The sequence below is a fragment of the Procambarus clarkii genome, chromosome 36 (assembly GCF_040958095.1).
Source record: "Procambarus clarkii isolate CNS0578487 chromosome 36, FALCON_Pclarkii_2.0, whole genome shotgun sequence".
NCBI classification, from domain to species: Eukaryota; Metazoa; Arthropoda; class Malacostraca; order Decapoda; family Cambaridae; genus Procambarus; species Procambarus clarkii.
The window spans coordinates 18,880,635-18,948,228 of NC_091185.1; the positions used below are offsets into that span (position 1 = coordinate 18,880,635).

At 41.5% G+C, this 67,594-nt stretch overlaps 2 protein-coding genes across 2 annotated transcripts; one reads left to right on the forward strand and one right to left on the reverse strand.

Annotated features, from left to right (window-relative positions):
- The first annotated feature begins 54,861 nt into the window (after nt 1-54,861).
- LOC138371663 (troponin T, cardiac muscle-like) lies at nt 54,862-55,242 on the forward strand. Its single transcript, XM_069336664.1, has one exon. It carries the CDS (start codon nt 54,862-54,864, stop codon nt 55,240-55,242), a length of 381 nt encoding a protein of 126 aa, XP_069192765.1.
- Nucleotides 55,243-66,856: 11,614 nt separating this feature from the next.
- LOC138371664 (axoneme-associated protein mst101(3)-like) lies at nt 66,857-67,237 on the reverse strand. Its single transcript, XM_069336665.1, has one exon. It carries the CDS (start codon nt 67,235-67,237, stop codon nt 66,857-66,859), a length of 381 nt encoding a protein of 126 aa, XP_069192766.1.
- Between the last annotated feature and the right edge of the window lie 357 nt (nt 67,238-67,594).

Sequence of the window (67,594 nt, forward strand, 5' to 3'; positions counted from 1 at the left end):
GCCTGACAGCAGATACAAACAGGGCAGAGTGGGTCTTGAAAATAATTGTCCAGGAGAAAATACCTAGGGACGTATTGAGACAAATGGGTGCTCATTACAATAAAGTATCTTATCCATGAATGAAATATCTGAAGGTTTACGGTCAGTAGTTCATCAATTACGAACACATGACAAATTAAAACCACCAAGTAAACCCTCAGAAACCAATAATAGTAAACCACAGAGTACCAAAGGTACTCCAAATCAATCTAGACAATATAATTCAACACCAAAGTGGAACAGTGGCAGTGTGGGCGTATATGCACTGGGACCCTCCAAGCCTATAGTTACTGTGTCACCCAAGAATGGGACACCAAAGGGTACTGGAAGCTCTGGAACATGTTTGTTCTGCAATGAGAAACATTCAATGTACCACTGCCCTAATTTTCCTGATAGTGACGCCCGTGTTGAGCGACTCAAAGACTTGCAACATTGCACGAGGTGCCTCAGGAAACATAACATCAACGACTGTGAGACCCAATTACAAACCTGTAATAGGTGTAATGAAGGTCAGCACCATGCAGCATTGTGCAGAGACACCAAAACAACGTCTCCAAACCCCAAGGTGGAAGATAGCATTCCCACCACAGTACAGTACTGCAAGGTGCAACAAACAAAGTGTCCAATCGGCAAAGTCTAAAGGTAATACAACTTTTCCTACTGCCTAATTACCATCCAGAATAAGAGGGCCAAGGGCCATACCCGTGGGTTGTTTGACCAAGGGTCCCAGAGAACATATGCCACTAAAAGGTTGGCAGATGAACTACAATTAAAGCCTGTAGCCCAGACGACAATGAACATTTCAGGGTTTCTAACAGATGCAGGACCTCAAGTCTACCAGGTGGTACAACCATCAGTACGTTTAGGCAGGTATGTCTGTCAAGTACAAGCCATTGTGGTGGACAAAATACCAGTAGACCTACATGTTCAAGGTCTGAGAGCAACAGCCAAATTCCTGAGAAATAGAGGAATAAAATTGGCAGATAATATTAAGTCTGATCACCTCACCGACTTCGGTATCCTTGTAGGTACAGACTACTACCATCGACTCATTGGTAGCCCTACTAAATATCAGGGCATAACCATGCTAAATTCTGCAGGAGGCAAATTACTTTCAGGCCCAGTATTAAGCCTGAAGAGACCTATAGCTGCAGATAAACCATACCAGTAGAAATCTAAATTTGTCAGCTGGTTATATTTCTCCAGTAGCATTATACTAAGGAGATTACAGCTGACTATAGCAGCAGAGGTTGATGTTAATATCATCATTTAAAGCTGAAGATGAGTTCATGAGGTCTCAGTGGCAAATCAGTGAACAATAGCCTAAACAGTTACAAGTCACTGCGACCAATGTCACTGAACCCACTAAAGTCTCAGTCAGAACCATACTTGACTTTAATGATGGGCTATTCAATCCTCTGAATCAATTAACTAAATTAAACCCCAATAAATCTGACGACTGATTGTGATACATTTATTATTTAATCAAGATGTATTCCATGGGCCTCAGTGTTTATATATCAGTGACCAGTTACCTGAACAAACTTCAAGTTATATCTAATGTCACTGATCTCACTGCAGTCCCTGAATCATACTTGACTGTAGTACTTGATCACATTCAGTCTTCTGGGTTAAATAATATGTATTTAGGCTATAATTTTTGGCTTTCAAGAGTTAACAGGGAAATGAAATCGCATTAGACTTCTAACCCCTGTAACTCTAGTACGGGACATCCGTCCTGTATGAACAGACGCACAAATGTGTGATTACTAACTACAAACATCACATTAATCTAATAATTCGAAGGAGGAGTATCAGTGTTCGTCTGTTCTAAATAGGACTTCGACCCGTGAGCAGCCCCCCGGGGAATTATGTCGGAAACCCCGACACCATTTAATAATATTACATGCAATATTCAGATAATGTTGCTGGTGTTGTATAAACAAGTTACCCATAGAAAATGTAGCTAGTAGTGGAATTTTCCGTCAATAGAGAACGGGATATCATTGCCACATACTATTATAAATTCACCAACTAATATGTTGGGAATTATTCTTAAATACATTAGTCTTTGGACTTTTTACCATCATAAAAACATCTCATTTGAATTAACTTAATTATCAGTATCAAAATAAAGTAAATGTGACCCTTCTATTACTTACTGACATCTAGACAATTAAGCCAGTAGAGTCGTGAGGAAGGAAAGGTCAGCCATTGTTGTTAGACCAGAGTCGTGGAGCAAATTCAGCTCCTATAAATTCTCTTGGACGAAGTGTTATGGAGACCAAAGTTCTGCCATCATCAACACGCTGTCAACAATCACAAGGGAAGTGTTTTTTCCGAAACCCGTTTATCTAATCATTTTTGGTCATTAATGTTAGGTAGATATTGGGCGAACAGGTGAGAACACAAATGATCAACTCAATAAAGGCAATTAAGCCTTGGTCCTTATTATCTATTATACAGTGTTTTCTCTGATATAGCTGTCATATATTAGGATTCTGGCTTTACAGCTAGTGCCCTTTGACAGGAACAAGAAGAGGAAGCAAGACTTGATACATCAGTTACTGGGTGATGGAAGCTAGCCTCAAACGAGGATAATTTGGTGTCTACATCCTAGTTATACCTGGTGGACTAAGCCTGCTGTACAATAAGATAAGGAACCTCCTCAATGTATACCAAAATATGTAATTAATACTGTAGTTTGATTGGCTGTATATATATAAATTTAATATACCCCCCTAATGTGTAAGGATCGATTTGTGAGATTATCACAGAAATACAGTCCACTTAACATTATACAAATTGCTATCGAAAAATATAAATTAACGTAAAAATAAATTCTATATAAATTCATATAAATTACATAAATATAAATCTCACAGGTCAGTTCCCACAGCATGATGTTTACCCCTTCTACATCTATTGCAGGTGTTCAGTGGGGTTTCACAGCTGGTAACATTATGTAATTTGAGACCCCTAGTACATTTGTGTAACTATTTAAGTCGACTGACTCGTGTGTCTCTATTAGGATAATTGGTACATTTGTGCAAAGAATGTTTTTGATTACAAATCAAATATAACCCCTATCCTACAGTTCGTTTAGGGGTCACCGGTTTAGGTAAAACTGCAACTACAGGTTGTGAAGGTTTTGGTGCTTGCATTTGCTTGTTAATTATTCTCTTGTGAGTATTTTTTTTTAATTTTTTTTACATGCAAGCATGCAAGTTAAATACAATAAATACAATAAAACAACATAGGAAACATAACAAAACAAAACAAAAAACCACCGGCCAGAAGGACCGACAGCACAGCACAACAATTAGCAAAACTGGAGAAACGCATGAAAACCACAGCATACATCAAGACAAGAACATAACACGAAATAGAAAACAGTATAAACAAGCAATCAATGCACGCAAATAAAGACAAGGAAACAAAACATAATAACATATGACACAAATCAAACAAAAGCTCCGGCCAGAAGGACCGACAAACAAGCACATCATGAAGTACAACATAAAATATAACACAAGAAAATCATAATATACAACAAGCCATAAATAAAAACAGAAGAAAAACTAAATAAAAATAAAAAACAATACAACATGTAAGGCATAAATATAACACACAGGGCAAAGTAACAACACAAAAACAAATACATGAATAAGAACACGCACACCAAACCACCGGCCTCGCCACAAACAAAGGGAGAGGCACGGGCACATAATCCAAACAAACAGCCAGAGGGACACGCACACAGCACTACATAAAGCAAATAAACAAGAAATCAGCGGAAATACTTGCCCTGGAACATGACCCATGGGAACCATACATTGAACGCCTCCCAGAGCAACCACCGCCATGCGTCTCATCCATCCACCAGGGACGCCAGAACATCCAGAACCTTGGCAACAAACACCCTCAACCAGGGGACCCAGATGGTAGTACTTATGAGGCGAGTAGTCGCCACTCGCCCCCACATGCAGGGAACCTGCCCACCATGAAAGTTCTCAGGCTCGTCAGACAGCATTAACTCGGCAATCGCTGTCCAGTAACTCGGCGGCCATCACAGACACAGGCAACACGTCCCCCAAGGCCCCAATGTGCATCCTCACACGAGTGAACCTGACAGAGGGCAGTTACGTACTCCTATAAGATACGTAAGAAAATAAATTAATATGTACATTTATAATTGTGTGTAAATTACAAGCATGTATATTGATATACTTATATGTTCTATGCAAACGTACATTCATGTTACAGTGTTGGCGTTAGGCCCAGCGTATCGTGGGAATGATTGTTTTATTTCTTTGTGTGCTCAGTTTTCCCACGGGAACTAATGATTTATATGTGATCATAAGTGGGTAACAGAGGTGAATAATAATTGAGTGAACTGTATCTGGCAATTTGTCGTGGGATCGTCCGTTGCTGGGTGTGCATGCCATTATTCCCTTCTGTATGCATATTTTAATTACTATGTAAAGAAATAAGTACCTTTATTTTTGTATATCAATATGTATTAATTATTCCTTAAGTTAGTTTAAGATTACTCTTGTCACAATGTATTGCTCCATTGTTGAGATAATAAATATTGTAACTTTGGCAAATTGTTCGCGGGGCAAGGCAATGTGTTTTGACTCCCGCGTTATTATATTCAGTAGCTGATCCGGAACCAGGGAGATAACATCTAGTGGAGTTAAGTTATACATTTTTGTTCTGTCATAGCCATACATATAATAATTTTAATTTAATGTCTGGAAGATACAGTGATATTTTTAATGTGATATATTGTGACCATATAATCATCTGTTTGCTATTGAGACTTATTTAATATATATATATATATATAAGATTGTTGTCTCTATTCTTCAGTCCTAAGGAAGATTTATTATTGTGCTCATTACTTATCAAGGGGTTATACTGGTGATTCGCTATTGAGAACAGCAGTTGTCTCGTATCCCTAGACGTAATTAAAGTTTGGCTGCTGTAGGGTCACGAGCCTTAACGTACGATAGGTAACAAAGAGTTATGGGGGCCTGTGCCGGGAAATATTGTTCCCACTTTAACTTAACTATGCTAATCTAACCTTGCCTTCCTAGGTACCAGTGTGTCAAGTGTCTGTTTTCTTAAGAACTATTCCATGTGCCAAGCAAGCCTTCCTGTGTGTCAAGTAACAACGTTTCACGATTTTGAGGTAAGTCATCCTATATATTTTGTTTGTGCAGTGAGGCCAAGCGAATTTTCAGTGTGGTGACAATTTTACAGTGAAGTGTAGTGCAGTGCCATTATTTTAATTATTGTTGTGAATCAAGTGCCAAGTGTTAGTAACGATGGAGGAGAAAGTTGCAGCGTTGGTGGCTCACCCAGACTTTGAAGGGATTCAGAACCTTAAAAAGACTGAGTTAATACAAATGGCAAATCAGTTGGATTTGACCGCCAACAATAGAATGGTTAAAGCCCAAATATTGAAAGTCATTGTGACGCATTTTGTTGAGAATGAGGAGTTAGATGAAGAAATTCTAGAAGAGTTAAGAGAGGAGTCGAGTGATCAGATGACGTTAAAGCGTCTTGAGTTAGAAGCGCAAATAGCCAATGCTAAGCTTGAAGCTCAAAAGGAACAGAAAATATTAGAGGCTGAAGCTCGTCAAAGAGAGATTGAAGCTCAACAGCAACAGCAAATATTAGAGGCTGAAGCTCGTCAAAGAGAGATTGAAGCTCAACAGCAACAGCAAATATTAGAGGCTGAAGCTCAGCAAAGGGAGCTTGAGACTAGGCGTTTAGAAATTGCGGTACAGTTGCAAATAGAAGCCACAAAGAAGCAACAATTAGAGATTCAACAACAAATGGCTGACACTAACTTCAAGCTTGAATCACAGCGTATGGCAGCTGGGCATGGAAATACTAGTAATGTTTCAATAAATAGTGATAATAATCCCATCAGGATGAATAAGTATATAGAGTTACCCAAGTTCAATGAGGAGGATCCTGAGGTTTTCTTTGCACATTTTTATAAAATTGCCATCAGTATGAACTGGCCAAGGGATCAGTGGGTAGCCATTATGCCGTCTCAATTTAAGGGGCGTAGTCAGGAGGTTTTCACAACCCTACCTGACGCTCATAGTTTTGATTATGAATTTGTAAAGAAAAGCATCCTAAATGCGTACCAGTTAAATCCAGAGGCACACAGGCAAAAGTTCAGAAACCTAAGGAGGATAAGGGATCAGACAATAGCAGATTTTACTCGTCAGAAGACGAATTTTTGCAACAGATGGTTAAAGTCACTTGCAGTCACTGATTTTGATGCTCTAAAGAATCTTCTTATAATGGAAGAAGTATTGTCATGTCTCCCAGACCAGTTGTCTACTTTTATGGCAGAACAAAAGAATGTAACAGATATTTATGAGCTGTCAAAGCTCGCGGATGAGCATGAGTTGTTGACTAAGGCCCCGTTTACGGCCACTTCACCTAAGTCTAGTCGTAGAGTAAATTTTAATGCTCACCGAACTCCTTATCAGTACAAGTCTCCTCCTGGTGCGACAGTTACTCCCGTGAACTCTTCTCTTACTAACCCTAAGATGGTTACTCCATTGCCAGGATCATCTAAGCCTAGTAATGCTAATTCTAAACCGGCAGTTGGTTCTACCAGTGTGTCCACTGTCAAGCATTGTACCCATTGTAAGAGAAGGGGGCATGTGATTTCTTCATGTTTTAGTTTGCATCCTGAACTACGACCAACTGGTCTTATTATGAGTAAAGGATTGCAACCTATTAATTCTTCATGTATTACAGTCAGTCCCAATTGGATGGCTGAATTCAAACCCTATATTTCCACAGGTACCTTATTATGTAATAATGGTAGACATAAGACTGTTCAATTACTCCGTGATACTGGAGCTTCACAGTCTCTTATTACCCAGAAGGTACTTGATGATGTTGACACCCGAGATCTGGGTGAAGTTGTGCTTCTCCAAGGTATTGCCGGTAGTGTGCAACCAGTGTCCTTATTGCAAGTTAACCTTGATTCTAACTATACTTCAGGATGGTGTAATGTTGGTGTAAGTAAACAACTGCCCATTCCTGGGGTAGACATTATTCTAGGTAATGATTTTGGCAACCAAATGGTTGTAGGGCCCAAGTGTCCCATCATGTTAACTAAACCCCATAATGTATTAGCTCAACCAGAAGCAGATGATGATATTATTTACCCTGCTTGTGTTGTAACTAGATCAATGGGACAAACAGGTGAGAGTAATCCTGTCTTCACTGAGGTTGCTGTTCCCAAGACCAGGACCCCTTCAGTAAAGAAGTGGGAGGTGGATCTTGAGGATTCCTTTATGACTCGACTGGATGATGAGAGTGAGGTCGTAGTAGAAGCCCCGCCGAACCTAAATCACAAGGAAAGTGAAGGTGAGGAGGCTGAACTATCTGTACCTTGCCCGCTTGTCTCCAGTGCGCCAGTTGTCGAGAGTGAGGCCGAAGTAGCTATGACTCCATTTTATTCTGATCAATCGGGAAAAGAGATCAAGCTACTAGGTTCTTGCCCGCTCGCTGCTGAGTCTGAGTCATTGCCCTTAAGTGTTGTACAGACTACTGATCCTAGTTTAAGTAAGTGTATTTCTGAGGCTCCTGATAATATTGATGCATTGGAGGAAGGGACGGGTTTCTTCTTCAAGGATCGACTTCTGATGAGAAGGTGGAGACCCAAGGGAACTCCCTCTTCAGATGATTGTGAGATTAGAACCCAACTCGTTGTCCCCAATGATTATCGTAGGCAGGTCCTGCAGGCTGCACATGATGATCCCATGGGAGGTCATCAAGGTATCACTAATATGTACCATAAGATAAGTAAATATTTTTTCTGGCCAAAGTTAAAGAAAGACGTGGTCAGATATTGTCATAACTGTATACCCTGTCAAATTGTTGGTAAACCAAATCAATCTGTACCTAGAGCACCATTGCAACCTATTGTAGTTCCTGATGAACCATTTACTCATGTTGTAATTGATTGTGTAGGTCCTTTACCTAAGACTAAGTCGGGTAACATGTTTTTGTTCACTCTCATGTGTATGACTACTAGATTTCCTGAAGCTTATGCTCTACGGAATACCAAGGCTCATAATCTCATCAAGTGTCTTGAAAGATTCTTTTCGTTGTTTGAAATGCCTAGAGTTATTCAGAGTGACAATGGGGGAAATTTTGTTTCTAAAGTTTTCAGAACTTTTTGCGAATCCCGAGGGATTCGGCACAAATTATCCAGTCCATATCATCCACAAAGCCAAGGTGGGCTTGAACGTTTCCACCAGACTTTAAAACAAATGCTGAAGACAACCGGAGAAACTCATCCACGTAATTGGGATGAGAATCTCCCCTTTGTGTTGTTTGCTGCTAGAGAAGGGCTACAAGAGTCATTGGGCTGTTCACCTTTTGAACTAGTGTTTGGTCACCAAGTAAGAGGTCCTCTTAAAATGCTACAAGAAAAGATGTTGGGAGATGTCTCTGTTCATCAGAGTGGATTGTACTTGAGTGAGGTCAAGGCTAAGTTGTGTCGGGCTCGTGAGTTGGCAAACGAACATCTGGGAAGGACTCAACAAGCCATGAAAGTAAGATATGACAAGAAGTTCAAAGCTAAGCTCAGGTCTTTTGCTGTCGGAGATTTGGTGTTGGTGTTGAAACCTCGTATGGGGACTTCCATGTCCCATAAGTTCGCCGGACCCTACCAAGTGGTAGACAAGGTGGGAGACCTAACCTATAAACTAATTAGCCCTAATCTTTCAGAACCCCAAATGACTGTACACATTAACAGATTAAAAGCTTATGTTGGACCTGGTGTAGTAGCTTGTTTTAGTCGGGAAGAGTTACCACCTGAGGATAATTGTAGTGAGAGACATGATGTTAATATCCAACTTCTCAGTTCCAGTTCCAATGGCAGGGAGATGCTATGTCATTTACAGGAGGAACAACGTGATGAGTTCCAGGTTCTGCTGGACAACCATACATCTCTGTTTGGGGAGGTTCCTACCCAGACCCACCTCATCACACACGACATTCAGCTCCTGGACAGCACCCCCATTCGACAACATCCGTACCGAGTGAATCCCGAAAAGAGGAAAATTATGCAAGCAGAAGTGGAATATCTGCTCCAGCATGATTTCATTCGGCCAAGTCAAAGTACTTGGAGCTCTCCGTGTTTGTTAGTGCCAAAACCAGATGGAACCTGGAGATTGTGCGTGGATTATAGGAAACTGAACAAGAACACTACAGTGGACGTTTTTCCTTTACCCTTGTTGGAGGAATGTATTGAGTCCATAGGACATGCCGAATATGTAAGTAAGCTTGATTTGTCAAAAGGGTACTACCAAATTCCATTAACAGAGTATGCTAGGGAGGTTACTGCTTTTGTTACACCTGATGGTGCGTATGAATTTAATGTCATGCAATTCGGTTTGAGAAATGCACCTGCTACTTTTCAAAGACTCATGAATTTCTTACTCAAGGATGTGCCAGATTGTAGGGCCTACCTTGATGACATTGTTTTGTACAGTAAGAATTGGGCAGATCATCTCTTAGGGCTTAAGAACTTGTTTACAGTGTTGAAAAACGCAAAGTTAACCATAAATATGAATAAGTGTAGTTGGGCAAAAGGTACGATAACTTATCTTGGACACGAGGTAGGACAAGGTAAGATTATCCCCTTACAAGATAAGATTCAAGCCATTGTGGACTACCCAGTGTTGACCAATAAGAAAGGAGTCCAACGGTTTATTGGTATGTGTGCATACTATAGGCGTTATTGTAGAAATTTTTCAACAGTAGCTGCTCCTTTGACAAACTTGTTACGCAAGCAAGTAAAGTTTCAGTGGACACAAGATTGTCAGGATGCTTTTCAGAACCTAAAGGGCATATTGTCCACCTCACCTATTCTTGCTAGTCCCCAATTTGATAAACCATTTATATTACACATTGATGCGTCAGATGTTGGAATAGGTGCTGTGCTTATTCAAGTTGGTTTAGACAAGATTGAGCATCCTGTGTATTATTAATCTAGAAAATTTAATGCAGCTCAGAGAAATTATTCCGTGGTAGAAAAGGAGGCGTTGGGTCTTATATTGTCAATTAAGAAGTTTGAGATTTACTTATCAGGAAATAAAGTGTTAGTATTTACAGACCACAACCCCCTTATCTTTATAAATATGATGAAAGTCAAGAACCAACGAATTCTGCGCTGGTCATTGTTTTTGCAGGAATTTAATGTAGAAATCAAACATATTCCAGGCAGACAAAATGTTATTGCTGATGCTTTGTCAAGAAGTTTTGATGTACCATAAATGAAATGTTTCTTTTCACTTAACATTTTTACTTCGGAAAAAATGCCATTGATCTTCAATCCATTGCATTTTTTTTCTTGGAGGTGGAAGTGTTACGTACTCCTATAAGATACGTAAGAAAATAAATTAATATGTACATTTATAATTGTGTGTAAATTACAAGCATGTATATTGATATACTTATATGTTCTATGCAAACGTACATTCATGTTACAGTGTTGGCGTTAGGCCCAACGTATCGTGGGAATGATTGTTTTATTTCTTTGTGTGCTCAGTTTTCCCACGGGAACTAATGATTTATATGTGATCATAAGTGGGTAACAGAGGTGAATAATAATTGAGTGAACTGTATCTGGCAATTTGTCGTGGGATCGTCCGTTGCTGGGTGTGCATGCCATTATTCCCTTCTGTATGCATATTTTAATTACTATGTAAAGAAATAAGTACCTTTATTTTTGTATATCAATATGTATTAATTATTCCTTAAGTTAGTTTAAGATTACTCTTGTCACAATGTATTGCTCCATTGTTGAGATAATAAATATTGTAACTTTGGCAAATTGTTCGCGGGGCAAGGCAATGTGTTTTGACTCCCGCGTTATTATATTCAGTAGCTGATCCGGAACCAGGGAGATAACATCTAGTGGAGTTAAGTTATACATTTTTGTTCTGTCATAGCCATACATATAATAATTTTAATTTAATGTCTGGAAGATACAGTGATATTTTTAATGTGATATATTGTGACCATATAATCATCTGTTTGCTATTGAGACTTATTTAATATATATATATATATATATAAGATTGTTGTCTCTATTCTTCAGTCCTAAGGAAGATTTATTATTGTGCTCATTACTTATCAAGGGGTTATACTGGTGATTCGCTATTGAGAACAGCAGTTGTCTCGTATCCCTAGACGTAATTAAAGTTTGGCTGCTGTAGGGTCACGAGCCTTAACGTACGATAGGTAACAAGCACCACCACCTGCCACCACGGGCACACCACCAGACAACTGCAGGGAACCTGGACGGCGCACATCCTTCCGTAATGTCACTACCAGGCCACACCCAGCACCAGTTTCCACACAATCCCTGACAGCGGAAGCAACCACCGCCTACTGTGGAGAGTCCCCTGGCAGAGAAGGAACAGAAGGCACGTCCGAGACACGGGCACCAGCACCAGCAGGCACATGGACCTCCGCCACCACTGACTGCGGAAACATCGACGTATCCGGATCCACACCGTCAACACCCGAAGACCCACATTCACTGAATTCACCAACATCAACCCATGCAGAAAACGAACGCCGGGAATGTTTGGGTTCCGGCCGGATATTGTCAGAGCCGGAAGCGGACCCAGAAACATGGGTACCACTAGTCAGACGAACCCACGCCCAACGCAGAATGGCAGTAGCCTCTACCACAGGGGGAACCGGGCCACACACAACAGGAGGCTCCGCAGCCACCCCAGCACCCTGCACAGCTGGGACCCGAGGAGAGGACACAGGGCCAGGCGCAGCAGCCGAAGACGAGGGAGAAGACGGTGCCGCCTCACAGTGAGCACCAGGAAGGCCCATGGGAGCAGCGGGGACATTGACAGGAGCAGGCAGACCGTCCGACGGCACTGCAATACCCTGAGGAGGGGTCAGCAACAACCAGAGAAATGTCGTGCAATGTAGGGGGAGCCGCATCAGCTAACGGGACGCGCACGTCTTGATCCCCGGAATCTGCCGTCAGAGGCAGCGGTGGGAAATCCTCTTTGGAGCAACCGGAGCCAAAGTGCACCCGGCAGCCTGATGCAACAACATGCCACATCGAAAACAAGTACGGGGTTGCCAGGCATAATACACTTGCACGTAGTACCCTAAAAGACGGACGGAGGATGGAATGTCCGACCTCAGGCGCATCCAGAGGGTCCGAATGTTGGTCTTCACACCCATATACTTTCCAGAAGACAGCGTGTGCATCCGCACACTTACGACGGTGCCAAATCTCTGGAAGAAACGCCGGAGGAGGGTCTCAGGAAACTCCATGGAGGCCCCATGGACACTCACATACTTCATGGTACCGCTTCGATCCGAAATGGCCACAGATCCGGTGCCATCCTGCAGCTGCAAGGTACGTCCCTCGTAGTGTCGGAGAAAGTCACGGTACGCTGCTTCTCCCACAAACTTGATGAACACACAGCGAGCAGTTACCAGCTCAAAACCGTAGATTTCCATGACTGGGACATGGAACATGTCACACATGACCATCTCCACAAGAGGGTATCCTGCACGGCTAGTAAACTCCAAACCCAAGGAGTTTACCCTTACAACAGGGGAAAGATGGCCGCCCATCGCAAAAACGCCACGCCCACACCAACTGGGAACAGCAGGGAGGGTAGAGACACCCACACCTCCTGCCGACGAAAGCGGCAAACACCCCAACTACTGGAGAGGCCAGGCGACACATCCTCACCTCACAGCAGTTAGAGCGCAACTCATCTTGTGAGTAATGGTTGCACTCTGGGGAGCAATTATTGGACTCTTAGGAATACTTATTAGACACTTGAGTCTCTTAGGAGGACTTGTGTTGCTCTTAGGTCTTACTGATGAATCAGTGTTTGACCTGTTGTTATTACATTGATGATTAGTACCCTTGTTACCTAATGACTTTGTCACTTTAGGAGTTTCAGGTAAGGAACCTAATAGGGGTACAGTTCCTGTGGGATCAGAATAGGCATTAAGTGCCTAGTTTGCTTGTTTATTAATTATATTACGCAAACCCATAAATATATCCTGCAATGACAGAACAGTACCATTCTGATATGTATATAATTCATCGAGTACCTCACCAGACAATTTTCTCTAGATGATAATTTTAGTCATCCACTCAGCAGTTGGGTGATCCACCTCCTTGCTGTAGGAACTTAATAGTGACCCAAGTTGAAAACTAAAAGCTTGTAAAGAGTCAACTGATTGATCTGGTTGAGATAAGTCTTGATCTGGTTGAGATTAGTCTAGTAATTGGTGTACGAGGTTTATAACAGTATTCTCATTATCAGCACTTGCTCTAGAGAGCTGGATGGCTTGATTGATGCTAATGGGTTCAGCGTACACTCTAGGAGGCTGGTGTGAGCAATTATGACTATCACTAATTTTGCTTTAGGCGTCTTGTTTAGCCTTAGCTTTAATTACAGCTTCAGCCTTTACTATAGCTTCAGCTTCTATTCCAGCTTCAGCTGCTGTTTGCAGCTTTAGCTGCTTCCTCATCTTCTGTTTTTAGATTCACTGGCTGTTGCAGCTTCACCTGGAGATTCATCTGCAGCTTCACTTGGTTAACTGGGTTCATGTGGAAGGCTTGTTAATTCAGTAGCCTCATGTATTGAATTTATAGTATCTAGGGAATATTGAGATGAGGTGTCTGAAATTTGATCAGACTATGTGAATGAATCATTACGCAAAGTTGTATTAGATGAGATTGTAGAAAATGAAAGTTGAACAATTATAGATCCAGTATAAGGATCTAGTTTAATTAGAGGAATCTCCTCATTTTGAGGTAGCTCATTTACCAACACTGTCTATACAATCATCTAATCTTGGTATTGGAAAGTTATCATCAACAGTCATTACATTTAGCTTACGATAGTCAATGACCAACCTGTGAGTTCCATCCTTCTTTGGAACCAAAATAAATGGACTACTCCAACGCTGCTGCTAGGTCTCACCAATCCATGTTGAAGCATGTAGTCGACTTCTTTCCGGATGAGATTCAACTTGGTAGGGTTGACTCTATATGGGTGTGACTTGACTGGTTGGTTGTCGGTCACCTCGATGTCGTGGTGAATAACTGTAGTCTGGGTGGGAATATCGCCAAATGTGTCTGCATGAGAAGTCAGCAACTGCTCCAAGTCCTGCTTCTGCTCTGATGACAAATGTTCCACCATTTTCTGGACATTAGCCAACCACTCCCCATTGCTAAAATAAGGTACATGAGCATTAGGTACACTATTAAAATCACATTCCCCATTATTCTCATCTACATGGGCTACACTAAGCACCTGGTTGGTATTGGTAGTTCCCTTCTGTGTTATTTTCATCCTATTCACAAGCACTACTATTTCCTTTCTCTTGAGATCAGGTGTTTAGATTACATAATTGGTGGGACTGAGTTTCTTTATCACTGTATAAGGCCCTTGGAACATATGCAACAATGTTGGTCCCTGTCGGGCCATTAGTACCACCACTTTATCACCTGCCTCAAAATGTCGTCGCTTTGTCTTTTTATCGTACTGTGCCTTCATTTTTCCTTGAGCTTCTTTAAGATGAATTGAGGCTTTACCCCTGTTTTTATTTAACTTGTCTTGTAATGTATCAATATAGTTTACCTGCACAACACTCTTCGGATTTCCAACCAACTTATCTCTTAAGATGGTTAGTGGACTTCTCACCTCATGGCTAAAAACTAATGAGTTGGGTGAACACCCCAGGGACTCCTGATAATTATCCCTCAGTGCCATGAGCATCAGTGGAAGATCATCATCCCAGTCTATGCCAGTTTCCATGCAACTGGTTCTCAGCATTTGTTTAAGGGTTTGGTGCATCCTTTCCAAAGCACCTTGAATCTCAGGATGGTAAGTAGTGGATGTCTTATGGAGGATGCCAAACTCCTCACAAAACTGCTGAAAACCTTTGGAAGTGAAATTAGCCCCATTATCTGTCTGTATTACTTTTGCTAAACCAAAAATAGTACAAAATTTCATTATGTGTCTTACTACCACTTTCTTTGTAGCATTTCTCACGGGGAATGCCTCAGGAAAACGTGTAGTCTGACACATCATGGCGATGATATACATATTACCACTCTTGGTTCCAGGCAATGGGCCTACTACATCAACTCTAATATGGGTAGAGGGTTCTTCAGCCACAACAATTGGCTGTAAAAGGGCTTTTGGTATTACCTGGTTCGGTTTGTCAGTTTTTACACATAATGGACATTCATTACAATACTGGATGACATCTTTCTTTAATCCAGGCCAGGTAAAGTACTTACTTCTTTTATTATATGTAAATTTATTATATGTTTTTGCAATACCCTGATGACCGCCTATTGGTGAATCATGGGCTACACTTAGCACTCTTTCTCTATAACCCCTCGGTAGGATTACTTGAATAACTACCTCCCAAGTGTGTGAGAAAGGTGAGCTCCTAGGTCTCCACTTCCACATCAACACATCTTTAGTGTTTTAATAAGTTCTCCGATTCTGCTTCTAGTTCAGTTACTGCCTTATTATGCAAGTTAGTCAACGTAGGATCAGTTCTTTGCTGATAAATAAAATTTGATTTTGATTTCAAGTCTGAAGAGCCAGATGTGGTAACTGGACTACACTCTCCCCTACCCCTTTTCCTAGGTGGTTTGGTGGAGGTGCTCCCCATCCTGTTCCCGTCCTCTTCTTCCAACTTGGCCATAAAAATGTCACAAAGATCCACTTCATTATTTGATTTATTAACCTCTAATTCTGTCTCCTGACTTACATTATTAGGAGTTTGTGATATTTGAGACTATGATTTTGACTGGGTCTCAGCACATGCTGGGTACATTACCTTGTCCTCAGAATCTGTCCATGCCCTAATCACCTCTGGCTTAGTTAGTATTATTGGGTGGTCATCTCTTTTAACTCGATTACCAGCAAGATCATTCCCCACTATTCGATCAATGCCAGCAACTGGTAATTTAGGACTAACACCTACTAAAATTTTGCCTTTAATAATATCACAGTCAAGGTTTACATCCCTCAAGGGTACAGTCTGGAAATCTCCAGCGATTCCCTGTATAATCATTCTCTCCCCCGTCTCTGTAGACTGTATATATTGTAAAACACTCTTTAATAGTAATATATAAGAACACAGTGTCCATGCTTAAAGCACTAACTTGCCTGAACACACAAATTTGAGGTTAAAGTAACTTTAGACACACATACCCACCATCGACTCGAACCCTCGCCAGCACTGAGGCTTCAACAAAATCTGGCATGGCAGGTATGCACTGTACCCACTACACCACACTCAGAGCTTTAAAAGGGACGGAAATCTCGGAGCATTTAAGCCCCAAGCTCCGTCCCCCAAGATCAATAGAGTAGGTGATAGGTCACTGACGATTTCCATCGAGAACCTATTAATATGGGAGAACACGGTGTCCATGCTTAATGCACTAGCTTGCCTGAACATGCACGTTTGAAGTTAAACTAACTTTAGACACACATATTCACCAAGGACTCGAACTCTCGCCAGCACAGATGTTTCAACAACACCTGGCATGGCATGCACACACTGTACCCACTACACCATACATAGAGCCTTAAAGGGGATGAAAATATTGGGTCATTTTAGCTGCAACCTCCGTCCCCAAAGACCACTAGAGTAGGACGCTAAAGTTTTCCATCAAGAATCTCTTAATATGGGAGAACACGGAGTCCATGCTTAATGCACTAACTTGCCTTAACACGCAAGTTAGAAGTCAAACTAACTTTAGACACACACACCCATCAAGGACTCGAACCCTCGCGAGCACAGATGTTTTAATAACACCTGGCATGGCACGAATGCACTGTACCCGTTTCACCACAGTCGGAGCCTTAAAATGAACGAAAATTTTGGGGCATTTAAGCCCCAACCTCCGTCCCCCAAGACCACTAAAGTAGGTGAGAGATCACTGACGATTTCCATCGAGAACCTGTTAATATAAGAGAACACAGTGTCCATGCTTAATTAATGCCCTATCTTGCCTGAACACGCATCTTTGAAGAAAAAATAACTTTTAGACACACCCACCCACCAGGGACTCAAACCCTCGCCAGCACAGATGCCTCAACAACACCTGGCATGGCAGGTACACACTGTACCCACTATACCACACTCAGAGCCTTAAAACAGTTGAAAATTTCGGGGCATTTAAACCTAAACCTTTATTCTCCAAGACCATTAAAGTAGGTGAGAGGTCACTAACGTTTTCAATAGTGAAAGTGTTAATATAGAGAACACGGTGTCCGTGCTTAATGCACTAACTTGTGTGAACACGCAAGTTTGAAATTAAACTAACTTTAGACACACCCACACACCCACCAGGGACTTGAAACCTTGTCAGCACAAATGCTTCAACAACACCTGGCATGGCAGGTACGCAATGTACTCACTACACCACATTCAGAGCCTTAAACTAACTATAGACACACACACCCACCAGGGACTTGAACCCTCGCCAGCACAGATGCTTCATCAACACCTGGCATCGCATGTACGCACTGTACCCACTACACCTCACTTAGAGCCTTAATTAAAAGGGACGGAAATTTTGGAAATTTAAGCCGCAACCTCCGTCCCCAAGACCACTAGAGTAGATCACTAAACTTTTCCATTGAGAACCTGTTAATATGGGAGAACACAGTGTCCATGCTTAATGCACTAATTTGCCTGAACACGATAGTTTGAAGTTAAACTAACTTTAGACACACACACCCACTAGGGACTCGAACCCTTGTCAGCACAGATGCTTCAACAACACCTGGTATGGCAGGTACACACTGTACCCACTACACCACACTCCGAGCTTTAAAGGAGAAAGAAATTTCGGGGCATATAAATTCCATCCTCCGTACCCCAAGACCACTAGAGTAAGTGAGATGTCACAGACGTTTTCTATTGAGAACCTGTTAATATGGGAGAACACGGAGTCCATGCTTATTGCACTAACTTGCCTGATCACGCAAGTTTGAAGTTAAACAAACTTTAGACACACACCAGGGACACGAACCTTCGGCAGCACAGATGCTTCAACATCACCTGGCATGAGAGTTATGCACTGTACCCACTACGCCACACTCAGAGCCCTAAGATGGATGGAAATTTGGGGACATTTAAGCCAAACCTGCATCTTTTAAGACCATTAGAGTAGGTGAGAGGTCACTGACGTTTTCTACCGAGAACCTGTTAATAAGGGAGAACACGGTGTTCAAGCTTACACTATACCACACCCAGAGCCTTAAAAGTGACGGAAATTTCAAGGCATTCGAGCCTCAACCTCCGTCCCCCAAGATCAATACAGTTGATGAGAGGTCACTGACGTTTTCTATCCTGAACCTGTAAATATAGAGAACACGGTATCCATGCTTAATGCACTAACTTGTCTGAACACGCAAGTTTGCGGTTAAACTAACTTTAGACACAAACATCCACCAGGGACTCGAACCCTGGCCAGCACAGATGGTTCAACAACACCTGGCTGCTTCAACAACAACTGGCATGGCGGGTATGCAATGTACCCTCTACTCCGCACTCAGAGCCTTTAAAGGGACGAAAACTTCAGGTCATTTAAACCCCAACCTGTGTTCCCCAGGACCACTAGAGTAGCTGAGAGGTCACTGACGTTTTCTATCGAGAACCTGTTAATATGGGAGAACATGGTGTCCATGCTTAATGCACTAACTTGCCTGAACTCGCAAGTGTGACGTTTAACTAACTATAGACACACGTACACCCACCAGGGACTCAAACCCTCACAAGCACAGATGCTTCAACCACACCCCCATGGCAAGTATACACTGTACCCATTTCACCACAGTCAGAGCCTTAAAAGGGACAAAAATTTTGGTGCATTTAAGCCCCAACCTCCGTCCCCAAAGACCATTAGAGTAGGTGAGAGGTCACTGAACTTTTCCATCGAGAACCTGTTAATATGGGAGAACACGGTTTACATGCATAATGCACTAACTTGCCTGAACACACATGTTTGAAGTTAAATTAACTTTAGACATACATACTCACCAAAGACTCAAACCATCTTCAGCACAAATGCTTCAACAACACTTGGCATGGAAGGTATGCAATGTACCTCTATGTAACAATTGAAGCTGTTTTAAAAATAAGTAATTGTAAGGGAGACAGGGGGATACGCCTTTGTACTTTAGTGAGAGTCATGTTGTAGTTTGACCTGACCCAAGCAAGGTCATATCTCCTGAGGATTAGCGGGTGAAATACAAAATGGCCGCCACCTTTGTCTTAAAGCAACGTATTATGAATTATTTTACAGAATTCAGTAATTTAGAGAAATTAGTCTTCATTCATATTGTACTCTGGGCGTTACTCTGCTCTACTCTGCTCTGCTCTTACTCTGCTCTGCGCGTGAGAGGGGAAGGGCCACGCTATGCGAGCTCCGCGGAAAACAATATAAATCTAGGGATATTTCAGTGATACAGGAACTAAACACAATCAGATAACTTTTAAAGTGTGTCTCAACATATTAATCAATATTTCATAGTGATTACCATCCGACCGTTTGTGTTCAAGGAAAATAAGTGAAATTCGTGTGTAGTCAAGGCCTGCCCTCGTGGTGCCAGGAGGCCTTAGGCAATAGTTGCCAAGTCGTCAATAAATCACATCTCTCGCTATTGAAACATCAAGAAATCAGTGCCCATAGGGCTAAGCTCTCTATGCAAAACGTGTGTCTATTATAACAAAAATTAAGATAACATATTTTAATATCAAGTGAACAAATTATACACAAAATAAGTCCGTCGTGTGTATGTAAACAAGGGCCATTTAGAGGTAGGCCCACCCCAGTACCCTCTGTGTGTGTATTCTTTCAAATAGTGTAACGTTCTCAGGTAACTAGTGCCAAGACACAGAAACTAGACGCCTCCGCTATAAGGTAACTAGTGGGAAAATGCAAGTAATGTAATCTAACAAATGAACAAAACAAATTAAGGGTGTGACACGTGGTAGCAACACTGGCCGTCCATACTGCCCCTCCGGGCCTATCTCAAGTTGGTAAACACCCACGGTCAACACCCACGGCCACAACCCCCCACCGGTCAACACCCCACCTTGTAAGACCATCACTACTGAACAGAAATGTTCAACAAAAATGGCTTTGATAAAAACGTGCATAGAATGCAACATGAAGGTTGCATCCAACAGAGCTTTCAATGCCAACTCTGTTCAGCAGCCATACACAAAAAATGTGCCAACATGACTGATAATTCAAGGAGAAATAGTCCCAGTGACCACTCTGTGTACTGGCTCTGCAAAAAAGATGATGTAACTTTTTTGAAGATGATGGAAATCCTGGATAAAACTCCCGCCGAAAACAGAGAACTACTAATTAATGCCTGCATAGCAATTTCTAATGTCTTCAAACAAACTGTACAAGACACCAAGGTACAACCAGATGCAGCACAGAGCTCAGTGGCAGCGGCGCCTGAGCAGAGCAGGGAGTCGGGGATGCCTGAGCAGGGCACGGAGTAGGGGACGCCTGAGCAGGGCACGAAGGTGGGGACGCCTGAGCAGGGCACGGAGTCGGGGACGCCTGAGCAGGGCGTAGAGTCGGGGACGCCTGAGCAGAGCGCGGAGCCGGGGACCCCTGAGCGGAGTGCGGAGGCCCCTGAGCAGAGCGCGGTGTCAACAGCGCCGGATCAAAGTGCGGTGTCGCAGGCACCGGAGCAGAGCGCGGTGTCACAGGCCCCGGAGCAGAGTACAGTGTCGGGGACGCCACAACAGAGTGCGGTCCCTGGCAAAGGGAAACAAACAAAACAAGGACCCAAAATCTGTTGGTATTTCAAATGGGCAACCTATAAGCATGGGGAATCGGAAAGAACAAGTGGAACATGTAAATACGATAACCGTAGAAAGTGCAGAAACATTCTCAATACAGGTAAATATATCAAAAGCTGTGAATTATTTCACCCAGAAATTTGCAAGAACTCTTTGGACAGGAAAGAGTGCTTCAATGCTGAATGTCCAGCTTTTCATATAAGAGGTACCAGGCGAATTAAACCGACAGATCGCCACTATGAAAACAGCCACTACTCCATCGACCAAGATAATTTTTTAGCAAGAGGAGGAGGAGAAGAATGGCTAAAAGTGACCAGACTCTACCACCAACTCGGTCAAATGCTAGAGAGGACGCAAACACAGTGGCCTCCTTACCAGAGCCTCAGATATTAACACCAAATAAAGCATCCAACACTTCCACTAACACGATAACATCATTTATATTTGCCAACATCCAGGGTATAAAAACACGCAAATCCAACAAAGTTCACTTTATAGATGGTCTCCTTCATGAGGCAAATGCAATGTTTACAGCCCTAACGGAAACTCACACCAAGGACTACCTTGATGGTGAAATATGGATCACAGAGTACAATCTTTTCAGATGTGATAGGAAACACCGGCTTCAGGGTGGGGTCAGCCTCTACATCAAAGACACACTCATCTGTACTGAGCTGCTAAACACCTCAAATGATATGGTGGAAGTGCTGATAGTCAAAATAGAGATCCTAAATGTAGTTGTTGTCCTTGTATATAAGTCACCAGAGGCAAACTCTCAGCAGTTTAAAGACCAACTAATGAAAATAGAACACTGCTTGGAAAACCTCACAAATCCAGCTCCGAACATCATCTTGCTTGCGGACTTCAGCCTACGGCACCTGAAATGGAAGCACCTGGCAAATACAGTAATATCAGAAAGAATACCAGGAAGTAGCCTAAATGAACAGGCACATGCAAATGACCTGCTACGGATGTGCGACAGGTTTGCCTTAAACCAGCCAATAGTAGAACCAACTAGGAAGGAGAACACGCTGAACCTCGTTTTCACTAATAATGATGAATTGAACGGGAACATAATGATTACAAATACCTGTTACTCAGATCACAACTTAATTGAAGTTCTGACAACCCTGGGAAATGGACCTTCAAAACCAGTCCAGATTCCCGGTGGAGGAGATTTCAGCAAATTCAACTTCAATAATAAACAGATAAACTGGGAGCAAATAAACCAGGGCTTTACAGAAATAAACTGGGAAGAACAGCTAGAAAATGCAAACCTGAACCAGTGCCTGGAAAAAATAAGCTCAGTAGCACTAGAAATATGTTCAAACCGCATACCCCTAAGAAAAAAAGAGAAAGAAATGCAGATTGGAACGGGAACGTCGTTCCCTATATAGACGCAGAAAACGAATCGCGGAACAACTTGAGAGTCGCACCCTATCTCAAGAACGGTGAAGAAGGTTAGGTAGAGAAATAGAAACAATTGAACTCAAGCTACAAGAATCATACAAAACCCAGGAGAGGCAAAGAGAGCAAAAGGCCATCAATGAAATAGAGAGAAATCCGAAATATTTTTTCTCCTATGCAAAATCAAGATCAAAAACCACATCTAGTATCGGGCCCCTGCGAAAGGGAGATGGAACTTTCACCGATGACAACAAAGAAATGAGCGAGTTACTGAGGAAGCAGTACGACTCTGTTTTCAGCGAGCCATTAAACGCACTAAAGATTAATAACCCAAATGAATTTTTCATGGATATGATACCAACATCAAATCATATATCTGACGTCGCCCTATCCCCACTGGATTTTGAAGAAGCCATAAACAGTATGCCTATGCACTCTGCACCAGGCCCGGATTCTTGGAACTCCATATTCATCAAGAACTGTAAAAAAAAAACTATCGCAGGCCCTTCACATTCTGTGGAGACAAAGCCTAGATACTGGCGTTATCCCTGACATACTAAAAACAGCAGAGATAGCACCACTCCATAAAGGAGGAAATAAGGCTAAGGCAAAAAATTACAGACCGATAGCACTAACATCGCACATCATATAAACTTTTGAGAGAGTGCTAAGAAGTAAGATCACAAAATACATGGAATCACAGCATCTCCATAACCCCAGACAACATGGTTTCAGAACAGAGCGCTCTTGCCTGTCGCAGTTGCTGGACCACTATGATATGGCATTAGATGCTAGGGAAGACAAACAAAACTCTGATGTAATTTCCACATATTTCGCAAAAGCTTTTGATAAATGTGACCATGGTGTTATTGCACATAAAATGCGTTCAAAAGGAATTACCGGGAAAATGGGCAGATGGATCTACAATTTCCTGACTAACAGAACCCAGTGTGTAATAGTCAACAAAATAAAATCCAGCCCATTAACCGTGAAGAGCTCAGTTCCCCAGGGTACTATGCTTGCTCCAGTACTTTTTCTCATCCTCATATCGGACATAGACAAGAATACAACCTATACCACTGTATCATCCTTTGCAGATGACACTAGGATTTTCATGAGAGTTGGCAACATAGAGGACACGGCAAACCTCCAATCAGATGTAGATCAGGTCTTTCTATGGGCTACAGAAAATAATATGGTGTTTAACGAAGATAAGTTCCAGCTCATGCGCTACGGAAAAATTGCAAATATAAAAACCGGAAACCGCGTACAAAACTCAGGCAAATCATAACATAGAACGAAAAGGCAATGTAAAGGATCTGGATGTACTCATGTCGGAAGACCTTACTTTTAAAGAACACAATAAAGTAGCCGTCACAACTGCAAGAAAAATGACAGGTTGGATAACAAGAACTTTTCACACTAGAGATGCTATACCAATGATGATACTTTTCAAAAAGCTTGTGCTCTCAAGAGTGGAGTACTGCTGCACAATGACAGCCCCTTTCAAAGCTGGAGAAATTGCTGACCTGGAAAGCGTGCAGAGATCCTTTACTGCTAGAATCCACTCAGTAAAACATCTAAATTACTGGGACCGACTAAAGACACTAAATCTGTACTCCCTTGAGCGCAGGCGGGAGAGATACATAATAATTTACAGGTGGAAAATAATTCAGGGGCTGGTCCCAAACCTGCACACAGAAATAACATCACATGAGACCAGAAGACATAGCAGGATGTGCAGAATACCCCCGTTGAAAAGAAGAAGTGCAACAGGTACTCTTAGAGATAACTCTATCAACATCAGAGGCCCGAGACTATTCAACATGCTTCCACTACACATAAGGGGCATAACTGGCCGACCCCTCACAGTGTTCAAGAGAGAACTGGATAAGCACCTCCAAAGGATACCTGATCAACCAGGCTGTGACTCATACGTCAAGCTGCGAGCAGCCGCGTCTAACAGCCTGGTTGATCAGTCCAGCAACCAGGAGGCCTGGTCAACGACCGGGCCGCGGGGACGCTAAGCCCTGGAAGCACCTCAAGGTAACCAAGGTACTCAATAGTATTTCTGGTTAAAGTATCAAGAGTATCCTAAATTGGCAGAATACTTTAGTAAGTCACCATCAGTGACGTCACTAGTGGGACTAGCCCTGGACGCGGAACGATTTGGGCAACCTTAGGTCTAGGGTCACCAAAGCTTTCCATATTTTAGTCATTGTCAAAGGTCAAATAGCCATTTTGTAATCGGAAATAACTCTTCCCTAAGATGCCTGTGTAATTACTTTCAGTTAAAAGAGTTCAACCATCTGGGCCGTTCAGTACAACAGAGATTAGTTGATTCAACTTAAACCCTGCTAGTAACTTAGTAAGCCAGGCGGAGGGATACCCATCTGGGCTTCTGTGTTGAGCAGAGCGAGGTAGATCAGTGTGGACAAGGCAATGACTAGGGAAGGTGACCCACTCTCCACCTCTCCCCGAAACCAGCACTACACCAGCTGGTCAGCCATAAGAGGTATAGTTGCTACGGTTTGGTATAGGAGTTAGTTCATCTCATGCCTTAAGTCAGGGAGTGTTAATGATAGGGAGTGCTTTGATTTAGATTTTGTTTTAGATTTTGAACAAATTATTTAGTTAGTAAATTGGATTTTATTATTTCCATTTCATGTTCTATTATTCATTGTCCTTGACATGTGGTTTCCACGAGGCCGAGTTTTCGTTGGGCCGCAGAGCATAACACAGATTAAGAGTTCAGCTATCCCTTTGTTTGTTAATATTACCCCACACTTAACGTAGATTCATCCCTCCTATTCCAACTAACTGGGGATCAAGCCCCAAGGTTTATTGAGAGCATAATTGGTCCAGACCTCGGTTACTGCTCCCCAGTGTTAATGGTCTGGTGGTGGCGGCGTAAGGAGTTTCTAGAGTTTGCTAGGGATCTGGTTCCACGTCATAAAGACTGTAGAATCTTCGCCGGTCAAAACGGCTTAAGACCACGTGGCGTGGGATTCGGCTAGAGTAGTAGCTATGGGGTCCCTTGGATTGAAGAGAGAATAAATCAGAATACGGGTAGGGGTAGGGGTAGGGGTAAAAGGAGAGAGTGAGAAGATCCCCCCCCCCCCATCCGTGTTACAATGGTGCACAGTGGTGCACCATTGTAATTGTAATTGTTTCAACAATTTTGTTTGAAATGGGTGAAATTTATTGGGTAAGGAGACCACTCCGAGTTGATTGAACTGGGTACCTTACTCGACCCATTGCAATTGACTCAGAGATGTTGGGAGCCACCTTACTCTCAACAGCAGTTTCTTATGGGCTGTCGGGGCGGATTTATCTGTGGGACGCAAGGAAATTTATCCGAGGGCGTTGTTTGACGACCCAAAACGCTAGGAAAAACGTTAAATCCGTGAAAGGGGTTGCGGCTGCCGAGGGGACGGGCTAGTATGATACCTAGCAGCGATTCAACGACTAAGTGATCGCACACTTAGTGGAGGTCGAGTTGTATCTAGTCTTAATTGTTGCTGAAAGCTGCGTGCTGCTCTGTTGGAACTTAGATGGTCGAGGCCCCTAGGCGCGGTACGGCGAGCCGGTAGGAGCGATTATATGATTAAGTCGAGTGAAGCTTCGAATTAAGTAGAGTTAAATTTAATTAACATATTTCCTCGTATTTGTTTCTAGATATTAAAATTTTCCCCTAAATTCAGTCCCCTGTTATAAATTTTTCCCAAGTGTTCTGTGTTTTTCCTTGTACATTAGGCTAAGTCCGTAAATTTATTATTTCTATCTCTATTGCATTAGTCTAAGTCAGAGGCGTGTTTTCTAGAGCGTAGTTAATCCTTTGGACTTAGGACTATATGTCGGTCACTATCGTTACAGTGAGTGAGTTTATGTTAAGCGATAGTGATTTTCGTTGTAAATGTGTGATCGAGTTCGTGGAATTATTTCTAAGTGTATGGTGGGATAGGTTTTCGGCTAAGTCAACGTCGGAAAGTCGTTAACTGTGGTTAATTTGTATTCGCGGATAAGTGTATGATATGGGCATCAATAGGATTCCCCAGTCGATGTGAGTGATATTTTTCTAGTTTTTACCAGTAAGACGGTAGAATTTGCGTTTTTAGACAGAAATTTTTTTTGGTGGAAACGTAGGTGGAAAAAGTTTTAAGTCCAGCTTGGGCTAGAATCTGATTTTTTGGCAAAAATTCGAATTTTCATGTTTTGTGTATATTCCAGGGCCAGTATTACTCTCTAGTGTGCCGAAGGGATGTAATTCTGATCTTAAGCATTAGACAGCGATAATTACATTCTTGCCGAATTTCGTTATTTTTTGAGAAAATTGTGTTGTGATTTTTTTTTGTCAAAGACCAGTTGAGGTGAAAACCTCGTATTTTGACGGAAAATCGAATTAATGAGTGTTTAAACCGCCTGAAGTGTCAGTATTGTTCTCTGTACATCGCCAGTATTAAATAATAGCGTATTTATATCTGTGAGCGAAAAACCCATTTTTGACGAATTATGGGAGTTTTGCGATATTTGGGTAATAGACTTTTTTTCGGGTGCAGAAAATTTGTCAGATTTCAGCATTGAGTAAAACCGCAGTTTCGGTGAAAATTCAATTTAATTAAACAAATACATGTCCTGGGTGTCTATACTATTATCACTAGAGCGGTTTATTAACGTAAAACTAGTTATTTTCCTTCAGAATAAAAAGTTTGATTTTTAAGCGCTTAAGCGAAAAAGCGTGGGACTTGTGTTTTTAGCGCAGCGAGTCCCGCTCCATCAGTCATCTGTGGCCACGCTGTTCACTTCAAGTGCGTCTAGTGTTCAAGTACAGTAAATTTTATTTATTAATCCATCACGAGTGCTGCACGTTAATTACTTTATCATTTTATTGTTTTTATATAAATTAGATTCTTTAATTTTTTAACATAAAGGACTTAGTTTTCAGTAATAGAACTTCGGATTAGTTCGCGATAGGACACGAGTGCGGGGCAGACGCGCATTCATTGCTTTCACTTCAGCGATTCTCTCGATTAATCGTTGTATTTCCTAGTTTTGGGAATTTAGTTAGTTTTCTCTTTTGGAAAAGAGCTGTGATTTTTTTTTTTTTATTTGTGTAAGATCTCGGTTGTAGTGAGAATCTGGGTAGAGGAATAATTAAATGGTAGTTACGAGAGGCAAGGCGCACCGGGAAGTACATGGAATGTTTAACCCAGGCAGTGACCAGTCAGTAGGGACCAGGGGGCGTGTAAGCTTAGAGGAGAGCACCTCTTCCGATACTATGGGAGATCTGGTGAACCGCTCAGGTAGCCTAGCTGGCGTCACAGGTGGATTCAGTGGGACTGAGGCGACGGTGTCACGGCTTCTGCATAGGACTGGGCAGTCGAGGGTATCTTCACATTCCGGTACAGACATGGTTATAGACATGAGTGTAGAATCATTATAGGATTCGTCCCAAGAGTGGAGGGTGCCATCTTGGGTTCCCCCACCGACAACATCGACGCCATACCAGCAGGGGATACAGGGTGCTGGACAGGGGCATCAGTCAGCATGGTAGGACGTCCCACTTCGTTAAGTAGGGAACATGACCAGCAACCTGTTCAATTGCAACATGAACCACACCAACAGCAGGAACTACCTCATATGACACCAATACCCACTTATACCTCACCCATCACTACAACAACCCCAACTGCAACCTCAACCCCAACTCCTATACCAACCCCAACCTCAACTCTTTTACCAACCCCAATCCCAACCTCAACTCCTATACCAACCTTTTCCCCAATCCCAGGCCACACCATACTTACTCCAACCCCAGGCCACCCACACCATACTCCAACCTTTTCCCCAACCCCAGGCCACCCCATACCTACTCCAACCCAAGGCCGCCCACACTATACCCCAACCCCAGGCCACTCCATACCTACTCCAACCCCAGGCCGCCCACACCATACCGCACCCTTTTCCCCAACCCCAGGCCACCCCATACCTACTCCAACCCCAGGCCATCCCATACCTACTCCAACCCCAGGCCACCCACACCATACCCCAACCTCAGGCGACCCAACCCCAACCTCAATCCATACCCTAACTCCAGGCCACCCACACCATATGTCAACCCCAACCCCAGCCTCAACCCCTACACCAACCGCAGGGGCCACCCACTTCCAGTAGCCTCGTATCACACACACCGGGAATTATGAGTCAGATTCATGGGGTAATGATGTTAGCCAAGTTAGGAGTGAGGAACTAATACAGAGATTCAGGACAGCCATTGAGTTAGTTAGGAGCAAGGGAGGAATCCCGATCATATGTGGCATTCTTCCAAGAAAGGGAGTGGGAAATGAATGGATGTCGAGAGCTCTTGGTGTCAATTGCCGGCTGGAAAGATATTGCAAATCAAATGCAATATCTTAATATCTTTCATAATATCTTTCACAACTGGGAACACTTCTATGGAAGAAATGAAATGTATGCTCGTGATGGGGTGCATCTATCGAGGGCTGGGGTTGTTGCTGTTGCAAACTCGTTGGAACCAGTGGCTAGAGGTGTTTGTTTGGGTTTAAACTGTTAGAAGATAGTGGTATGGGAATTGATTTGGAGGAAGGAGGTAATAAAAGTATGTGTTCGTGGGAGAAAAGAATTGGCAAAATGATCAGGGAAAGAAAAGGGCCTCAAAATAACAATTCACTTAGGGTATATTACACTAACAGTAGAAGTCTAAGAAATAAAATTAACGAATTAAATGCTCCTATCTGCACAGAAAAAAATAGATATTATTGCACTTAACGAAACGTGGATGAATGTAGAAAATAGAGAACTATTAGCTGAATATCAAATAAATGGATTTAAACTATTTCACACAGATAGATATATTAGACGTGGAGGGGGAGTAGCCATATATGTTAAGGACAATTTGAAATGTAGTCTCAAAGAGGGAATCAAAACTGAGCCACACACAGAAACTCTTTGGATAGAATTAAACGAAAAAGCAAATAATATTATAATAGGAGTTACATATAGGCCACCAAATTTAGACAGAATAGAAGCAAAGCATCTATGGGATGAAATATCTAGAGCATCTAGATCTAACAGTATTTATGTTATGGGTGACTTTAATTTTAGTGGAATAAATTGGGTGAACAAAACAGGGAATAGTGAAGCAGAAGATTTTCTAGAATTAATTGACGATTGCTTCCAACGCGGGAAAATAATATTTTAGATTTAGTGTTAACTAACAGGGAAACACAAATTAATGACATCGAAATAGGGAGTGAGCTAGGGAACAGTGATCACAAAGTAATCAGATTCAGCATAGAATGGAATTGACCTGTAGGAGAAAATTCTGTTAAAGTGCCAGATTTTCAAAAAGCTGATTTTAATAGCCTAAGAATTTTTTGGGGTCAAATAGATTGGAAAGTCTTGGGTATGGGGTGTGGGCCGGTCTTGGAGAAAGACATGAACCCAGCGATAGGTGACGTAAAAGGGGATTTCGATGTGGATTTAATATATAACTTATTTAAGAATATTCTAAACATAGCACGGGAATGTAGTATACCATACAAATTGAATAGATCGAATACTAATGACCCAAAGTGAATAACAAATAATATAAAGAACCTTACAGGTAAAAAGAGAGCTTGGTACAAAATGATTAAGAATGGGGAGGTCACTTTAGAACAGGAATTCATACAACTGGTTAGAAATGTTAAAAAAGAGATTAGGAAAGCAAAAAGAAACTATGAAGTTCGCATAGCAGAGCAAGCAAAGTCAAATCCTAAAGGTTTTTTTCAGTTATATCGAACTAAGACTAGGGAAAGGATAGGTCCATTAAAATCTGAGACAGGTCAAATAACGGATAATGACAAGGAGATGAGTAGTATTTTAAACAAATATTTTATATCTGTATTTACTAAAGAAGAACTTAACAATAACAATATGCCTTCAGCCGAACAAGTCTATGTGGGTGGGAATGAGGACAGGTTGACTAGTTTAGCAGTTACCAGGGAGGATGTAATTAAACAATTAGAAAAACTAAAACCAAACAAATCCCCAGGGCCGGATGAAGTGTTTGCCAGGGTGCTTAAAGAATGCAAAGAGGAGCTTTCCGAGCCACTGTCTACCATATTTAATAAATCAATAGAGTCAGGCAGAGTGCCAGAGGCATGGAAGGTAGCTAATGTGGTACCAATTTTTAAGAAAGGAGATAGATCACTTGCGTCAAACTATCGGCCAATTAGCCTAACGTCTATTGTGGGAAAGTTACTTGAATCAATAATTGCAAATACAAGTTACCCCCAGCTTCAAGGCAAAAGAGGCCGCAGCCTTCACCCCAACAGCTGGAGTCCCCCAAGGATCATGCTTGAGCCCGGTTCTCTTCAACATCTTTGTAAATGACCTACCCCAACCAGAGTATAGGGACACCATTATCGTACAATTTGCGGACGACGTAACACACGTAATAACATCTAACCCTAGCATCCAAGCGGCCAAGCATGCAACTGTAACCCGTAAGGCAAATGTAGAACTAGCAAGGACTGCTAACTGGGAAAGGAAATGGAGGATCACCACTAACCCAGAAAAGATCCAATTAAGCACTGTCGGCTGTATGGCCTTCTCTATTGAAAATGAGGGGGGAATAAGAATCAGGGGTGAACCCATAGCCATCTCAAACTCCAACACAGTGCTCGGGTACAACTTCAACAGGCTACTCAACTCCTCCCAGTACGTATCCCAGAAGACAGCGATGGCCCGGGGCTCACTGGAGAGGCTCTTCCGTTTCAACCAAGCCCCATCCCACATCAAGCTCCACCTGTACAGAATGATCATAAGGCCTAGCTTGGAATACCCCTACGTTCCCCTGAACCTCACCAACAAATCCAACATGTTGAAGATTCAACGAGTACAAAACAAAGCACTTCGCTTTGCAGAGGGCCTGACTCTGAGGGACAGGGTAAGAACTGACCTGATCCATGAGACGCTCAACATGAAGCCAATGAACATTAGGCTCAGCTACCTGGCCAGAAGACAGCTGTACCGTATGAAGAACATGTATGTCCCAGACCCAGACGATCCCTTCGTAGCAGAAAACACCACCAGCGACTACGAGATCCACGAACCACCACACAGAACCAGAAGAATCACTCTCCAACAAAAAGTGATCAGACATATCCATGATGAGGCCTTCCCAAGCCCTCAGATACTAAGCGGTCTGCCAGACGATCCAGATGAGTGGCCCATCCCGGACCCAATCTACACCAAATGAAGAATAAAGAAAGAAAGAAAAAAATAAATAAAATTAAAAAAAAATAAATAAAAAAAAAATAAATAAATAAATAAAAAAAATAATAATAATAATAAAAAAAAAAAAAAAAAAAAAAAAAATATAAATAAATAAAACACCTACAAAAAAATATAAAACCAAAAAACCATTTGTCGTGGCGTCAGAAGTGTAACTACCCTGATGTTTCTAAGATTAGCCTCCTTCAGCCAACTCCATCGGCTCTAGTGCTAGGACACCAACAAGGTCACAAACACTAGCCCCCCCAGCCAATGTACTGACAACCCAACATAACACATACGCAAACAAACAACACATACAAAAATGTCAACCCATGGTGGACAGGCCACCGAACTTTCAAACCTCCTCTCTCTCTACACCCGCATCCTCTTCCTGAATTTCATCTCCCAATCCCTCTACCTCCCCCATCCTTTCCATTCCCTATGGACATCAAACCGAATCCGAATTCGTCTCCATCTTGAAAAACATAAATTAATAAATGAGTCGCAACATGGCCGTTCATGTTTAACAAATTTGCTAACTTTTTATTCCAGCATAGTTGAGGCAGTTGATAGTGGTAAGGATTGTGATGTTGTGTACCTTGACTTTAGCAAAGCTTTTGATTCAGTGCCACATGAAAGACTAATTAAAAAAATAGAAGCTCATGGTATTCATGGTATTGGTGGTGCTATATTAACTTGGATTAGGGCATGGCTATTCCAAAGGAAACAGAGAGTTAGTATAAATGGGGTTAAGTCAGAGTCGGATAATGTTGTTAGTGGAGTACCTCAGGGCTCTGTCCTGGGACCTCTGTTGTTTATAATATATGTAAATGATTTAGATTCAGGTTTGAGTAGCAACATTTGCAAATTTACCGATGATACGAAAATCGGTAGGGAAATTAATTCGGACTAGGACTCACTATCACTTCAAGTTGATCTAGACAGGGTTTTGAAATGGTCAAAGGATTGGCAAATGCAGTTTAATGCTGATAAATGTAAAGTTCTGAGGCTAGGTAATGATGATAGAGTTACAAGATACGAGCTAGATGGTGTTGAGATTGCGAAGTCGGATTGCGAAAGGGATCTGGGAGTTATGATTAGTAAGAATTTAAAACAAAAGGATCAATGCATGAATGTTCGTAATAAGGCAAATAGGACACTGGGATTTATTAATCAAAGCGTTAGTAACAAGACACCTGGTGTGGTTCTTAAGCTATATCTTGCTCTGGTTAGGCCCCATTTAGATTATGCAGTTTAGTTTTGGTCGCCGTATTATAGAATGGATATAAATTCACTTGAACGTGTCCAACGTAGGATGACTAAGTTAATTCCCCAAATTATAAATCTTTCATATGAAGAAAGATTAACAAAGTTTAAGTTGCATTCACTGGAAAGGCGAAGAGTTAGGGGTGACATGATAGAGGTTTACAAGTGGATGAATGGACATAACAGGGGGGATACTAATATGGTATTAAAAATATCAACACAAGACAGAACACAAAACAATGGATATAAATTGGATAAGTTTAGATTTAGGAAAGACTTGGGTAAATACTGGTTCAGTAACAGGGTTGTTGATTTGTGGAACCAATTGCCGCGTAACGTGGTGGAGGTGGGGTCCCTCGATTGTTTCATGCGCGGGTTGGACAAGTATATGAGTGGGATTGGGTGGTTATAGATAGGAGCTGCCTCATATGGGCCAATAGGCCTTCTGCAGTTACCTTTGTTCTTATGTTCTTATTCCCAAGATGACTCTGCCGATATTCAGAGGTACGGAGTTGCCGTCTAATAAGGTGGAACGTAACCGCCGAGTGGAAGACTGGCTTTGGCAAATAAAAGCGATGCTGGAGGCTGTCTCAAATGATAATTTGAAGATTACTCTCGTTATGGGGGCTTGGCTGGACGTACCCGGTCCACTAGCGAGATTGACAGAGTTTCGGCACCTGACAACATGGCCTCAGTTTGTCCAAGCGATTAGGGACAGGTTTAAGGAAAAGGTGTCGGCAGATGAAGCTCAGATTTATCTGCAGTCGCTTAAGAGGGACGACTGCAGCACCATCAAAGATTTCGGGACGCTATTAAGGAGTAGGGTTGGCGATCTTACTCAGGAGCTGGGGTTGAATGAGAGTCAGGCAGAGCGATTAGCCAAACAATTGTTCTGCAGAGCGTTACCTTCTGCTATGGGGACATTTATATCTGCGGAGGGAGCGTTATTGAGTTTTAAAGAACTAGTCCAATATGCCGCCACAGTCTTAGACATAGAGATGCGCACGGAGAAGACTGGGGCTCAGTCGTCCCCATACGTTGAGGCGTTAAGCAAAGGCGAGGGGGAAAAGACGAGTAACTGTGGCACGGGTTCGTCAGGCAGGAAGCAGACCACAGCTGCACGTTCGAGCCACCCTGCGCGGAGTACCAACAGGGACCCCGCGGACGTGTTACTCCTGCGGGAAGCACGGACACCTACAGAGGGATTGTCCAGTTATTAGTATGAGAGAATGAAAAAAGGCCCCTAGTGATGATTTTTTGAGGTGAAAGTGGAAGGTGTAAGATTGACAGCTTTTGTTGACACTGGAAGCCAGGCTACTCTAATTAAAATGTCGGCCTTCAGCGATTTTAAGTATGCACGTCTTAAACATAGCGCAAAGACATTAACAGCGATCAATGGGGAAAAGATTGAGATCGTGGGTCAAGGTACCGTTAAAATTGAAATTGGTGGGGAATTGCAACCTCACACATGTACGATCGTAGAAAACCATGATTTTCCTGGTCACATCTTAATGGGGACTGATTTTCTGTCTCGATTTGATTATTCCTTGTCTGCTCAAAACGGGACTAGGAACTGCAGGTTGCAGTTGGGACAGACATCCTTCCTAGTGGAGATGATCGACCATCCCCCAGTGGTAGCTTCAATTAAGAGGAAGCAAAAATATAATGCTCACTATCCAAAATTGATTTTTAAGTCTCTTCCAGACACATTTAAGAGGTCATGTGCATTGCATGTATTGACCAAACAGAGTTTCCCACAACATTCTGTTAAATTTATTAAAGTAGCAGTGCGATGTCACATCCAACCAGTTACCACCCTTCTGGTGGCTGGGAGATGTGATAGTTTATTAATTCCTCATCATTTAATTGTAGTGCTCGATAAAGGTGCACTCATTCCAGTTGTCAATCTTTCACATTCGTTTCGCTTCAGGGCAGGTGATAGGGTATCTCAGGGAACCATGGTGGAGGACACAGAAATCTTTCACCATGAGTCGGCTGAGACGCCAACCGTCACTGCACAATGTAGTGCATTGAACATGACAGAAAATAAAACACCATCCAAAGTACAGTATGAGACGAGAAATGTTGCACGTAATGTAGAAGAGGTAGAGAAATTAATTTCAGCACTTGATTTGCAACATGTTACACAGGCGGATAGGAAGGCACTGAAAGGAGTTTTGCGAAAATTCCCTAAATTATTTGCGACAGAGGATGACCAGATTGGTCTCCTTGATAAGATTGAGCACACCATTCCAACTGGTGATCATTTGCCTGTGTACACGAAACAGTGGAGGTTGCCGGAACAAGCAAAGAACATAATCAGGGAGGAGTGCCAGAAGATGTTGAGGCAGGGTGTGATAGAGCCTAGTACGTCACCATGGCTCTCTCCTGTTGTGTTAGTTCCGAAACCGGACGGTAGTTACCGCTTCTGTGTTGACTACCGGAAGGTAAACGAAATACCTAAGGGTGATGTGTATTCGTTGCTCCGAAGAGAGGAGATAATAGATCAATTTGGTGCTGCAAAGTATTTCTCAACTCTTGACGCGAAATCGGCGTATTGGGCGATTCCGGTGGCGAAACTGGATAGGGATAAAACAGCATTCTCGGATGGTAGGGACACTTATCAATTCTGTAGGATGCCGTTTGGTTTAAAGACAACGCTTTCGTCGTTTCAGAGGGCCATCAACTTCATATTCAACCCGGTCCAGGGTAGGCATTAATTAGCGTACTTGGATGATGTGATATATTCCAGGACGTTTGAGGAACACCTACAGGACTTAACTGAGACTTTGACTTTGTTAGATCAGGCAGGGTTCAAGCTTAACGTTCAAAAGTGCACCCTGGTGGCCCAGAAATTCAAATGTCTGGGGTTCCAGGTGTGCCCAGACGGTATCCGACCTGACCCAGACTTTTGCCGCGCCATTGCTGACATGCCTACTCCAAGGACAGCAAAGGACGTGCGTAGGTTTTTGGGGGCGGCCGGATATTTTCGTCGTCATATTGAAGGTTTCGCTGGCATTTCAGCAGCCCTGACTGATCTGACTAAGAAAAATGCGAAGTTTGTTTGGAAATCTGAACATGACGATGTCTATCGAAAACTGAAGGTCCAACTAATTACGACACCGGTATTGGCTATTCCTGATTTTGAGAAAGAGTGGGAAGTGCACACTGACGCCAGCGGTATAGCTATTGGCGGGTGCTTAATTCAGAGAGATGCGGATAATTTACCCCATCCGGTAGCCTATTTCAGTAGAAAGGTCAAGGGACCTGAAGTTCGTTATTCAGCTAAGGATCGGGAGGCACTGGCAGTAGTAGAATCAGTTAGGTATTTCGAGCCTTACCTATTTCAGCAGGATTTTGTAATTTACACAGACCATCAAGCGTTAACACACATATTTAAAAAGCGAACAAAATGCCCACGAATGTCACGCTGGTCTCACGAACTTTCGGCCCACTCATTCCAGATTTTGTATAAGCCTGGTCCAGCACATGTTGTGCCAGATACGCTGAGTAGAAACATAGCGTCAGTTAAAATTAACGAAAATATTGAAACAATTCCATCAGATAAAACGAGAGAATACCAGATGAGCGAGCCTAGATGGAAAGAGATTATTGAGTATTTAGAAGGAGGAAAATACCCAAAAATGAAAAAGAAGTTACCTATTCATGATTTTGAAATGAAACAGGGCATCCTGTATTACGTTAATAGCCAGAATGATAGGGCAGTATTTCAACTAGTTATTCCGGACGCGTTGCGGTCATCGGCGTTAAAGCTTGCACATGCATCTAAAATTGCAGGGCATCCGGGGGTCTTTAAAACTCACTTAAAGGCAAAGTCTCTATTTTATTCCCCAGGGTTACTTTCTGAGGTAATCCACTACGTGAAGTCGTGCCCTCGTTGCCAGAGAAGGAAAGGTACCCTAAAGGTACAAGCCCCACTTCAGGAGTTTCCTGAAATTCGTGAACCGTTAGATCGTGTGGGGGCCGATTTGATTGATTTACATCACAGTCATTCGGGGAATAAATATGTGTTGGTGCTGGTTGACCATCAGTCTAAGCACACTACACTATTTGCATTACCTCAGCAGGATTCTTGTACGGTTGCAGATGCGTTCTTGCGTAGATTCGTTACTGTATTCGGGCCTCCTAAAGTTTTAGTCTCTGACTGGGGTCAAGAATTCAATGGGAATATATTTAGGGAAGTTTGTAAAATTTTAGAGACGAAATTTTACAACAGACTACCACCCACAAGCAAACGGCATGACGGAACGGACTAATCGTTCAGTCAAGGATATGCTTGCAATCCTTGCTGAACATGACACAAAATCTTGGGATGATCAACTTCCCTATGTTCAATTAGCCTTGAATACTGCCATCCACCAATCGATTAACACCGAACCCCTTCCTTTGTTTACTGGTAATTTATGCAATTTCCCCTCAGGTCTGCTTAACAGACATAATATTGCATACGGGGAGGACTATCCTTCAGAGGTCCTTGGAAAAATGAGAAATGCATGGAATATTGCAGGTGAAGCGTCCAAGAAGGCACGGAATCGGTATGCTCATTTTTATGACAAGAAAGTGCGCCCTCTTGAGTTGAAGGAAGGAAGCCTTGTATTGAGAATGAATGAGGCTGCGCCCGCCAATCAGAGTAGGAAACTAGCTCCGAGGTGGTGAGGCCCGTATAGAGTAGTTAAGAGAGCGGGGCCGGTTAATCTTGTCATAAAGGGAGTATTCGAGGACCAGGTGGAAAGGACAATTCATATAAATAAATTAAAACAATATCATGCTAGAGAGGAATTAGAACTGCCTTCAGCGGGTCTAGTTCCTGACTCAGCAGTGCTGACTCATGGCTTCACCGACGAGTCAGGAGACGAGGATGACTCATTATCATCGCTCATCAGTAGTCAGGTACAGTCTCGCCACCCTATGGTGACGAGATCTCACGCTATACAGTAAAGTAACTTCCTTGGTTAGTATAATTTAGTATTCATTAGATTTTCCTGTGGAGGCAATGAGGTGAACTATTTCTATACTTGACTCAGGTAGCAGCTTTTACCGTGCTCTGGGGTTCCACCTCCACCAAACCCAGAGTATATCTATGCTTCCGCTGTGTTGTGTCTGTCTGTTTCCAGGTCTGATTGTTACACCGACCCAGTTGTTCCAGCCACACGTGAACCCTTGTCTGTATAGACCGAGGGGGGTAAGCACGTTACACAAAGCCCTCCCCCCACCAGACCCAGTAACTCATACATCAGTTACTTTGGGGATGAGTGACTGTCCAAGAGTCACCCGGCCGACGCTTCACGTCACTAACGAGGTTGTCAGGGCCAGCGAGCTGTCCACATTATATCAGTCACCGGAGGTGCCATACAACACCGGAGTAGCTGTCTTGAGGTCACCACTACCCACCTACTGCGTCATCAAGACTGCAACCATTCCAGCAGTGTTGGAGGAGAGGTCAAGAAATGGGAAAGCAAGTAGCAGTACTCAAGAGTTTCGCCGGAAGATTAATGATTACGTCTTCTGAAGCGACAAGAAAGCGGAACTATGGCGGTCACAGGTGGAAGGCACGGTCTCCCTACAAAGTTCCGGGACTAGCCATAGAAGGTCGCAAAATTGCCTCCTTTGGCCTAAAGTCAGCGGTACGAGGGTATACACAGTTGGTGTTTACGGCCAAGTAACCTGGTGACATTAAGAAACGCCTGAGATGACGTGAGCAATGATGGAAGACGGGATTCACATGTTCTGCAAACAAGCAACCCGCCTCTACGACCTTCTGACACCACTCCTGCTAAGAGACACCGTTGGTACATCCAGTCCTGCTCTGCTGTGATCATCTGCGCCGTCAAGTTTAACATCAAGACTGCCGTGTGAACTGTGATTGATATGAAGACGTGTGGACTGTCGAGAGCAAGATTAATGGCCGAAGTAACAGTATTCTACAGCTGTCACTTGGCACTCAGCTCTACTACACTCTGTCGTCATTCAAGAGTACCGGATGGGAGTACAAGAGGACCAGGTATCGACATCTACGCATGGCAGAAGCAAGATCGACACCATCATCGTCAGCGACTACATTCAGCGTCCATCAGCATCGATTTCTTAAATTACTCAATATGAACATTTGATGGAAAAGATAAAATGGCCCTGAACACCTTTACACAACAAATCTGGATACTTTTGTTTAAATGTTGAAAAATAGATTTAAAATAAATATTATTCTGGTATAATAATATATGAAAATTCTACTTTGTAAAATTGGTCAGTAATTAAAATCAACGCCTCCTGTGTGATTGTCTCAGCCCAGAACCAACGGTTATGGAAAATTATGTTGTGCTATTTTTTCAGAATTTTTGAACACAGGAGAGGCGGACCAATAAAGACATTGCCACTCTTAAAGTGAGTGCGGACACTTAGTTGTACAGTCAGCTGAAACCTGTGATATAGCTATAGTAGGATTTTTTTTATATATTTTTAGATATATATAATAAAAACTAGGTGTGTTTTTATTAGAATGTGGTGAGTGGATAGTACACGGATGTGAACTTAGTAGAGTTCAGTGGTACGCTCCCGGATGACTGAAAGTTCAGTCTGTAGATAAAAGTTTTTATGTTTAATGTTGAGCATTGTGTGTCCGGCTCTAGGGGACACATGAGGTTGGCTAGTGAAGAGCCAAGAGCCTTTGTACAATAGTGAGAGTCATGTTGTAGTTTGACCTGACCCAAGCAAAGTCATATCTCCTGAGGATTATTGGGTGAAATACAAAATGGCCGCCACCTTTGTCTTAAAGCAACGTACAATGAACTATTTTACAGAATTCAGTAATTTAGAGAATTTTGTCTTCATTCATATTGTACTCAATAGTATTTCTGGTTAAAGTATCAAAAGTATCCTAAATTGGCAGAATACTTTAGTAAGTCACCATCAGTGACGTCACTAGTGGGACTAGCCCTGGACGCAGAACGATTTGGGCAACCTTAGGTCTAGGGTCACCAAAGCTTTCCATATTTTAGTCATTGTCAAAGGTCAAATAGCCATTTTGTAATCGGGAATAGCTCTTCCCTAAGATGCCTGTGTAATTACTTTCAGTTAAAAGAGTTCAACCATCTGGGTCGTTCAGTACAACAGAGATTAGTTGATTCAACTTAAACCCTGCTAGTAACTTAGTAAGCCAGGCGGAGGGACACCCATCTGGGCTTCTGTGTTGAGCAGAGCGAGGTAGATCAGTGTGGACAAGGCAATGACTCGGGAAGGTGACCCACTCTCCACCTCTCCCCGAAACCAGCACTACACCAGCTGGTCAGCCATAAGAGGTATAGTTGCTACGGTTTGGTATAGGAGTTAGTTCATCTCATGCCTTAAGTCAGGGAGTGTTAATGATAGGGAGTGCTTTGATTTAGATATTGTTTTAGATTTTGAACAAATTATTTAGTTAGTAAATTGGATTTTATTATTTCCATTTCATGTTCTATTATTCATTGTCCTTGACATGTGGTTTCCACGAGGCCGAGTTTTCGTTGGGCCGCAGAGCATAACACAGATTAAGAGTTCAGCTATCCCTTTGTTTGTTAATATTACCCCACACTTAACGTAGATTCATCCCTCCTATTCCAACTAACTGGGGATCAAGCCCCAAGGTTTATTGAGAGCATAATTGGTCCAGACCTCGGTTACTGCTCCCCAGTGTTAATGGTCTGGTGGTGGCGGCGTAAGGAGATTCTAGAGTTTGCTAGGGGTCTGGTTCCACGTCATAAAGACTGTAGAATCTTCGCCGGTCAAAACGGCTTAAGACCACGTGGCGTGGGATTCGGCTAGAGTAGTAGCTCTGGGGTCCCTTGGATTGAAGAGAGAATAAATCAGAATACGGGTAGGGGTAGGGGTAAAGGGAGGAGGGAGAGAAGATACCCCCCCCCCCGTGTTACATCTACAGCACACTCAGAGAATTAAAAGGGACGGAAATTTGGGGGCATTTAAGCTCCAACCTCCGTCCCCATGACCCCTAGAGTTGGTGAGAGGTCCCTGACGTTTTCCATCGAGAACCTGTTAATATGGGAGAACACGGTGTCCATGCTTAGTGCACTAACTTGCCTGATCACTTAAGTTTGAAGTTAAACCCTTCAGTTGGGGCATTTTGTATAGGGGCATTTAAGGCCCAACCTCCATTCGACAAGAACACTAGAGTAGGTGAGAGGTCACTGACGTTTTCCATCGAGTACCTCTTAATATGGCAGAACACAGTGTCCATGATTAATGCACTAAATTCCCTGAACACGCAAGTTTGAAGTTAAACTAACTGTATACACAAATACACCCACCAAGGACTCGAACCCTCCCCAACACAGATGCTTCAACAACACCTGGCATAGCAGGTATTCACTATACCCACTACATCACACTCAGAGCATTAAAAGGGATGGAAACTTCATAGCATTTAAGCCCCAACCTCCGTCCTCCAAGACCACTAAAGTAGGTGAGAGGTCACTGACGTTTTCTATCGAGAACCTGTTATTATGGGAGGACATGGTGTCCATGCTTAATGCACAAACTTGCCTGAACTCGCAAATTTGAAGTTAAATTAACTTTAGACTCACACATCCACCAGGGACTCGAACCCCCGCCAGCACAGATGCTTCAACAACACCTGGTATGTCAGGTACGCACTGTACTCACTTCACCACAGTCAGAGCCTTAAAAGGGACGGAAATTTTGGGGCATTTCAGCCTCAATCTCCATCCCCCAAGTCCACTAGTGTTTGTGAAAGGTCATTCACGTTTTCTATCGAAAACTTGTTAATATAGGAGAACACGGTGTCGATGCTTAATGCACTAACTTGCCTGAACACGCAAGTTTGAAGTTAAAATAACTTTAGACAAACACAACAACCAGTGACTCAAACCCTCGCCAGCACATATGCTTCAACAACACCTGGCATGGCAGGTACGCACTGTACTCACTACACTACACTCAGAGCCTTAACACTTAACTACTCCAACCAAGTATTTTCGGTCGGTGGGAAACTGCGCCAACCGAGATAACTCTTTCATTTCTCGGTTCCAACTCTAAATGTGTACGAGGTTTATTGTGTACGAAATGGACTCTTAGGACCTCCAATGAGAGGGAGCAATCTTGGAAAAAATTCCCAGGATACTCTAGGGCTGCTGGCTGGGTTAGTACTGAATGAACAAACATAGGGTGGCGCACATGCCTCTGGCTCCCAAACACCTGTCCGACGCGGTGTTGAAAGATAACGCTCTATGGGTGAAATTGAAAACTTATTGTTTAAAGAACATAAGGGTCATAATATTAGTGAAGCTAGGGGGCAATAAGGACCTAACACAAAGGTAGGATGCAAGTGATACAGCACCTGTGAGGACGATACAGCGAGCGTATCCAGTTGTAGCTCTGAGCGTCACCCTTGCAATCTTATGCTATCTGCAATTTATTTAGATGATACATAGATGAATCGTTTTCTGCGTTCAGTGATGATGCATCTGATACAAGTAGCATAGATGAACAGTGTTAGCGGCTTGCATGGTGGCGTTTTCCATAGATATTTTCAAGAATAACTGAATCTCTTCCTAACTGACGGACACTCTTTGAAGCTAGCTGAATCTCTTTCTGACTGACGGACACTCTTTGAGGGAAGCTGAATCTCTTCCACTGTAGGACCATACAAAGCGATCTTTTCAAGACTACCTTACAAATTGATTTTTTCCTATAATCTTTTCAATACTATCTTCTGCTTTACAAGCTTGGCTACATACAACCTACAAGTACTAAAGCCAAGGGTGTACGTGAGTGCGTTATTTGCAAGCAAACAGAATGAAGAAACCGGAAGCGAAAATTTATCTGTACCTGGTGCAATAAGAGCGAAGTCACGCTGTGTATCGTGGACTACTTCGTTGATTATTACTCACTTTCGAAGTACTGAGTGTGTTACTGTGTAAATTTTGTGTGAAACTGTACATATTGTAATTTTAGTGAATTTTTAACAGATAATATTGCGACAATAAACATTTATTGTGGACACATTACTGACACATGTATCACAGTTCCATGAAACATTATGAACGTTCTACTGTATACATATTGTAAAGGACACGAATATGCATCATATACGATAAAAAAAACAAATAAAACCGCATTGGAAATACATAAAATAATTAATCTATATAAATATAAATGGAAATGTTCGTTTGTTCAAAATCGCTAATCTCCGAAAGTTCATCACTTATTGCTTTGAAATTTTCACACAATATTCCATTCGCATCCGAGCAGGTTTTTATATATATATTATGCTGATGTCACGTCTGTGACGGAAAAAAATGCCTCTTTTGAAAAACTGAGTTTTTCATGTGAGAGAAATCTTCATAACCTCTTTACCGATTGCTTTGAAATTTTGGCACGACGTTGCATTTGAATAGACGCGTGTTTCTATATACATACTATATCCATACCTTACCTGTGACCGGATAAAACATACTTTTTTTGTAAAACATCACCGTCTGTTGGATGTAATAGAAACACACGCTGTAACCTCCCAAAGTTCTTCACCGATTGCTTTGAAATTCTGACACATTCGAATAGGCGCGTCTTTTTATATACCTACTATATAAGGACCTAACACACATGACAGGTAAAAATATGCGTTTTTGAAAAACAGCGCCATCAGTTGCACATAATATCAACATGCACGCTATACTAAATATGTCACGAATTCCATTTCAATGTTTCCAACTGCATTGATAAATTTTATTTCCATTGATTTCGATTTAATTTATTTTTTGGTAATTATTTTGTGTGACATTGTGTTGGAATTGAGCTGTGTTGTTTACCATATCGTTCATTTCGTAAGTATAAGTATAGATGCCACACCTGTGACAAGTAAAACTATGCTTTTCATGAAAAACAGCGCCATCTGTTGCATTTTAAGAGCAACACACATGCTATACTAAATATATTACAATTACATTTCATTGTTTCTGATTGCATTGATAAATTTAATTTTCATAGATTTTTATTTATTTTCATTTTGATTTAAATATTTTGTGTGAATTGCATTGGAATAGAGGTGTGTTGTTTACCATACCATTCATTTAGTGAGTATAGTTATTTTTTTTTTACTTTTTCAAATTTTCATTTCATTTTTTAACTGTTTTTCTTATATTTCAGTGATGGGAAAATCAGTTCACTTGATGTTCCCAATAATCTGATGGGAACATCAGACCATTTGGGAAGGCATCGGACGAGGGAGTGGGGAATGGTGGGGATGACGAGGTGACGGAAGTGAGAGATGGTGGGGAGGACTAGGGGACAAGGAAGGGGGTAATGGTGGGGAAGGACAAGGGGACAGGGGAGTGGGGCATGGTGGGAAGGAAGAGGGGATGGTGGAGTGAGGAATTGTGGGGAGGACAAGGGGACGGAGGAGTGGGGAATGGTTGGGAGGCTGAGGAAACGGGTGAGGGAGGAATGGTGGGGAGGACTGGGGGACAGGGGAAGGTTGCTGTGGCTCAGCAATGCACATGCGTTGTGAGCCACAGCAACGCATGTGCAACGCAACGTGACAATTTATACCCAGATTTAGGAGAGTGACTTGGTCATCAGTGAGGTTGATTCCAGCAAGGTTCAAGAAACTAACAACATTATATGGAGGACCTATGGCAATTCCACGACCAAGAGACGGCTTCCTGAACCTTGCTGGAATCAACCTCACTGATGACCAAGTCACTCCTAAATCTGGGTATAAACTGTCACGTTATGTCCAGACCAAGTGAGATGGCCCAGCAAGTGGAGTTGGAGATCCTGTTGGACGACATATTCGACCTCGAGACACAAAAGAAGGTCACCACCAAAGACACTTTACAAGCAGAACTTATTGCAGAAGGAGGAAAGAATCGAGGCAACTACAGAAGCACCATACTATCCCCCGAGCTCAAAGCGACAGCTAAGAACCTTCGTGAGAACAAGGAGATAGTTGTCAGGAGAGGTGAGGAGTCGCCAATATACGTCATTCTAAAAAAAGACGAATATCTGTCGAAAATGAACCTCATACTCTCTGACCAAACTAAATTCCAAAGGGCAACGAAGGACACTACAGCCGAATTGAAAGCAAAGGTCAACAAATTGATTGAAACTGTGAACGCCAAGAAATCCGGACTCCACCTGTCAAAGATTATTGGGGAATACAAACCTGGATACACGTATGAGAATGTCAAGACACACAAGCCTGGAAACCCACTTCGGCCAATCATCAGCCAGATACCCACACCCACATACAGACTGGCGAAGCGACTCAACGGCTTGCTGACTACTTATGTACCTTGCGCCTTCAGCCTGAAGTCTCCAAAGGAAATTGTTGACTTACTGCGGGGAACACGGGCCACAGGGATAAGAGCCTCGTTGGACGTAGAATCATTGTTTACCAACGTACCTGTGGATGAAACAATCGGGATGATAGCGGACAGAGTGTATCATGATCCGGCCTGTACTCCTCTTGACATACCAGAAAACATTCTAAGGAAACTACTCCAAACTTGTATTAAGGATGCACTCTTCTTGAGCCCGGATGGACAAATGTATAAGTAAGTAGATGGGGTCGCCATGGGTTATCCCAAAGGTGTCCTGTTTGCGAACTTCTACATGGGTACCATCAAACAAAAGGTCTTAGTCGACATGAACTTGAAACCGGCCATATACTGCAGGTATGTTGACGACATTTTTACACAGGTACCTGATGTCAGACATCTGCAGGACCTGAAGGAGGCATTTGAGCGGAATTCTGTGTTGCGTTTCACTTACGAGATGGAGAAGGATGGGAAGCTGCCCTTTCTAGATGTAACAGTCATGGAAAGGAGCGGAGGTTTCCACACTGCAGTCTACACTAAGGAAACAAACATACGAATGGGCCTCAATGCCAACAGTAACTGCCCAGACAGGTACAAGAGGAGTGTTGTTAACGCTTATGTCGACCGTGCTCTCATCCACAGCTCAGGATGGAAGCAAGTCGATGAAGAACTCTGTAGGGTAAGGCAGTTCCTAGTCAACAACGGCTTCTCCAATGGTTTCGTTGACGACATTATAAGAAGGAAGGTGAAATGCCATGCAACCTCTGAAGAGACAACTAACACAACACCTGTACCCCCTATTAGACTATTTTACAGGAACTTCTTTTCCACAGCTCATGAAACGGAGAAAAGTGTCCTGAAAGATATTGTTAATAGGAACGTTATCCCTATAGACAAAAATCAGAAGATACAATTGACGATTTATTATAAAACCAAAAAAACGGCCAACCTACTCATGAGAAACTCTCCAGACACAAAGCAGAACGCTTTAAAAGAGACCAATGTCGTCTATGCCTTCAAATGCTTAATTGGGGACTGTAAGCCTCAAAGACCTCAGTATATAGGCAAGACAACAACATCTCTTTCCAGGCGATTAACGATGCATAAGCAACAAGGCTCCATTAAGGAACATATAATCTCTTCCCACAACCAAACTATCACCAGAGAAGTCTTAACAGAAAACACAGAAATCATCGATAGATACAGCGATAGCAGGCGGCTTGATATCTGCGAGGCACTACACATCAAGAAGTCAACACCAGCAATCAACAGCCAATTATGCACAACTATATTCTACCCACTTCAAGACTCCGCACCAATATAGAAGCATCAAGAAATATGGGCCAATAGGCCCTTTGCAGTTACTTCCATTCTTCCCTTTAATTTACCCAATATTATACTCATTGTTTCGTGTTCTGTCTTGTGTTGAAAGTTTGTTTTCACCTCATCCAAAACTGTTGTAACATATCACCTCACCTAAATGCAGATATATAATATGAAAGCCATTTAAATTATAGCTTAGTAGAACTCTGTTTTGTGTCTGCAGGTTATAGTTGTGTGTGTGTAAACTAAAGTCTTTGAAAATGTAATAAGTTATTACGAAACGTGTTCAAGTGTCACGTCAGACTAGAAATAAAAATGAATTTTAGAGAATTGATTTTTCAATTACCATCGACAGTAAAAAGAAACATAATAAATATTGAGAAATTTTGTGTTAGAATTATTAATCTTACTTTTTCTGTCATATATATATTTATATATATATATATATATGTATATATATATATATATATATATATATATATATATATATATATATATATATATATATATATTATTAAATATGACCGAAAAAGTAAGATTAATAATTCTAACACGAATTTTCTCAATCTTTCGTACATTACGCTTCACTGTTGGAGGTAAATCAAAAATCACTTCTCCAAAATTCATTTTTATTTCTAGTCTGACGCGACACGGGCGCGTTTCGTAAAACTTATTACATTTTCAAAGACTTCACAAATACACAACTGATTAGAACTTACGTATCTCTGATTTTATATCTACATTTGAGTGAGGTGGGAGGGGTGATGTGGCATTAACACAAGACAGAACAAGAGGGGATATTAATAGGGTATTAAAAGTATCAACACAAGACAGAACAGAAACAATGAGTATTGAATAGAAGTGTTTGTAGAAAGCCTATTGGTCCATATTTCTTGATGCTTCTATATTGGAGCGGAGTCTTGAGGTGGGTAGAATATAGTTGTGCAATAATTGGCTGTTGATTGCTGGTGTTGACTTCTTGATGTGTAGTGCCTCGCAAACGTCAAGCCGCCTGCTATCGCTGTATCTATCGATGATTTCTGTGTTGTTTACTAGGATTTCTCTGGCGATGGTTTGGTTATGGGAAGAGATTATATGTTCCTTAATGGAGCCCTGTTGCTTATGCATCGTTAAACGCCTAGAAAGAGATGTTGTTGTCTTGCCTATATACTGGGTTTTTTGGAGCTTACAGTCCCCAAGTGGGCATTTGAAGGCATAGACGACGTTAGTCTCTTTTAAAGCGTTCTGTTTTGTGTCTGGAGAGTTTCTCATGAGTAGGCTGACCGTTTTTCTGGTTTTATAGTAAATCGAGTAAATCGATTTACTATAAAACCTATATATATAATAAACCTATATATTTACTATATATATATATATATTTACATATATATATATATATATATATATATATATATATATATATATATATATATATATATATATGTCGTACCTAGCAGCCAGAACGCACTTCTCAGCCTACTATGCAAGGCCCGATTTGCCTAATAAGCCAAGTATTCCTGCAATAATATATTTTCTCAAATTTTTTTCTTATGAAATGATAAAGTTACCCATTTCATTATGTATGAGGTCAATTTCTTTTTATTGGAGTTAAAATTAACGTAGATATATGACCGAACCTAACCAACCCTACCTAACCTAACCTAACCTATCTCTATAGGCTAGGTTAGGTTAGGTAGCCGAAAAAGTTAGGTTAAGTTAGGTTAGGTAGGTTAGGTAGTCGAAAAACAATTAATTCATGAAAACTTGGCTTATTCGGCAAATCGGGCCTTGCATAATAGGCTGAGAAGGGAGTTCTGGCTTCTAGGTACGATATATATATATATATATATATATATATATATATATGAGTGTATATCACGAAAATAAACACGTGATTAAGAATGTGACAATGTCAGACCACGGAGGAAAAATGAAACAGGAAATTTCCTTAAGTACTTTCGTATATTAAATACATCTTCAGAAGGTCATTTTACAGATCGAGTGATGGGTATAAATAGGCAGGAAGGAGTGGTGAAGTAAGGTGAGGTACAATACTTGGACAACGCAGACGGCCCATTGGCCCATCAGATGCACCCAATTGGCACATCCGATGTAGCCCAATGGCCCATCTGATACAGCAGACATACAAGCATAATATATAGGTAATTATAACATAAAGAAGTAAATATATACAATAAATTAGTGAGACAAATGTTTTTCAATGATTCTACTTAAATCGCCCTTTAGCTGATCTATTAGAAATGGATCTAAGTTATATAGACCACTGCTAATATTCAAATTACTTTCTTTGGTGATCTGTATCAAAGCAGATTCAATTATGTTTCTGTTATAGGTGCTTTTACAATTTGTTATTGAAGAAGCACTCTCCCAATCAATTTGATGAGCTTTTTCTGACAAATGCACAAACAAAGCATTAGACAATTGGCCATGTCTTACAGAGTATTTATGTTGCGATATTCTACATTTTAAATCTTTAGATGTTTGCCCGACATAGAACTTGTTACATTCCTTACAAGGTATTTTATAAATGACGCAATTATCACTACGAGGGCTGTTCCCTCGTTAGGAACTATTTGTTAGGAACTATCTCCTCTTCTCATTTGACAAATTCTCTTGATTTAGTTAACAATTTGAATAGTGTTCCTGTCACTCCTGATGTAAAGTTAATCAGTTTTGACGTTTGTTCCTTGTTCACTAAGGTACCGGTCGATGATATTCTCGATTATCTTGCTCGTGAACTAATGAGCCATGACTTACCTCTTTCTGCTGATATTATTGTCAGTCTTGTTAAGTTGTGCATTAAAGAATGTAAATTTACCTTTAATAATGAGTATTATTTACAGACTTTTGGAATGGCAATGGGGAATCCTCTTTCGCCATTGCTCTCAAACCTGTACATGGAATTCTTTGAAAAGAAATTTGTTTCAAAAATAACTCCTGGAATCATTCCTTGGTTTAGATATGTTGATGATATCTTGTGTATTTGGCCTTCAGATGTAAACACAGACGAATTTGTAGCCAAACTTAATGACCAAGTCACCTCCATAAAATTTACTATGGAGACTGAAATTGATAAATGTTTGCCATTCTTAGATGTGCTTATTCATAGGGAAAACTCTTCATTAAAGTTTAGTGTTTACAGAAAACCTACGAACAATTTATCTTATGTTCATTATTTTTCAGGGCATAAATACAATGTAAAAAAGTCAATTTTTTCTTCAATGTACCTAAGAGCTCTTCGAGTTGTGAGTCCAGAATTCTTAGATGAAGAATTTAAGAATATTGATTCGATTGGTCTTAAGCTTTGTTACCCACTGAATTTTTTGGAAGTTTGTCGTAACAAAGCTCGTCGTACATATTATAATAATGTATGCAGTGTAAGGATTCGCCCAAAGAATGTGTTATGTTTACCATATTTCTCTGGGTTTGAGAATATTGTCAAGGCCTTGAAACTTTTTAATATAGATGTAATGTTTAGCTACGAAAACACTGTTGGTAAGCTATTAGTAAGGAACAGCCCTCGTAGTGATAATTGCGTCATTTATAAAATACCTTGTAAGGAATGTAACAAGTTCTATGTCGGGCAAACATCTAAAGATTTAAAATGTAGAATATCGCAACATAAATACTCTGTAAGACATGGCCAATTGTCTAATGCTTTGTTTGTGCATTTGTCAGAAAAGCTCATCAAATTGATTGGGAGAGTGCTTCTTCAATAACAAATTGTAAAAGCACCTATAACAGAAACATAATTGAATCTGCTTTGATACAGATCACCAAAGAAAGTAATTTGAATATTAGCAGTGGTCTATATAACTTAGATCCATTTCTAATAGATCAGCTAAAGGGCGATTTAAGTAGAATCATTGAAAAACATTTGTCTCACTAATTTATTGTATATATTTACTTCTTTATGTTATAATTACCTATATATTATGCTTGTATGTCTGCTGTATCAGATGGGCCATTGGGCTACATCGGATGTGCCAATTGGGTGCATCTGATGGGCCAATGGGCCGTCTGCGTTGTCCAAGTATTGTACCTCACCTTACTTCACCACTCCTTCCTGCCTATTTATACCCATCACTCGATCTGTAAAATGACCTTCTGAAGATGTATTTAATATACGAAAGTACTTAAGGAAATTTCCTGTTTCATTTTTCCTCCGTGGTCTGACATTGTCATATATATATATATATATATATATATATATATATATATATATATATATATATATATATATGTATATATATATATATATATATATATATATATATATATATATATATATATATATATATATATATATATATATATATATATATATATATATATAAGAACCCAGTTCCTTCAAAAAACTGGTAGCACTTTTACTCCAGGCGCCGAGTGTCTCAGAAGCAATGGGGACAAAATTGTAGTGGTGATCCAGTTCTCTATACTTACGGGATTTGGCTGCTTCCCTGTGGGTGGCAGCGCCACCTGGTTGTGCAACACTGAGGTTAATGTAGGTGTTAGCCAGGGTTGATACGCACGTGTAGTCCCATATATATATATATATATATATATATATATATATATATATATATATATATATATATATATATATATATATATATATATATTTATATATTTATATATATTTATATACATATATATATATATATATATATTTATATATGCGAACAAGCCTGAATGGTCCCCAGGACAATATGCAACTGAAAACTCACACCCCAGAAGTGACTCGAACCCATACTCCCAGGAGCAACGCAACTGGTATGTACAAGACGCCTTAATCCACTTGACCATCACGACCGGACAAAATGAGGTGATAGCCAAGGCTATTTGAACCACCCCACCGCCGGCACTCGGATAGTAATTTTGGGCATAGCATTTTTGCGTTGCTCCTGGGAGTATGGGTTCGAGTCACTTCTGGGGTGTGAGTTTTCAGTTGCATTGAGCAGGCTCAATCTCTCTTGAAAGAGATTATCATCACAATATATATATATATATATATATATATATATATATATATATATATATATATATATATATATATATATATATATATATATATATATATATATATATATGTCGTACCTAGTAGCCAGAACGCACTTCTCTGCCTACTTTGCATGGCCCGATTTGCCTAATAAGCCAAGTTTTCATGAATGAATTGTTTTTCGACTACCTAACCTACCTAACCTAACCTAACCTAACTTTTTCAGCTACCTAACATAACCTAACCTATAAAGATAGGTTAGGTTAGGTTAGGTAGGGTTGGTTAGGTTCGGTCATATATCTACGTTAGTTTTAACTCCAATAAAAAAAAATTGACCTCGTACATAAAGAAATGGGTAGCTTTATCATTTCATAAGAAAAAAAATAGAGAAAATATATTAATTCAGGAAAACTTGGCTTATTAGGCAAATCGGGCCTTGCATAGTAGGCTGAGAAGTGCGTTCTGGCTACTAGGTACGACATATATATATATATATATATATATATATATATATATATATATATATATATATATATATATATATATATATATATATGTCGTACCTAATAGCCAGAACGCACTTCTCAGCCTACTATTCAAGGCCCGATTTGCCTAATAAGCCAAGTTTTCATGAATTAATGTTTTTTCGTCTACCTAACCTACCTAACCTAACCAAACCTAGCTTTTTTTGGCTACCTAACCTAACCTTACCTATAAATATAGGTTAGGTAGGGTTGGTTAGGTTCGGTCATATATCTACGTTAATTTTAACTCCAATAAAAAAAAATTGACCTCATACATAGAGAAAAGGGTTGCTTTATCATTTCATAAGAAAAAAATTATAGTAAATATATTAATTCAGGAAAACTTGGCTTATTAGGCAAATCGGGCCTTGAATAGTAGGCTGAGAAGTGAGTTCTGGCTACTAGGTACGACATATATATATATATATATATATATATATATATATATATATATATATATATATATATATATATATATATATATATATATATATATATTTATATATATATATATGTCGTACCTAGTAGCCAGAACGCACTTCTCAGCCTACTATGCAAGGCCCAATTTGCCAAATAAGCCAAGTTTTCATGAATTAATTGTTTTTCGACTACCTAAGCTACCTAACCTAACCTAACCTAACTTTTTCGGTTACCTAACCAAACCTAACCTATAAAGATAGGTTAGGTTAGGTTAGGTAGGGTTGGTTAGGTTCGGTCATATATCTACGTTAATTTTAACTCCAATAAAAAAAAATCACCTTATACATAATGAAATGGGTACCTTTATCATTTCATAAGAAAAAAATTAGAGAAAATATATTAATTCAGGAAAACTTGGTTTATTAGGCAAATCGGGCCTTGCATAGTAGGCTGAGAAGTGTGTTCTGGCTACTAGGTACGACATATATATATATATATATATATATATATATATATATATATATATATATATATATATATATATATATATATATATATATATATATATATATATATTGTGATGATAATCTCTTTCAAGAGAGATTGAGCCTGCTCCTCCCTACTTTACTTTACGCCAAAGACACAAGTATAAGATGCTACATTCAAGATACGTCACCAGTAGCACAAAACGTTTTGACCAGGAGGCAAAACATATCCAAGATCACCCCATTCCACACACCCTCCTCACGCCGGCTCATCATCAAACCAGCTAACTACCCTTCACCAGCTTGCCTGCTTCTGATTGGTGACTCGCCAGCCGCGCACCTGCACCCAGCACCTCAGCCTCCTCTACACGAATCGACGTCTGAGCCTGACCAGCTATCGACTGCAGAATATTCCTTGTGCTCTTACGGATGACATCTCTCTCTGGCATACTCACTCAGTAGCTCATATACACAGGGAGGTTTCAGCCATAGCCGATATTCTCAGCATCATTTTAAAATTGTAATTTTGTATTTCACATTGTCTTTACATTTTCTTTATTATTTAACTTCCCGAGATTTGTCTTTATTTTCATTTATGTTTAAAGGAAATATATTAAAGTTTCATTGTTCATATTTTGTGTTTTACGTGTTCCTCCCTCTAACTTACCACAGACAACAAGCAAGAAGTCTATACTTTTGTTTAAAGTGTCACCAGGCTTTAACACCTGCCATTGGAGGACTGCCGAACATCAACACTCCAACACTATCCCGTCAAATTTTAATGGGGGCCTGTCCGGGAGCTTCACTCAGGTACTAGTACCAGAATGTCAATTTGTGGTAAGCATACTTCACTTTGCTAAAGTAGCCTTTCAATATTTTCATAATTTTTTATATTTATATGGTGCTGTGTGTATTGTGCATTTCGAGAGTAGCATATGATGAGTGTGAGATAACTTTGGATTACGTGGTGACTGTAGGCCGCAGTCATTCTCTTAATTGGTCATCTCTCCCTCCGTGTTATTACTCGTGTTTACCACCTTTTGTCCCTAGGATATTTCTCATATTTTCGGCAGATCATCATTTTGGTACCATGGTACTTTGGTTTGTCTCTGGGTCAAAGCACCCTATCTTCTGCAATCCGACCGAAGGAGGAAAAGAGGGCCATAGTTCCTCTAGCACGGACTTTGTTGCTGAGTTGGGACCTCAGCAGCAGTTCTCGTCACCAGTTGACACTCGCACCCCCTACACGTCGGTCAGAGATGATGATATTTACTTAGGGAGGGAATTAGCTTTCTTTTTACAGAGCACAAAGTTCGCTAATTCTGTAAGTATCATATTCATTTAGTGGGAAACCCTTGCTTATGTCCTATAGAGACTCGGCAAGGTATGCCTACATTCTTGGACTACCTAATTCACTTTTGGAGCAATTAAATGTTTCATTTGCTTTAGAAACTCAGTTTCACTTATTTAGTAGGATTTTCTTGCCCTTATTCTCTTACATTGAGTACCGGGTACAAGATTTCCTGCGACTTTGATTGACTAATCATTTACCATCCTATAATTAACTTTAATTGTTAAAGATTAAAATTCCACAGGATAGTTACCAGTTGCCACGTTATCCTGTTTCTGACATTTACCATATCACAACTATATCCGTGTACATTTATTTGCTATCTTTCACCATGTTTTGTCTCCAAGCTTTCCTTAACGATCCAGCTGGTGAAATAGGGACATTATGTCGTGCCAAGAGGACTGAATTACAAACTCCTGCACACGAGTATCAACTAGATGTTCCCCATGGAGCCAACAAAAATGAATTACATAACCTCATTATGGATCATCTCTTAGATGAAAGGAAGATTGACTCTGAAACTCACGAAACTTATTCTATTGCAGATAAAACTGATTTGGCAACTATGAAACTCAAACTAGAACTTGCCAAGCTCGAGAGAGAGCAACAGCAAGCAGCTCTCCAAATGAAGGAACGCGAGGCGAACCTGAGGGAAAGAGAGGCGGCCCTGAGGAAAGAAGAACAAGAAAGAGAAGCGGCCCTGGCAATAGAAGCTCTACAAATAAAAGAACGAAAAGCTGCAATCAGGAAAGAAGAACAAGAACGAGAGGCAGCCTTGAGGAAAGAAGAACAGGAACGTGAGACAATAATATTCCGTGAGCGTGAGAGAGTACAGCTTGACGCAAAACATCGTCCCCCCTAGATGCAACGCGAGCATGGCAAACAGCAAGCTGCTTTGGCTATAGAATGTCGTCAACAAGAACTCGCGTTGGAAACTACGCACCTCACTCAACGCCAGCAAGCTACCGCCAGTCTTCCAGTAAGTTTCAATATCTCCCATGCAAGTAAGTTAATGCCACCATTCGTTGAGACAGAGATCGACGTCTTTTTTACCACCATTGAGACCCTAGCTAATCAACTTAGTTGGCCTGCTGACCAATGGTCTACCCTTCTCAGAGTGCATCTTACAGGTAGAGCTGCAGTTACTCTCAGTACCTTAGCGTCTGAGAATGACTACCAGACCCTGAAGCAAGCAGTGTTGGACGCCTACCTTCTCTCCACCGAAAGCTACCGACGAAAATTCCGTGACCGTCTTAAGGCAAGTACCACCACCTTTCTAGAATTTACCAATACAAAGAAAAGATATTTTATGAAATGGCTGGAAGCAGCACATGTCTCTACATTTGCAGAACTCATCAACCTCATGCTTGTTGAGGAATTCTTGAGACGTGTTCCCCCTTCCGTCCGTTTATATCTAGCAGATAAAGAAGAAACCGACTACATCAAATGTGCGAAGTCGGCTGACACCTACAGCCTCATCCACCGACTGACGCCATCACCACCTCCCAGTAAGAAGTCTTGGTACAACGATAAAGTGAGTACAGAGGAAGCGAGCTCACAATTGTATTGTAAGTAATGCAAACTCTATGGACATACCATAGATAGATGTGTGAAGGCTCAATACAAGAGCAATGAATCTACTAAACCCAAACAGACTCCTCCTAAGTCCGGTATACCTGTAATGAATGTTGGTGTTAATGTTAATGATCTTTCTCTCTTCAGTAAACACCTGTATCCTGGAACTGTCTCTACCAACGGTACAGATTCGGAGGGAAGTTTCAAATTGAAGATCTTGACGGACAAAGCGGCTCTTCAGTCCATTATCATAAAGTCGGATGTGCCTAACGTCGCCTACACCAGGGAAACCGTCCTTATCACTGACCTCACTGCTACCACTCCATATCCACTCGCCAGAGTCCACCTGGATTGTCCCTTCGTGACCGGTGAAGTCCAAGTTGCCATCAAGGAAAAGCCTTTTCCCATGCCTGGAGTGCAACTTCTCCTTGGCATCGACTTGGCAGAAGATCTGCAACAGCCCAACCTGATCATCACGGACAAACACCAGGTGTGTACTTCTGTAATGGATAATCCCATCTTTGAATATGTTCCAGCAGAGGTTCAAGAGAGTAATAAAGTTTCTCCTCCGGTTTTGGTGATCACCCGTGCACAAGCTGCACGACCGCAACCAGCTGACTCTACTGCTGCCGCTGTCCCTCGAGACCCTCAGAATCTACCTCAAAATCTTACCAAGTTTTAGTTCCGTAAGTTACAGAGGGAAGATCAAGCATTAACACCATTATTCTTCCAGGCTGAGACTCAACCTGATAGTATACCTGGATTCTTCCTAGAGAATTAATTGCTCTACCGCAGATACAGACCCAGCAAGCTGAAGGAGGATGATGACTGGGCCAATGTCGAACAACTAGTGATTCCCACCAGCATACTGCCCGATATTCTACACCTGGCCAACGGAGCTCTTTCTCACTATGGCTTCAACAAAACCTACCACGGAATCAGACAAGACTACTACTGGCCAGGTATGGTAAAACACGTAAAGAAATACGTACGAGAGTGTCATATATGTCAGATTGCAGGTAAACCTAACATCTCTATTCCCCAGGCTCCACTGAAACCTATCCAGGTGCCTGTGGAACCTTTCCACAGACTCATCATAGACTGTGTTGGTCCTTTACCCCGGACCAGTTCTGGCAACGCATATATATTAACTATCATGTGTCCTACCACCAGGTTTCCCATAGCAGTTCCAGTAAAGAACATTACGGCTGCTACTGTGGTGAAACACCTATTGAAGATCTTCACCCAGTATGGATTTCCAAGAGAGGTTCAAAGTGACTGTGGCACCAACTTCACCAGTGATCTCTTCAAGAAGACTCTGGAGGAGTTCAACATCACACAGGTACTGTCCAGCCCCTATCATCCTGCTTCACAGGGTTCTCTTGAACGTAGTCATCAGACTATTAAAGCACTCCTAAAGAAATTCTGCAATGAGACTTTGAAGGACTGGGATAGACAACTTGATCTCATTATGTGCATTTTTTCGAAGTCTCCCCAATGAGTCTCTAGGAGTATCTCCTTATGAGATGCTCTACGGACGTAAGTGCCATACTTCTCTCAAAGCTTTCAAGGACTCTCTATGTAATGCCACCTTCAGTGACCATCAGAATGTGCCTCAGTTTCTCAGAGAGTAGTCAGTCTCTCAGTCAGAGAGTACGTAAATTTGTTAATGACAACCTATTGAAAGCCCAGGAGAGGATGAAGACTCATTTTGACCAAAGCAGCAAATTAAGGAAATTTAAACCAGGAGACTTCGTATTGGCATACCTTCCTATCCCAGGTTCTCCATTGAAAAACAAGTTTTCAGGACCCTACCATATCAAGAAGTGCAGGAACAACAACTACGTTCTTGAGACTCCTGATAGGCGGCGGAAGACCCAGCTGTGTCACGTCAACCTCCTGAAGCAGTATCAAGGTATTCCCCCTACTGTGCTGACATCTGTCTCTACATCTAAAGGTCCATACCTCCACAGTGAAACCTTCCCTGCTTCTCCCGAAAGCATTAACACTAAATTGGTGCTTTCCAAATCGGAAATCCTACCTGATCTTCATCCCAATTTACAGGACTATAATAGTGCTCCTTTGCCATGTTCTAATCCTATTCTCACCTCGCCAGATATCACGAAGCCTTTCATCCTCCATGTCGACGTCAGTGGTACCGGCATCGGGGGTGACCTAATGCAACAACGAGGCGAGGAGAATCTACCTGTTAGCAACTACAGCGACAAGGAACTATAACACAATCGACAGGGAGCTACTCATCGTCCTGAACTAGCAGCACTTCAAATCGTCCCTGCAAAGTGCTCGGTCTACCACCATCTACTTAGACCACAACCCCCTACACTTCCTGCAGCAAGCCCAATTCAACAACCAACGGCTTCTACGATGGGCTTTATATCTGCAGAATTTCAACCTGGAGATCTTCAACATCAAGGGTTCTGACAACATCATCGCAGACGCCCTCTCCAGAGTCACTGAGGTAGAGGCTGCTCCACCTACCACTCTACCACCTGAAGACGTAACTTCACCCGGAACCGCAGGCTTCGGGGGAGAGTTGTGACGATAATCTCTTTCAAGAGAGATTGAGCCTGCTCCTCCCTACTTTACGTTACATCAATGACACAAGTATAAGATGCTACATTCAAGATACGTCACCAGTACCACAAAACGTTTTGACCAGGAGGCAAAACGTATCCAAGATCCCCCCACTCCACACACCCTCCTCACGCCGGCTCGTCATCAAACCAGCTAACTACCCTTCACCAGCTTGCCTGCTTCTGATTGGTGACTCGCCAGCCGTGCACCTGCACCCAGCACCTCAGCGCCCTCTACACGAATAGACGTCTGAGCCTGACCAGCTATCCACTTCAGAATATTCCTTGCACTCTTACGGATGACATCTCTCTCTGGCATACTCGCTCATAAGCTCATATACGAAGGGAGGTTAGTAGTAGTACCTAGTAGCCAGAACACACTTCTCAGCCTACTATGCAAGGCCCGATTTGCCTAATAAGCCAAGTTTTCATGAATTAATGTCTTTTCGATTACCTAACCTACCTAACCTAACCTAACCTAACTTTTTCGGCTACCTAGCCTAACCTAACCTATATAGATAGGTTAGGTTAGGTTAGGTAGGGTTGGTTAGGTTCGGTCATATATCTACGTTAATGTTAACTCCAAAAACATAAAATTGACCTCATACATAATGAAATGAGTAGCTTTATCATTTCATAAAAAGAATTAGAGAAAATATATTAATTCAGGAAAACTTGGCTTATTAGGCAAATAAGGCCTTGCATAGTAGGCTGAGAAATGCGTTCTGGCTACTAGGTACATATATATATATATATATATATATATATATATATATATATATATATATATATATATATATATATATATATATATATATATATATATATATATATATATATATATATATATATACATATATATATATTTATATATATATATATATATATATATATATATATATATATATATATGTCGTACCTATATATATATGTATATATATTATTAAATATGACCGAAAAAGTAAGATTAATAATTCTAACACAAATTTTCTCAATCTTTCGTACATTTCTTTTCACTGTTGGAGGTAATTCAAAAATCAATTCTCCAAAATTCATTTTTATTTCTAGTCTGACGCGACACTTGAGCTCGTTTCGTAAAACTTATTACATTTTCAAAGACTTTACACATACACAACTGAATTGAACTTACATATCTCCGATTTGTTTATATCTACATTTGAGAGAGGTGGATGGGGTGAGGTGGTATTTATAAGGGTATTAATTTCATCAACACAAGACAGAACACGAAACAATGGGTATTGAAATGGAAGTGATTGTAGAAAGCCTATTGTTCCATATTTCTTGATGCTTCTATATTGGAGCGGAGTCTTGAGGTGGGTAGAATATAGTTGTGCATTAATTGGCTGTTGATTGCTGGTGTTGACTTCTTAATGTGCAGTGCCTCGCAAACGTCAAGCCGTCTGCTATCGCTGTATCTATCGATGATTTCTGTGTTGTTTACTAGGATTTCTCTGGCGATGGTTTGGTTGTGGGAAGAGATTATATGTTCCTTAATGGAGCCCTGTTGCTTATGCATCGTTAAACGCCTAGAAAGAGATGTTGTTGTCTTGCCTATATACTGTTTTTTTTTGGAGCTTACAGTCCCCAAGTGGGCATTTGAAGGCATAGACGACGTTGGTCTCTTTTTAAAGCGTTCTGCTTTGTGTCTAGAGAGTTTCTCATGAGTAGGCTGGCCGTGTTTCTGGTTTTATTGTAAATCGTCAGTTGTATCCTCTGCTTTTTGTCTGTAGGGATAACGTTTCTATTAACAATATCTTTCAGGACCCTTTCCTCCGTTTTATGAGCTGTGGAAAAGAAGTTCCTGTAAAATAGTCTAATAGGGGGTATAGGTGTTGTGTTTGTTGTCTCTTCAGAGGTTGCATGGCGTTTCACTTTCCTTCTTATGATGTCTTCGACGAAACCATTGGAGAAGCCGTTGTTGACTAGGACCTGCCTCACCCTACAGAGTTCTTCGTCGACTTGCTTCCATTCTGAGTTGTGGCTGAGAGCACGGTCGACATATGTGTTAACAACACTCCTCTTGTACCTGTCTGGGCAGTCGCTGTTGGCATTTAGGCACATTCCTATGTTCGTTTCCTTAGTGTAGACTGCAGTGTGGAAACCTCCGCTCTTTTCCATGACTGTTACATCTAGAAAGGGCAGCGTCCCATCCTTTTCCATCTCGAAAGTGAAATGCAGCACGGAACTCTGCTCAAATGCCTCCTTCAGCTCCTGCAGATGTCTGACATCAGGTACCTGTGTAAAAATGTCGTCAACATACCTGCAGTATATGGCCGGTTTCAAGTTCATGTCGACTAAGATTTTTTGCTCGATGGTACCCATGTAGAAGTTTGCAAACAGGACACCTAGGGGAGAACCCATGGCGACCCCATCTACTTGCTTATACATGTGCCCATCCGGGCTCAAGAAGGGTGCCTCTTTAGTACAAGCTTGGAGTAGTTTCCTCAGAATATTTTCTGGTATGTCAAGAGGAGTACAGGCTGGATCACGATACACTCTGTCGGCTATCATCCCGATTGTCTCGTCCACAGGTACGTTAGTAAACAGCGATTCTACATCCAACGAGGCTCTTATCCCTATGGCCCGTGTGCCCCGCAGTAAGTCAACAAATTCCTTTGGAGACTTCAGGCTGAAGGCGCAAGGGACATAAGGAGTCAGCATGCCGTTGAGTCGTTTCGCAAGTCTGTACGTGGGTGTGGGTATCTGGCTGAAGATTGGCCAAAGTGGGTTTCCAGGCTTATGTGTCTTGACATTTTCATACGCATATCCAGGTATATATTCCCCAATGATCTTTGGCAGGTGGAGTCCGGATTTCTTGGCGTTCACAGTTTCGATCAGTTTGTTGACCTTTGCTTTCAATTGGGCTGTAGTGTCCTTCGTTACCCTTTGGAACTTAGTTTGGTCTAATAATGGAGCATGAGGTTCATTCTCGCCAGATATTCGTCTTTTTTAAGAATGACATATATTGGCGACAGTGACTGCCCAGATAGGTACAAGAGGAGTGTTGTTAACGCATATGTCGACCGAGCTCTCAGCCACAGCTCGAATGGAAGCAAGTCGACGAAGAACTCTGTAGGGTAAGGCAGGTCCTAGTCAACAATGGCTTCTCCAATGGTTTCGTCGAAGACATCATAATAAGGAAAGTGAAACGCCATGCAACCTCTGAAGAGACAACTAACACAACACCTATACCCCCTATTAGACTATTTTACAGGAACTTCTTTTCCACAGCTCATAAAACGGAGGAAAGGGTCCTGAAAGATATTGTTAATAGAAACGTTATCCCTACAGACAAAAATCAGAGGATACAACTGACGATTTACTATAAAACTAGAAAAACGGCCAGCCTACTCATGAGAAACTCTCCAGACACAAAGCAGAACGCTTTAAAAGAGACCAACGTCGTCTATGCCTTCAAATGCCCACTTGGGGACTGTAAGCTCCAAAAAACCCAGTATATAGGCAAGACAACAACATCTCTTTCTAGGCATTTAACGATGCATAAGCAACAGGGCTCCATTAAGGAACATATAATCTCTTCCCACAACCAAACCATCGCCATAGAAATCCTAGTAAACAACACAGAAATCATCGATAGATACAGCGATAGCAGACGGCTTGACGTTTGCGAGGCACTGCACATTAAGAAGTCAACACCAGCAATCAACAGCAAATTAATGCACAACTATATTCTACCCACCTCAAGACTCCGCTCCAATATAGAAGCATCAAGAAATATAGACCAATTGGCTTTCTACAATCACTTCCATTTCAATACCCATTCTTTCGTGCTCTGTCTTGTGTTGATGAAATTAATACCCTATTAAATACCACCTCACCCCATCCTCCTCACTCAAATGTAGATATAAACAAATCGGAGATATGTAAGTTCTATTCAGTTGTGTATGTGTAAAGTCTTTGAAAATGTAATAAGTTTTACGAAACGCGCTCAAGTGTCGCGTCAGACTAGAAATAAAAATGAATTTTGGAGAATTGATTTTTGAATTACCTCCAACAGTGAAAAGAAATGTACGAAAGATTGAGAAAATTCGTGTTAGAATTATTAATATTACTTTTTCGGTCATATTTAATAATATATATACATATATATATATAGGTACGACATAAATATATATATATATATATATATATATATATATATATATATATATATATATATATATATATATATATATATATATATATATATATATATATATATATATATATATATATATGTCGTACCTAGTAGCCAGAACACATTTCTCACCCTACTATGCAAGGCCTTATTTGCCTAATAAGCCAAGTTTTCCTGAATTAATATAGTTTCTCTAATTTTTTTTTATGAAATGATAAAGCTACTCATTTCATTATGTATGAGGTCAATTTTATTTTTTTGGAGTTAAAATTAACGTAGATATATGACCGAACCTAACCAACCCTACCTAACCTAACCTAACCTATCTTTATAGGTTAGGTTAGGCTAGGTAGCCGAAAAAGTTAGGTTAGGTTAGGTTAGGTAGGTTAGGTAATCGAAAAGACATTAATTCGTGAAAACTTGGCTTATTAGGCAAATCGGGCCTTGCATAGTAGGCTGAGAAGTGCGTTCTGGCTACTAGGTACTACTACTAACCTCCCTTCATATATGAGCTAATGAGCGAGTATGCCAGAGAGAGATGTCTTCCGTAAGAGTACAAGGAATATTCTGAAGTGGATAGCTGGTCAGGCTCAGACGTCTATTCGTGTAGAGGGCGCTGAGGTGCTGGGTGCAGGTGCGCGGCTGGCGAGTCACCAATCAGAAGCAGGCAAGCTGGTGAAGGGTAGTTAGCTGGTTTGATGACGAGCCGGCGTGAGGAGGGTGTGTGGAGTGGGGGGATCTTGGATACGTTTTGCCTCCTGGTCAAAACGTTTTGTGGTACTGGTGACGTATCTTGAATGTAGCATCTTATACTTGTGTCTTTGGTGTAACGTAAAGTAGGGAGGAGCAGGCTCAATCTCTCTTGAAAGAGATTATCGTCACAACTCTCCCCCGAAGCCTGCGGTTCCGGGTGAAGTTACGTCTTCAGGTGGTAGAGTGGTAGGTGGAGCAGCCTCTACCTCAGTGACTCTGGAGAGGGCGTCTGCGATGATGTTGTCAGAACCCTTGATGTAGAAGATCTCCTGGTTGAAATTCTGCAGATATAAAGCCCATCGTAGAAGCCGTTGGTTGTTGAATTGGGTTTGCTGCAGGAAGTGTAGGGGGTTGTGGTCTAGGTAGATGGTGGTAGACCGAGCACTTTGCAGGGACGATTTGAAGTGCTGCTAGTTCAGGACGATGAGTAGCTCCCTGTCGATTGTGCTATAGTTCCTTGTAGCTGTAGTCGCTAACAGGTAGATTCTCCTCGCCTCGTTGTTGCATTAGGTCACCCCCGATGCCGGTACCACTGACGTCGACATGGAGGATGAAAGGCTTCGTGATATCTGGCGAGGTGAGAATAGGATTAGAACATGGCAAAGGAGTACTATTATAGTCCTGTAAATTGGGATGAAGATCAGGTAGGATTTCCGATTTGGAAAGCACCAATTTAGTGTTAATGCTTTCGGGAGAAGCAGGGAAGGTTTCACTGTGGAGGTATGGACCTTTAGATGTAGAGACAGATGTCAGCACAGTAGGGGGAATACCTTGATACTGCTTCAGGAGGTTGACGTGGCACAGCTGGGTCTTCCGCCGCCTATCTGGAGTCTCAAGAACGTAGTTGTTCTTCCTGCACTCTTTGATATGGTAGGGTCCTGAAAACTTGTTTTTCAATGGAGAACCTGGGATAGGAAGGTATGCCAATACGAAGTCTCCTGGTTTAAATTTCCTTAATTTGCTGCTTTGGTCAAAATGAGTCTTCATCCTCTCCTGGGCTTTCAATAGGTTGTCATTAGCAAATTTACGTACTCTCTCTAGAATGTGTTGTAAGTTTTGAAGAAACTGAGGCACATTCTGATGGTCACTGAAGGTGGCATTACATAGAGATTCCTTGAAAGCTTTGAGAGGAGTACGGCACTTACGTCCGTAGAGCATCTCATAAGGAGATACTCCTAGAGACTCAGTGGGGAGACTTCGAAAAATGCACATAATGAGATCAAGTTGTCTATTCCAGTCCTTCAAAGTCTCATTGCAGAATTTCTTTAGGAGTGCTTTAATAGTCTGATGACTACGTTCAAGAGAACCCTGTGAAGCAGGATGATAGGGGCTGGACAGTACCTGTGTGATGTTGAACTCCTCCAGAGTCTTCTTGAAGAGATCACTGGTGAAGTTGGTGCCACAGTCACTTTGAACCTCTCTTGGAAATCCATACTGGGTGAAGATCTTCAATAGGTGTTTCACCACAGTAGCAGCCGTAATGTTCTTTACTTGAACTGCTATGGGAAACCTGGTGGTAGGACACATGATAGTTATTATATATGCGTTGCCAGAACTGGTCTGGGGTAAAGGACCAACACAGTCTATGATGAGTCCGTGGAAAGGTTCCGCAGGCACCTGGATAGGTTTCATTGGAGCCTGGGGAATAGAGATGTTAGGTTTACCTGCAATCTGACATATATGACACTCTCGTACGTATTTCTTTACGTGTTTTACCATACCTGGCCAGTAGTAGTCTTGTCTGATTCCGTGGTAGGTTTTGTTGAAGCCATAGTGAGAAAGAGCTCCGTGAGCCAGGTGTAGAATATCGGGCAGTATGCTGGTGGGAATCACTAGTTGTTCGACATTGGCCCAGTCATCATCCTCCTTCAGCTTGCTGGGTCTGTATCTGCGGTAGAGCAATTAATTCTCTAGGAAGAATCCAGGTATACTATCAGGTTGAGTCTCAGCCTGGAAGAATAATGGTGTTAATGCTTGATCTTCCCTCTGTAACTTACGGAACTAAAACTTGGTAAGATTTGGAGGTAGATTCTGAGGGTCTCGAGGGACAGCGGTAGCAGTAGAGTCAGCTGGTTGCGGTCGTGCAGCTTGTGCACGGGTGATCACCAAAACCGGTGGAGAAACTTTATTACTCTCTTGAACCTCTGCTGGAACATATTCAAAGATGGGATTATCCATTACAGAAGTACACACCTGGTGTTTGTCCGTGATGATCAGGTTGGGCTGTTGCAGATCTTCTGCCAAGTCGTTGCCAAGGAGAAGTTGCACTCCAGGCATGGGAAAAGGCTTTTCCCTGATGGCGACTTGGACTTCACCGGTCACGAAGGGACAATCCAGGTGGACTCTGGCGAGTGGATATGGAGTGGTAGCAGTGAGGTCAGTGATTAGGACGGTTTCCCTGGTGTAGGCGACGTTAGGCACAGCCGACTTTATGATAATGGAATGAAGAGCCGCTTTGTCCGTCAAGATCTTCAATTTGAAACTTTCCTCCGAATCTGTACCGTTGGTAGAGACAGTTCCAGGATACAGGTGTTTACTGAAGAGAGAAAGATCATTAACATTAACACCAACATTCATTACAGGTTTACCGGACTTAGGAGGAGTCTGTTTGGGTTTAGTAGATTCATTGCTCTTGTATTGAGCCTTCACACATCTATCTATGGGATGTCCATAGAGTTTGCAATACTTACAATACAATTGTGAGCTCGCTTCCTCTGTACTCACTTTATCGTTGTACCAAGACTTCTTACTGGGAGGTGGTGATGGTGTCAGTCGGTGGATGAGGCTGTAGGTGTCAGCCGACTTCGCACATTTGATGTAGTCGGTTTCTTCTTTATCTGGTAGATATAAACGGACGGAAGGGGGAACACGTCTCAAGAATTCCTCAACAAGCATGAGGTTGATGAGTTCTGCAAATGTAGAGACATGTGCTGCTTCCAGCCATTTCATAAAATATCTTTTCTTTGTATTGGCAAATTCTAGAAAGGTGGTGGTACTTGCCTTAAGACGGTCACGGAATTTTCGTCGGTAGCTTTCGGTGGAGAGAAGGTAGGCGTCCAACACTGTTTGCTTCAGGGTCTGGTAGTCATTCTCAGATGCTAAGGTACTGAGAGTAACTGCAGCTCTACCTGTAAGATGCACTCTGAGAAGGGTAGACCATTGGTCAGCAGGCCAACTAAGTTGATTAGCTAGGGTCTCAAAGATGGTAAAAAGACGTCGATCTCTGTCTCAACTAATGGTGGCATTAACTTACTTGCATGGGAGATATTGAAACTTACTGGAAGACTGGCGGTAGCTTGCTGGCGTTGAGTGAGGTGCGTAGTTTCCAACGCAAGTTCTTGTTGACGACATTCTATAGCCAAAGCAGCTTGCTGTTTGTCATGCTCGCGTTGCATCTAGGGGGGACGATGTTTTGCGTCAAACTGTACTCGCTCACACTCACGGAATATTATTGTCTCACGTTCCTGTTCTTCTTTAATCAAGGCTGCCTCTCGTTCTTGTTCTTCTTTCCTGATTGCAGCTTCTCGTTGTTTTATTTGTAGAGCTTCTATTGCCAGGGCCGCTTCTCTTTCTTGTTCTTCTTTCCTCAGGGCCGCCTCTCTTTCCCTCAGGTTCGCCTCGCGTTCCTTCATTTGGAGAGCTGCTTGCTGTTGCTCTCTCTCGAGCTTGGCAAGTTCTAGTTTGAGTTTCATAGTTGCCAAATCAGTTTTATCTGCAATAGAATAAGTTTCGTGAGTTTCAGAGTCAATCTTCCTTTCATCTAAGAGATGATCCATAATGAGGTTATGTAATTCATTTTTGTTGGCTCCATGGGGAACATCTAGTTGATACTCGTGTGCAGGAGTTTGTAATTCAGTCCTCTTGGCACGACATAATGTCCCTATTTCACCAGCTGGATCGTTAAGGAAAGCTTGGAGACGAAACATGGTGAAAGATAGCAAATAAATGTACACGAATATAGTTGTGATATGGTAAATGTCAGAAACAGGATAACGTGGCAACTGGTAACTATCCTGTGGAATTTTAATCTTTAACAATTAAAGTTAATTATGGGATGGTAAATGATTAGTCAATCAAAGTCGCAGGAAATCTTGTACCCGGTACTCAATGTAAGAGAATAAGGGCAAGAAAAT

What these genes read in the sequence shown, in the direction of transcription:
- LOC138371663 (XM_069336664.1), top strand. Translation starts at nt 54,862, where the DNA reads ATGGATCATCTCTTAGATGAAAGGAAGATTGACTCTGAAACTCACGAA.
- LOC138371664 (XM_069336665.1), bottom strand. Translation starts at nt 67,237, where the DNA reads ATGGATCATCTCTTAGATGAAAGGAAGATTGACTCTGAAACTCACGAA.